The 72,089-nt window shown below is 42.5% G+C and overlaps 1 protein-coding gene across 1 annotated transcript; it reads left to right on the top strand.

Annotated features, from left to right (window-relative positions):
* Nucleotides 1-20,852: 20,852 nt before the first annotated feature.
* LOC120525426 (kelch repeat and BTB domain-containing protein 11) lies at nucleotides 20,853-30,874 on the top strand. The gene is made up of 2 exons (XM_039747695.1): nucleotides 20,853-21,435; nucleotides 25,756-30,874. Exon 2 carries the CDS (start codon nucleotides 26,153-26,155, stop codon nucleotides 28,355-28,357), a length of 2,205 nt encoding a protein of 734 aa, XP_039603629.1. The 5' UTR covers nucleotides 20,853-21,435; nucleotides 25,756-26,152; the 3' UTR covers nucleotides 28,358-30,874.
* The last annotated feature ends 41,215 nt before the right edge of the window (nucleotides 30,875-72,089 follow it).

Below are 72,089 nucleotides of genomic sequence, written 5' to 3'. Positions count from 1 at the left end.
GATGGCAACACGAATTAAACGATCTACAAGTCTCCAACTTAAACTTTAAGTTATTTCACTGAGTAATAATTTCCATTTGTTTGCGGTCTTTACTATCATTTTTTTGAGACTTTCAAATTTTAGTACTTTCATTATCTCTAACCTGCTCTGCATGTATATCGCGCCAACGTTTTTCAATTCTATACAATGTTCTACTTTTTCATCTACTCTGTCTTTTATTTCCCACCCCAGGCGTGGTTAAATCTCTTGTCTTGCGGGACATGAAAGTATCTCTCTGAAAAAGTCATGTCTCGTCCCAGGATTTTTTTTATTATTATATATATATATATGTATACAGTAGATATATACAGTATATATATGTGTATGTGTGTGTGTGTGTGTGTGTGCATGTATATGCATGTATGTATAGGTATACGTATGTGCTATAAATTGAATTCCATCAGAAATACCCCCAAAACTTGGACCATATAAGCATCCTTCATTAGTTATGAAGGAAATCTTTCCTTACAGCTTTAATATGCAGTAATAGATTCTTATACTAAGTGCCTCTTACATGTAAAAATCACATAACTGGAAACTGACAAAGAGGGACCTACTGTTCCTGAAGAGCCCCAGACTTCAGTATTTAAAGTATGCTGCTGTGTAGAAATGTACTGTAATATAAGGACAAGGAAGGTGCTCAGTCTTAGTGTTGTGCATTGATGGGGACAGCAAAGCTGTCTTGGAAATATTTGCCAAAGATGCTTCCAGTAACATTTTGCTTTGGGAATCTTAACTTGACTCTTATTAAAAGTAAAACAAATTCCATTTGGCTGTTTGTCAGTAATTGCATGGAAAGTGCACATAGCGCATTTTAGCATTGATTTAAGAGGCATACATCAGCTTTCCAGCGTCACAGCAGATTTCAAAGCTTGCTGCTGTAGAATGTGAGGTTTGGCTTTTATTCCACAAGCAGTATGAGATATGTTATTCCTAAATGGGTTTGTTTGTGTTCTTGTTTTTAAACTTGTGGCTGAGATGTGCTGTGGTGCTCACTGACCGTTTGCTAAAGCAAGGCTGCCAGAGGAAATCCTACTCATGTGTGCTTCATTAACTGTTTATTAATTTTGAAACCCAAAATATGTTTTCATTTACAATAAGTTGTTGAAAATTTTTTATGAAAGTGCCTGCATGTTTAAGACCACCAAAGCTTAATTTCACTGCACCAAAATACTTTTTGTTTTATACCAAAAAATGTTTTATCCAGTAATGTAAATGATGGTGATATTTTACAACTTTCATTCATCCCATATCTAAGATTGTATATTGGGCTTATGATTTTCTGTTGCTGCTGTTGGGGAATAGTCGTTACGGAAAGTACTAGCTAACTAGAACTATTTATGAAATTTAAAATTTGGCTTTGAACGTTAAATGACTATTTTCTTTATATTGTCATAATTATTTTCAGTTTCCCATAATATCAAAATATATTTTTTCTATTTGTGCATATTTTATATCAGTACATTACCCAAAATAACTGTTTAGTTAATGGGCTGTCATAAGAATATTTATTTATTGGAAATTGATTCTTAAAATTACTGCTTTTGAAAAACTTTTCCATTATGTTATTGGGCATTTTGACAAAAAATTTAACTTGATTAAGTTTTATTTTATCTGTTGCTATGTTTTCTTCCTATACTCTGTATCATTCATTTTAATAACTAGTTTGCCAGTTAATATACGTATTTTAAACTAATATTTTATTGGCATATTTTTGATATCAACATTTTAGCATTTTATATGTCACTCCTTTGCTTATTTATAGTCCTGTATTTCTTTGTATTCATTGCATAAACATTTTGTACAAAAACTAACAATTTTGTAAGCAGGTTTTCAAATATAAATCTAATTATATAAAACTTCTAAATAATTAAGGAGTTGTGCAAGTCATCACTGGAGTCGGGGACAGTCAGCATACTGTGCACAGTAAGGCCTGACATTTTTAAAAGCCTGTGTTGTTGATAAAGAAAGTTTGTTTTTTTTTTCAGAATGATAATGAGAGACATCAGTCTGTACTTTTCAGAACTATCACTTGCATTCCAATGTGAAAACTTCTGTTTTACTGTTTTGGGACTGGCATGAACATGACCACTTATGATTAAAGTCAGTGACTTATTTTTTTTGCCACAAGGGAGTCTATCCCAGCAGCATCAGGTGCAATGAGACCATTGCAGGACACGCTTGAGCACACAACCTCACTTATTATTATAAAAAAGACATGGCAGTGCTAGAGAAAGTCCAGATGAGAGATATTAGGTTTGTTCAGGGATAAAAGGGTGTGAGCTCTGAAGAGAGACTGAAGAAGTTGAACCTTTTCAATCTAAGCAAACAGGTGACATGATTGAAGTGTTTAAATGTTAAATTAATTATTACTTTAAAATAAGTTCTGTGACAAGAACATGAGGACATGGTTAAAGACTAGTTAAGGGCAGATTGCACAGAGATGTTACAAAGATTTTCTTCACACAAACAACCATAGACACAAGGAATAAATTACCAAGTAGTGTGGTAGATAGTAGGACTTTGGTGACCTTCAAATCCTGACTTGATATTATTTAGGACAATCTAGATGAATAGATTGACAAGCTTGTTGGGCTGAATGGCCTGTTCACGCCCCAACTGTTCTGATTTTCTAATGATTCCTCCAGGGTGAATATTGTTGCCAGCTCAGCTAACACTCACTCATATTTTAGGGATGTTGAAGGGAGGAAAAAGAAGGTCAATAGGCAAAAAACATGTAGAGAGTGAATCTACCACTGTGCTGCCCCATACATATGGTAGGTTTTTAAAAATGGAATCTGAAGTGATAGTATTAACAGCTTAAGTATGGGATTCAGGTTTCTGTAAAAAGAAAGGGAATATATAAGTACTGAATCTGATAAAGCTTAGACAGACATTGTCCTGTTATCCTATTGTATTATTGCATTTATTTTAATACATTTAGATGTAGGACCTGTTCAGGTTCCATCCTTATCTTCAATAGCACATATTCATTAGCCTTCAGACAGTGGCCATTTTTTCTTGTTTCATGCCTTAATTGTGTTTTTAATTTGAGAGTGAGGGCTGCTTTCTGTTGTGCTGCATAACACATCCATGCTTTTTGTTGTACAAAAGTGACTCTTAAGCTTGTGAGCTTATAAAGATGAATCATGAGAGAATTCTAAAGCAAATTTAAACCAGAAAACCAAGCACCTTTCCATTTCCATAAGAAATTCAGGACGCAATAATGTACAAGTGCTGTTTCTAAGTAGTAGTAGTTGTAGTAATAGTAACAGTAATAATATTGTTATATGTACAGGGTACTGTACAGTAAAATTATTATAAGTACTTACATGCAACAATGTGCCACTCTTCAGTGCATGATAAACAAGAATGTATTAAAACACGTAACTTTATATTATTTAATATATTATTATTATATATTATATTATTGGTATGCACATCCTTTCAAGTAAACTATTTTTACACTTATCTAATGTAAGTGCAACTGTTTATCTTTTCAAGTAACAAATCGATGCCCAATGCATTGTGTATTTAACACCTCTACTGTAATTCATTTTCTACACCACTTTTATCTATAATGAAATCTTAATGTGCCACACAGCCTGTCCTGGAAGCACTGGACACAGAAGGACCTTGCATGGGACACCAGTACTTTACATCAAAGATCTTCAGTTATAATCTTGTTTAAATTTTGTAATTTTTAACTGTGCTGATCCACACTGTAAACGTTACTGTAGTTAAAAATGGATCGATGTATTGATGGACTTCAGCTACAAAATGACAGAATGTATACTGTTTTTCCCAATTGAATGATGCACATGAATGACATGAGGACAGTCTTTATGTAAAAACATACACATATATGCCAAAGACCTTTAAACTGTTTTCTGGGCCCACATTGACTTTTAATTTTTCAGTTAATCACGTCTCTAGAAATCATAAAGGCACTTGCATGGTGTTTCTCCAGCAGGATTGCCCTGCCTCGAAGCTAGCATTGCCACATTCAATGAACAATAAAAAAACAAGCCCACTCCTTCTTAGATTAAAAAGAATGAACAAGAAAAGAAGGAAGTAAGTGGGTGTAGTATTGACAGATTACTATAAGGAAACCTCTGTTTTGGAGTGAGAGTGAGTGTCCAGCAGGGAATGACCTCTCTCTATAAACAGAAGCTTATGTTAGCCTTACAAAGATATAGTGAAAAACAAAACAAATAAAAATCTGCATTTTATAAAACAAAAGATTTGATTTGATTACATCTTGCCTGAAGAAGGGGCCTGAGTTGCCTCGAAAGCTTGCAAATTGTAATCTTTTTAGTTAGCCAATAAAAGGTGTCATTTTGCTTGACTTTTCTTTACATAAAACAAAAGTATATTTATAGGCAGATACCTTAATTTAGATGGAAGCTACAAAAAAAGCCCGGCCAATGGCATCCTCTTAAAGTCAACAGCAAGTGGTCCCTGCTGATATACACATCTTTTATTTGTTGCTCGTATTTAATATTTCCAAATTGCATATCTTTATTCAGGCATGTTTTATATATAACTTTTGTGCAGTAAACATCATGCCAAGGCACTTTTGTTTACATGTACTTTATTTTCAACAGGTGGAGCAAGAGCAGGTTAGGGTCCTGCAGGGCACCTGAGTCAGGCTTTGGATCAGCAGCTGTATAGTTCATTGTCCACTTATTAATCTGCTTTTGCATACTGGCTGTCAGGCTCTGCCACGTGTGGGACACAGTGGTGTTGTGACTTGTGAAAATAGAGTGAAATTAATCATAATATGAGCCTACTTGAAGACAAGACCATATCCAGGGGTAGAGCAATAAAACGGACTGGGAAGTTATCTTAAGTTGAAGGGAAATGGCCTAATTTGTTGTCAGTAGTCAAGCATGGGCCAGGACTGGAGAAACAAAAGACTGTGCATCAAAACTAAAAGCAATGTCATATTGCACGATTTCTGGTCAGTGAGGATGTCAAACTTGATGACTGTAGTTGCTGATCTTGTCATCTTATGGTGTCATATTACACAAAAGCCAACGTCATATTGCACAATTTCTGGTCAGTGGGGACGCCAAACATGATGACTGCAGTTGCTGATCTGTCATCTTAGGGTATTATATTACACAATTAGAGGTCACAATGTATGTCATATTAGATGACTTTTTAGCACAGTTTCCCATTTCTTAAGTGCTGCATGCTCATCCCTTTTTCTGACAGCCAATAAGGTGCTGCCTGACAGAGCTGGAGTTTGTGCAAAGGCTTCACAGTTACGACAAGTAAGGCTGCAGCCTTGGCTCTTTTCTTCCATTCTGTTGCAGTACAGAAAACATGCAGAATCAGACAGATGACTGTCTCCTCTGTTTGCCACACATGTTCCTATTCCTTGCAACTACATTACATGCATTGTACTTCTGGGTGAGTGGTCACTGGTTTCCAGCTCCCACACACAAACGTCCCATATGATTTAAGACAAACTGCTTAATTTTGACAGCATGAATGTTTTAACTGCATCTCTGGGTATGTCGCACTACATGACCACTTTTGGCTTGCTAAGATTGTGTAAATAAAGTTGGGTAATTCAAAGTGGTCTTAAGAGTCTGTGAACAAGAAGAGTAAGTCATAGGCAGAACTTAAGAGAGCTTCACTAACAAGACCTTATTTTGAAGGTTTGTTTTAATGACTTTTCAACCCAACAATACAGTACTTGTCTGTATTTTCCTTCATGCTTCATAGTTGAAGGACTCGAATGTCATCTGCAGTGACAGTGTGTGTCGTGTGTTAGCAGCCTTCCCATCAACCAACAACAACATTGCCACAACCATGAAGAGATGCAAATATAAAGGCGACAATTTTTAAATAAGTTGTGGCAAAAATAAATTATGAATAAAATAGAAATGACAAAGCACTACAGAAAACTGAAATGTTAACAGTACAATTCATGAGAATTTGTAGATGATGCAGTCATGCCTAGGGATGTGGACTGACTTGGAGGAAACTGTTAGGGCTCTGACGTGGTCACTAATAGTGGCGCCTAACAAGTGGAGTTTCAATGTTCTCTGCATGTTTGTTTGACCTCTGCTTGTTAAGTTGATTGGTGGCTCAGAATTAGCCAGCGAAGGCATAGATGTGTGTGTCATGATGAACTGGCATCCCTTCAAGGGGTCATTCAACTCAACATTTATTGTCATTCATCCATATACATAGTATATGGTTCAACGAAATTTTGTTCCTTTGCAGTCCCCAGTGCATAGATAAAACAACAGGCTGTACATTTAACATACACCATAATATTAGCAAAGCCAGTGCAATACAATGTAACAAAACAAAAGACACAGGACTATACAGCTCAAACAGTGCTCAATATCCATAGTAAAGTGCAGAGTGTAAGGTGACAGTACATAATTGGGGGAATGTTATAGGGATATGGCATTTAGTGACATGTAGGAGTTCAGAAGTCTGAGAGCTTGGGGAAAGAAGCTGTTATACAGTAGGTCGTGGCTGTGCTGGTCCTAATGCTGCAGTTTCTTCTACCTGACAGCTGGATGTCAAACAATTAAAATTGTGACAGGTGAGAGACATCTTCCACAATGGTGGCAGCTCTACGCAGACCGCCTGTGTCTGAAAAATGTCCTGGTTTGAAGAGAAGGGAGACCCCTATCATCCTCTCAGCTGACCTCATTGCCTGAATTCCTCCCTTGAATCCACAAAAAGCTACAATGGGCTATAGGTACCTAAGAACCCTGAGCAGGAAAGTGTAAGTGGACAGATGACTGTGAGTATTCATTACGATGTCAGCACAGCTAAGTACACTTTTGTGTGAATGTAGTAACATTGTCCAGACTGAAGGTTTTGTGAATCATAAATGATAATCCATATATCTATGTATGCCATTTTTCCATACCCAGCATTTAATGCAAGGATTCAACAATGAAATGCATTTAGATAACATTCGTCAACCCTTTCAGTTCTTATATTCAATGACATTCAGTGACATTTTCTTTCTTATTTTACAAAAGTTACAACAATTGGATTATTTTGCACATGAACAATTGAATGGCCTTTGTGAGTTTCCTCAAGGAGCAATGTATTGTACATATTAGACCCTCAAGCCCAATGGCAAGAAAAAGATAAACTGGCCATTTAAGATTAAGTTAAGATTCTTCTAGCCTCTAGTAAAGGAGTCTTAAGTTGGAGGTGTAGTGAAACAGGAGGAGGAGGCCCAGGATACAACGAAAAGATATCTGGGTATCGACTGAGAGGAAAGGAAATTCCTGTCTGTTTTGTTTATCTTGTTGCTCACCATGACAAATGGTATATGTTTTAGTTTTAAAAATAACTGTTAAAGGTGAGTTATAAATATTAAATAGTACTGCATATGTTGCAGTGCTTGGTGAAGTGGCATGCCCAGAGCAGCATTTTGGGCACTAAGCCACATGGCCTGCCCTTTTGTCCCTTTTCACTTACAATGAATAAAGAACCCAGCATATCCTCTCCAGTCTCAGAGAGTTGAAATTCTTAATGTACATCGGCCTAGGCGGTCAGCCAGCTTTCCTCATTTGAATAATTCAAATGTAGATAGCATTTATATTTTATTTTTGTTTATGTTTACTACCCAAGTTGGAGTAAAATGTGAACACAGTAAATGGTTCTGTTTGATCAGCTAATCAAATTGGAGCCAGTCACTGGTGGAAAACTGGGCGCAATAAGAACCAAAAGACACAGGAAACTCCCAGCAGCTGAATTCTGATGCAGTGGTCTTAGATAATGGTGAACATTCAGGGCTCTCACTTGTCAGCTGCACATAATGAGTCATTCATTGTGCAGGTCTGCTCTGTCATCGGGAAACGGACTGCTGGAAGTGAACGTCAGCTTTGTTTCTGTGGGGTGAAGCCATTGTAAAACGCAATATTCACATGTTAGTTTAGAAAATAGAAGGTTTGAAATGTGTTCTATAATTGAGCAAATGTTGTGATTGTGCCCATTGTATGGGTGTCCTATTCACATCCTTGTCTCTCCAAATCTATTGTGGTGCTCCACTGCACTTCCTGGTGTTTGTTGGCATTTCACTTGAAATCATGTTTAATTAGTGCCCCTTTTTCTCATAATCCATAGTGTGATTATGTTTGGTGAGAAATTTACATCCTTAAGTGCTGTTAACCCTCCACCCTGACAATGATAAGGAGACAAAAATAAGTGAGCCATTTTGATGATGCCAACACGGATCCATTACATCCGGTAGGGGGCACACTCTCCCTGGGATTATATCCTTTAGGAATTGCAACTTTACTTTTATATATTTCTTGCCCCAGTACCCATCGTGACAGAATTACAACAAACAAGAATATAATACTTAATCAAGAATGGTCTTTGCCTGTTGTTTTAATACTGGCTCATACTCCTGAATTAAAACAGTTACATCAAGACCATGGAGCAGCACAATGTCTGCATTCTTTTCAGAGGAGTGGGACACACTGGCCTAGACACAGGCAGCAGCAGGATAGCTCATCCATCCATAGGTGAGCTTTCAATTTACTTTGCAGTCTTGGGGCAATGCTTTTTTTCCTTCCTCGAAGGCAAGTGCGAACTTATTTAATCTGTGGGTTACTCTCTCTGTCGGTCAGGAATAGGCAGCCGTCTGGCTACCCCACCTGCATGAGCCCTTGAACGTTAGTGTGCCGGAAAATTACAACTTCTGCTTCTATTAATCTAACTAATAGTTTTATATAGTACTTTGACTACTAAAATAGAATTTTATATAAAATATATTAAGCAAAATCATTAAGAAAGATTAGGACACCATGGGCAATCACACTGAAAACCAAAGAATGAGGAAGCTGCATGGACTGAGAGAACAGTACTGTGTATAGATAGATAGATACAGTAGATAGATACTTTATTAATCCCAAGGGGAAATTTACATAATCCAGCAGCAGTATACTGATACAAAGAAACAATATTAAATTAAATAGTAATAAAAATGCATGTAAAAACAGACAATAACTTTGAATAATTTTAACGTTTACCTCCCCGGGTGGAATTGAAGAGTCATATAGTGTGGGGGAGGAACGATCTCCTCAGTCTGTCACTGAAGCTGCTCCTCTGTCTGGAGATGACACTGTTCAGTGGATGTAGTGGATTCTCCATGATTGACAGGAGCCTGCTCAGCGCCCATCGCTCTGCCACGGATGTTACACTGTCTAGCTTTATTCCTACAATAGAGCCTGCCTTCCTAACAAGTTTGTCCAGGCATGGGGCATCCTTCATCTTTATGATGCCTCCCCAGCACACCACCGCATGGAAGATGGCACTCGCCACAACTGTCTGGTAGAACACCTGCAGCATCTTATTGCAGATGTTGAAGGACGCCAACCTTTTAAGGCAGTATAGTCGGCTCTGACCTTTCTTACAGTACATAGAGTATCAGTATTGGCAGTCCAGTTCAATTTATCATCCAGCTGCACTCCCAAGTATTTATAAGTTTGCATCCTCTGCACACAGTCTCCTCTGATGATCATGGGGTCCATGAGGGGCCTGGGCCTCCTAAAATCCACTACCAGTTTCTTGGTCTTGCTGGTGTTCAGGTGTAAGTGGTTTGAGTCGCACCATTTAACAAAATCTTTGATTAGTTTCCTATACTCCTCCTCCTGCCCACTCCTAATGCAGCCCACAATAGCAGTGTCATCAGTGAACTTTTGCACTTGGCAGGACTCCGAGTCGTATTGGAAGTCTGATGTATATAGATTGAACAGGACCAGAGAAAGTACAGTACCCTACGGCCCTCCTGTGTTGCTGACCAAAATGTCAGACTTGCAGTTCCCGAGACGCACATACTGAGGTCTGTCTGTAAGATAGTCCACGATCCATGCCACCAGGTGTGAGTCTACTCCCATCTCTGTCAGCTTGTCCCTGAGGACCAGAGGTTGGATGGTGTTGAAGGCACTAGAGAAGTCCAGAAACATAATTCTTACAGCACCACTGCCTCTGTCCAAGTGGGAGAGGAATCGGTGTAGCATATAGATGATGGCATCCTCCGCTTCCACCTTCTCCTGGTATGCGAACTGCAGAGGGTCGAGGGCGTGGTAGACCTGTGGCCTCAGGTGGTGAAGCAGCAGCTGCTCCATGGTCTTCATCACATGTGACGTCAGAGCAACAGGCCGGAAGTCGTTCAGCTCACTAGGACGTGGTACCTTTTGGGACTGGGATGATACAAGATGTATCTTGCTCCTTTCTTGGTCTCATAGTTGCTTTGTCTTTCTGTAAAGATGCCATTTATCTATTATAGGTACCAGAAGAGGCAAAAGCTAAGGTGGAGCTGGGATAATATCATGAGTCTCCTGACTGGTCAGTGCCTAATGATGGAAGTAGAGAAGAGGTAAGCTGCTATATCACTCTCTGATCCTTACCTTGTGTACCACTCAAACAAGGCCAGATAGATAGATAGATAGATAGATAGAAGTGCAGCATTGTTTATAATGCCACTCAAATTAGTTTTCATTCTCTCCTTTGCTCCTAACTCCAGGGGATCCACAGTGTGTCCCATAACTGAGCCTGCCCTTTAAATTAGCTTGTTGATTTGGCGGGCCACTCTTGGAGTGATGTTACCAGCCCAGCACACCTCAGGGTGGAAAAAGTCATCACAGAGTTGAAGAAGATGTGAAGAATATCAGTACCCACATCAAATATATCATTTTACAATTTTGACTTTTATAATATAATATACTGAGTACTGTATTAAACATATATTTGTATAAAGCACTGTTGCCTACATCCTATTTTAATGTCAATTCCTTTTTGTACTATGTGACAATTCTTTTTCTTATTAAAGGTTTGCATCTTAAAATGTTTTTTAATGGTTCCCTTTAAATGTAAACATAAAGGAACAGCCTGTACTTGTGCAAGTATCAGGGCGTCACCAACAGGAGCTGTTTACTTTCATTCACACCTATGTGCTCAACTTCAATCCAATAAAAACATATTTTGAAACAATCTGTGGAAATCTTAACATGAGACCCTTTGGGATTCTGCATATCTTAAAAATGGGCGGCACAGTAGCGCAGTGGTAGTGCTGCTGCCTCGCAGTTAGGAGACCCGGGTTCGCTTCCCTGCGTGAAGTTTGCATGTTCTCCCTGTGTCTGTATGGATTTCCTCCCACAGTCCAAAGACATGCAGGTTAGGCGCATTGGAGATTGTAAATTGTCCCTGGTGTGTGTGTGTGTGTGTGCACCCAGCCCGGGGTTTGTTTCCTGCCTTGCGCCCTGTGTTAGGATATAGCGGGTTGGATGATGGATGGATGAATGGAAATCGGCAGGCGCAAGGATCCATGAGCGGTAGTTTTGGGATGCCCTCTCTAAAGTGGCTGAGTCCATGTGAGTGTGCCAGCATGTGTCTTGTAGTGGGTGGCAAGAGGCAATCATTCCGGTGATCAGGTTACTTGGTTAGCAAATTGCTAGGCTCTCTGAATGTCTCATCAAGGTACTGTACTTGTTGATGGTTGTCGAGGTTTTCCAGACAATCCAGGCAGATGATGGGTTTATAATTGCTAATGTTTTTTGACCCAAGTGTTTTTACGTTCATTGTGCAGGAAGTGACCTGGTGATTTCAGCTCTGGGATAGTATGAAGAAGACAGCAGATATGGTCAGTATGACTGTGTGCAGGCTAAGTTGTACTTGTCATTATTCCTTTTTCTGCTCACTTTTTTTGACGTTTCTGCGTCCTATTCTTGCATAAGAGCCTTGCTAACAAAGATCAATGTTGTGCACTTTGATTGTAAAATGATCCGTAGGACATACTAGAAAGTTGGCTAGAAACAATCTGCTAAAATACGTGCTTAAAGAAAACACAGAAAAGAAAATCAGTCAGTGTTAAGAAATGAGAGCATTTGTGAAGCAGATTCTTACCAGCTTATCTATACTAATAAAAGGCAAAGCCCTCACTGACTCACTCACTCACTGACTCACTCACTAATTCTCCAACCTCCTGTGTAGGTAGAAGGCTGAAATTTGGCAGGCTTATTCCTTACAGCTTACTTACAAAAGTTAAGCAGGTTTAATTTCGAAATTCTACACGTAACGGTTATAACGGTCGATAACGGTCGATAACGTCTGCCATGTTGAACTTTCCAACGTCACTAATTTTCCAACTTCCCGTGTAGGTAGATGGCTGACCCCATCTTCACGAAATTTAGTAGGTGGCTTCCCTGCGCTAACCAAAACCGATGTACGTACTAATTTCGGTAGTATGACGCCACTGTCGGCCGCCATATTGAATTTTCCAAACATCACTAATTCTCCAACTTCCCGTGTAGGTAGAAGGCTGAAATTTGGTACTTATTTCGGTGGTATGATGCCACTGTCGGCTGCCATATTGAACTTTTTAACGGTCTTTGTTACTTATGGGCCCATCTTCAAGAAATTTGGTATATCTGGCAGGCTAATCCATTTTGCCAAAATTTAATTGCAGCAACTCAAAACTGTACGCAGCACTTTGTATGGCCCCTGTGTTCTTGTATACATGCCTGACAACATCGGTGCATGCTTCTAATGAGATGACAGATGGTGTTGTGGGGGATCTCCTCCCAGATCTAGACCAGGGCATCACTGAGCTCCTGGACAGTCTGAGGTGCAACCTGGTGGCATTGGATGGACCAAAACATAATGTCTCAGAGGTGTTCTATTGGATTTAGGTCAGGAAAGTGTGGTGGCCAGTCAATGGTATCAATTCCTTCATCCTCCAGGAACTGCCTGCATACTCTCACCACAAGAGGCCAGGAATTGTCGTGCACCAGGAGCCACTGTACCAGCATAGGGTCTAACAATGGGTCCAAGGATTTCATCCTGATACCTAATGGCAGCCAAGGTGCCTTTGTCAAGCCTGTAGCGGCCTGTGTGACCCTCCATGGATATGCCTGCCCAGACAATCATTAACCCACCACCAAACTGCTCATGCTGAATGATGTTACAGGCAGCATAATGTTCTCCATGGCTTCTCCAGACCCTTTCACTTCTGTCACATGCTCAGGGTGAACCTGCTCTCATCTGTAAAAAGCACAGGGCACCAGTGGTGCATCTGCCAATTCTGGTATTCTATGGCGAATGCCAATCGAGCTGCATGCTGCTGGGCAGTGAGCTCAGGGCCCATTAGAGGACATGGGGCCCTTGGGTCACCGTCATGAAGTCTTTCTGGTTGTTTGGTCAGAGACATTCACACCAGTGGCCTGCTGGAGGTCATTTTGTAGGGCTCTGGCAGTGCTCATCCTGTTCCACCTTGCCCAAAGGAGCAGATACTGGTCCTGCTGATGGGTTATGGACCTTCTATGGCCCTCTCCAGCTCTCCTAGAGTAACTGCTTGTCTCCTAGAATCTCCTCCATGCCCTTGAGACTGTGCAGGGAGACACAGCAAACCTTCTGGCAATGACACGTATTGATGAGCCATCCTGGAGAAGTTGGACTACCTGTGCAACCTCTGTAGGGTCCAGGTATCGCCTCATGCTACCAGTAGTGACACTGACTGTAGCCAAATGCAAAACTAGTGAAGAAACAGTCAGAAAAGATGAGGAGGGAAAAAGTCAGTGGCCTCCACCTGTTAAACCATTCCTGTTTTGGGGTCATCTCATTGTTGCCCTCTAGTGCATCTGTTGTTAATTTCATTAACACCACAGCAGCTGAAACTGATTAACAACCCCTCTGCTACTTAACTGACCAGATTAATATCCCATAAGTTTCACTGACTTTATGCTATACTCTGATTAAAAAGTGTTCCTTTAATTCTTTTGAGCAGTATATATAGAGATATATATATAGATATATATATATATATATATAGATATACAGATAGATATAGATATACAGATATATATATATAGAGTGTGTGTATGTATGTACAGTATGTATGTGTCTATATATATAGAGATATAGATATATATAGATATTAGAGATATATATACTGTATAAATAATGTGACTGTGTATGTATGTATGTGTGTGTGTATATATATATATATATATATCCATCCATTTTCTAACCCGCTGAATCCAATACAGGGTCACGGGGTCTGCGGAGCCAACCCCAGCCAACACAGGGCACAAGGCAGGAACCAATCCTGGGCAGGGTGCCAACCCACCGCAGTGTGTGTGATATATATATATATATATATATATATATATATATGACAGCAACACTCATAACAGTAACAAAACAATTACATTGACGATCATGTTACGTTATTTTCAAGATGTTTCCTTTTCTTTTTCATTACTTCTTTAACACACTACTTCTCCGCTGCGAAGCGTGGGTATTTTGCTAGTTATTAATATTTACAATTGTTTTACTTTACTCTAGTCAGTGCCTTTATACACTAGACCAGTAGGGTCCCTGAGGGGGTCCAAGGGGAAGGAAACTGAAAAAAGTAAAATCAGGCTTTAAAGTGCTCCACAGTGTTAACACTGTAACAAAACATCTATATATATAATTCACTAAGGCAAGACAACCATGAAAAGCACACCGGAAGGGGCGTGGATTCACTAAGTCGCCGACAAGTGAGACACCTATGGCGCACGCAGGAAGGAGCCACGCCCACCAACCCCAAGCCCATTGGATATGATGACAACTCGCAGGGCCACGCCACCAAGTCGGATGCGAGGACACAGAAAAAGTGGCGTCATTTATATTCGCCTGTCGTGGAGGCCACATGCGGTGCAGGTCAGGTTACTGCCATGTTCATGTCATGCACCTCCGAGCTAGGTTGACTGTTCATAGAGGCATGTTTCTCGCGGAGGTGAATCGCCATATGCAGCATATGAAACGGTTTGCGAGGGGTATCTCATGGGATCTTTAAAACAATCCTTTACAACTGAGGTTAAAACACAATGAAGTAAGCAGTCTACGAGTTTTTGGTTACAACGCATGACTGCTTGCACCATAGCAAACTGTTTTACACGCTACATACAGCAATTCCCATCCGTGACAAACATGCGCCTTCTTAGATGCTCCTGCAGGAACACGGAAGACTTTTCCTGCCCACCAACACTCCTTTTCACCAGCCCGCTCTACCCTCGCTCTCTAGACATTCACACTGCCTGCCCATGTGCCCGGACGCAAAACTCACCGACCACCCAGTTAGCCCCTTTCGCCTGTGCTAGGAGTCCACATGCACGCCTAAGCCACGCTGACTTTTCATTATTCTTTTGGTTTCGACACCAACGCGTCCACCATGAAAACCATGCGAAAGGAACAACAAAGCCCCCCCACAAACTCTACCCCTCCTCCCACGCCAGGAACGCACCTCAGACCACTGCCCGCCAAATCAAACACATACTCACTCGCTTTGGTCTGTGCTGCGGTCCAAACCCAGCTGTGAGCCACGTTGACTATTCTTTTGCCCTCCATGGCTGCCGCTTCAAATGTATTTCATGGAAACAACACTTCTTTCAATGTTATAGAAATTCCTGCTTCAGGTAACTGTTTGTTTTGTCAGTCGGGTTTTTGGAGAAATGTCATTGACTAAACTGTTGCTCATAGCAAACTGTTTTCCACGCTACATACAGCAATTCAGCATCCGCGACAAACATGCGCCTTCTTCGATGCTCCTGCACTTTGTACACACCGCCCTCCCACCGTGGTCGGGTGTCTTGGTGGATTATATATAGAAAGGCAGCCAAAACCGCACAAAGCAATGAAAAGTCTACGTGAGTCACAGGTGGGGTTACCACTTTTAATACAAACAAATAAGCAGTCGGCGTCCAAATTCTTAGAGGGACAAGTGGCTTTCAGGCACGTGAGATTGAGCATTAACGGGTCTGTGACGCACTTGTATGTCCGGTACTGCACGCGCGCTACACTGAATGGATCAACGTGTGTCTACCCGGCGTGGGTAAGCCGTTGAACCCCATTCGTGATGGAGACCGTGGCTTGCAATTGTTCCCCACGAACGAAATTCCCAGTGCGTGCGGGTCATACGCTCGCACTGATTACGTTCCTGCCCTTTGTAAAGCCCCCCATGGTCGGGTGACTTGGTGGATTATATATAAAAAAGCACCCAGAACCGCAAAGAACAATGAAAACTCAACGTGGAAACCGACTGAGGCGGTGTTTGGAAAATTAACAGTCAACGTGACTCACAGGTGCGTGTGGACTGTACACAGACGAAAGCGACTCAGGTAGGGAGTTGGGGCGGGCACATAAGCGGGCAGTGCGTACTGAACGAGCGCGCTCAACCCGTCCTTCGCTTTGAAGGAGAAAGAACGGCGCTCCTCCGGTTTTCAGTCACGGACAACTTTTCTTGGTGGTTTATTAAATTACGGATTTTTCAAATGTTTATTTTTTCCTCTGTGCTTAAAAATCATATAAAAAGCGGCCTGATTATGCGGCGTATGCTACGCTGCGGGTTGGCTAGTTATTTTATAATGACAGGACAGCACAAGCAGTGAGTGTTCAAACTGACATGCTTACATTAAAATATAAATCACCAACATGTCTACACTAATATAAATATCACCATTTGCTCCCCTCCTGTTGGCCGGACATGTAAGTGAGACTTTTACTGTACTCGTGACTTATGTTACAACTGCTACTACTTTATTTTGGTCATCTTGCATTATTGTAATAACAAAGACAAGGATATGCACATCTAAGATAAAATCACAATGGGGTCCCTTCACCCACCCGCAACATGAGAAGAATATTTTGCAGAAAGTGAAACTCACAGTACTGCTCCCTATAGCCTTGTTCTGATTTCCATGTTTCGCTGTGTTCCTTTCCATGGTTGTGTATTGCATGTAATCCACCGCTTATCTGTCAAATCAAGTCTATTTATGCCCCTCATTCACATCAACACAGAGGAGCACACTATGTTTTCAAAAATGCAACATGCTGCATACTGCCTAGGGGTTATTTTGCACCCTAAGCGAAGCTTATTAGTGCGCCCAATGAGCTAACCCCTGCTGCTGCTGCAAAAAATACACACACACACTTATGATCTGCTCCCTAGCGAATGTCTAATTCACCTTAATGGTGGTGTCCGCCCTGATGCTGCCTAATTTCCACACAAACACCCCTTGAAAGGCACCTTCACACATTTTACTGTTTTCTCCACAAAACAATTCATTCAACGATAAATTATCCCTCCCTACCTTAACCTGGCAACCAGCCTTTCCTGTTTCTTAATTCCTTCAGGAGAGGTTGAGGACATTCTGTCTCCCAGTACCAAAGAGCTTTGAGTTTCTTTTCTGTCTTTGATGTATCTTTAGGATTGCAATCGCCATGACTGCTACCTTAATTTTTCAAAGTGGGGATCAAAGTACAATGACATCTCTGGTGGCGCAACAAAAATGTCTACTTGCTGCAAGAAATGAGACCTGTGATTTTTATTCTTCTTTATTTCTCACTAGAGATCTTTATTTAAATACTAAATGACAGGCAGACATTTGCAGAACTAATATATGTTTCTGGATAGGGACAAAACACCTTTCTTCTTGTGTCAATGGCATGAATCTCACTAGAATCAAAATGCCATTTGTCTCAAAATTTTTCTTGCAAAACAAAACCCCAGGTTTTGCTGCGAATCACTTTGCTCATCACTACTTATATGGCTTTACTGAACTGAGAAAGGGAAACCCCAGATCAATTTAAAACACCCTGACTTCCAGTTATTTTAACTTTCATGTCGGCAGCAAAAATATTCACGACATGCCTGCATGGATGTGCAATACTAACCTTATAGATTTTTATATTAAAATAATTTGGACTGCACATAGAGAGGAGAACACTGCAGCTTGGTGGCCTTATGAAAAAGAGGGCTTATGGAGATTCTGACTGGATACTGCTCTGTGTGAAGGGCGCTGTATAAAATAATTGATTCACACACCAACACTGAAACGAAGATCACATCCTTAGATGAAATAAAAATGCCTCCAGCTTTACTGTTTGTCTCCTTCAAGTTCTTTGGGTTGATCCCCATTGCAAAGATGATTGTCTCAGGCTGGTTACCACTCCTACTCTAGCCTTATATGAAGGGACTGATGGCCCCACTTTATAGCTCCCCCAACCCCTCCTAACTTGGACAAGCAGATTCAGTAGATGGATGGGTGATCCAAAGTCTATGTGGTGTTGTCTTACTCTTTTATTTTTTTCCATACTACTCTGATTATAAGTAGAATGACGGCACTTTGGCTAGCACTGTGGTCGGCCAGTTTCAGAGTTGAGGTTTGAATGTTCTCTCCTTCTCCATATGAGTTATCCTCGCATATCCCCAGGATGCGTCTGTTACGTTAACTTGTGACTCTAACTTGGTTCGCTGTGGATGGTGTACCTTCCAGGACTGGTGTTAGCCTTGTACTCAATTCTAGATGGACAGGTTCTGGCTCTCCATCATCCTTAAATATCAAACAGATTAGTTTACATAATAGATGAATGGTTCAATATTTTGGTTGTTGGTTGTTTTATTACCTAACCTGTGTTTTATTTCCCTGTGGTTACTCTCAATTTTTTGTAAACTTGCTCTTTCAGGAGTACAAATCTGACTTTCTATCCTTTGCCAACACTGTTCTTCATTCACAGGTTCAGAAGCCTGTCTCCTTCATTTTTCAGTAAATGCTTTCTTTTCCAACTGATCTTTTGCCACATCCATTTTGATGTCTCAATTTCATTTCCTTTCTCTACCTCTTTTGAAGAAGGCTGGGCTGTGGCAGTCTGCTTGTAGTGACTCTCAAAGCCTGTTCTTTCATTCGTTTTTGACTCATAGCACAGAGGTGTTCTAACTTGCCCACGTACAATGAGCTGTTCATCTTTCATTTCCTTTTAATGACATCACAGGATCACATGAAATAAAAACAGCGACTTTACACCTGAAATCCTCAAGCAAACACAGTGCCGTCAGGTTGGATGGTATTGTGCTCTTACACTAATTTTGCAGTTTTTAACTCCAGCCGCATTTCTTACCAGTTACTGAATTGATTAAATCCTCGATTGTGACCTTCATCCATCAACTTCTAAACCTGTTTAATCCAAGTCAAAGGTACAGCGAGGTGAGAGATGATTGTGGACAAACCTTTTACTGCGACCTCCATCCATTTACTGACCTGCTTATCCACTTCAGAGTAAACTAGAGATGCTGCACGTCCACAGAATTGGAACTGACCTTAGCCAAGGAGCTAATTCCTCTCAGGGTATGCAAAGAGCTTGTGTGGGAATTATGAGGCCAAATCATCATCATTCAGTCATTATCCAACCCGCTATATCCTAACACAGGGTCCGGGGGGTCTGCGGAGCCAATCCCAGCCAGCACAGTGAGCAATGCAGGAACAAACCCTGGGCAGGGCGCCAGCCCACCGCAGGGCACACACACACACACACACACACTAGGGACAATTTAGAATCGCCAATGCACCAAACCTGCATGTCTTTGGACCATGGGAGGAAACCTACGCAGACACAGGGAAAACATGCAAACTCCATGAGACCAAATAAGTGTTGTTAATTACCTTAACAGGCACACAGAGTAGTGGCAAAAAACCTGAGTGACCAGGAGGCCATGAACACCGAGAGTGCATGCAAACTGAGCCATCATTTGATCCCAGGTCTCTCGAGCAGTGAAGGTGCAATGCTAACCAGTGCCCTTTGTGGCTGCCAACATTATTTAGTAGGATTATGAATCTGAATATTGTGCTATTATTAAAGCTATTGTAGCTTTATTCAAAATATAGGGCTGGGAAACAGGCAGATATTTATTTAGATGTAATTATAGATTTAGTTTTTTTAAGCTACAGTACTATCTGTGTTGGTGGTCATGATGCGAGTTTTGACCTCACTGATTTGTTCTGCAGTATTTCCAAAGCCGTCTACAATTAAACATCAGTCCCCCATTTAGTTATGTGCTTAATAGATTGGCATCCGATCTTACACTCTTAAAAATATTGTTTGTAAAATGGCACATTACTGGTTATGGGTTGTGTAGCTCCTTGCAGATCCAGATCTTGTCATAGAACTATTTCATTCTGGGAAAGGTTCTCTGCATATGAAACTCACTCTTTGGGCTTTGGAAAGGTTCCTTGTATGTAAAACAATAATAAACAGAAATCCTTAATGTACAGTATAGTATGCTACCTAGAAGGATACTAACAGACATGGATGCAACTTTGCAACAGTGGGGGCCCATAAAGAGCTTTGTTAATTATTCATTGACCGCTACTTTCCCCTGATCACAGCGGACTAAAGTACAGTACTAAAATAGGACCTACTTGGGTCCCAGCAGTACATCAGTCTGTCTTCAGGGAGGGTGGCCGATAGTACACCACTGACTGAGATACACCCCTATAGGGCCAAAAAACAAATCTAGCATACCCTCCTCAATATAGCTTGTTGTGCCCCTGTTAAGCAAACCTTAACTTAGCCTGTGTTATTATATGCACCAAGAGTCCTTTAAAAACCATAAAGCCATTTCTGTTTTACAATTCTGCAATCAGCTTTTCATGATTGTCTGTGAAACGTGTTACAGATCGAAACATATACAGGCTCCTTCTGGAACCTTCATATAGATGGTTCTTTAATAACCAAAAAATGGTTCCCTTACCAACAACAACTTTGGCACCTTTATTTTGTAGGCTGGTACTTTTCTCATGCCCAAAGATGCCTGGCGTGCCCCTTAACTGAATTAACAGAGATAAGAAAGGATGACTGACTGTGAACACCAGTCTCTTTTTATCACCGATTTTAAACATTAAAGATGACGTCCAAGGTTTAAAGCTGCACTAAGCAGCGGTAACACTCTGGATGGACTTGATCCTGAATCTGTGACTTTAGAAACTGAAATGGCGTTCTGTGTAAAAAAAGGATGGTCTGCCCGGAGCGCCCGCCTCGTGTACTGTACATACTGTAATGCTCACGTTGGGCACTCAAGAGTTAAGAAAGGAGGCGGGACCCTGCTGCCATAGTAGGCCACCCCCTAGTGTGCGATCACAACAGTAGCAACAAAGTGCATCTAACAACTGGCAGACTGGGCGCTCTTGGAGCTGGCGGTGCGCTTTTTCCAAACATGCATGTAATCAGTCCTCGGGTGTCTACTGGAAAGGCGACAGGAAAATAAAAGGGGAGAGCAAAGATGAGCAGGACCTCCTGGATGCCTATTCTCTCGCATGCCGGCAGTCGCCTCAGTGGAGGTGCTACTCGTTTCCAGACTTGGATTTAAAGCGAAGGAGCAAGATCGACGGCTCCCTGCGGTACAGCCGATTGGCTCTGCAGGGCAAGGATTATAATAAGCGGCGGATCGGACACTCGTAAAGTGCGATCGCTTCCCGCAAGCGGCCACCCCGAAGCGTGGGGTATCCACCTACAAGGAGCAAACTTGGATTGTGTTTTTTTTTTCTCCTATTATTACATTACCGATCTGTGGAAACGTATCACGTAAGTACATCACTAACATTTTGGACTCACTCATGTCATCGTGGTCGCGATCTCCCTCCGGAACCGTCCTTATGCAAGTGCTAAACTCGGTTACGGCAGCAGCGAGACATAGCTGGAACTGACCTTTTGGTGCGCCTTGCACGTGAGCTTCTAAAGTTTGACAGCAGCGCACTGTCTTCCTTTTAGAAACAGAGAGGTGAAGAAATCAGAGGAAGGCAACAGGGCGGGCATTGAAGGAAAGGAGAAGTGCGCCGGGGGGAGGTTGTGACTCTCCTCCATCAAATCGTATTAATCCACATCGCTGAATATCTTTTCGACCGCATTAATCTTCCCGGATTGGATTTAAAAAATGAGAACAACAGTCATGATGACACTGCACCCGATAGAGGCAGGGCAAATGCAGTAATGGCGAATTATGCTTGGGAAAAAAACGAGCACTTTCGTTTTCATTTAAAAGTCGGTCGCGTTGCACCATCCACAGGCTTGACGAGGTGTGTGGCGCTACAGAGCCGGCAATATAAACTTCATCCATCCATCCATCATCATGCTGCTTAATCCAGTTCAAGGTCCCTACGGGGAGAGTGGGTGGGTGCATGAGTTTCAAAGTCTTGTTCCAAGTTTGTGTCCAGGAATGTCAATTTAAAAATCGCAATTTCAAGTGTGTAACAAAAAAGATCTGCATTTCTTAATCTGCTGTAGCGCCTTTAGACAGTTAATGACCAAAGGTCACTAAGGTATTAAACAGTTGTTAATAGCGAAGGGTCTAATCATACTCAGCCTAATCCCTTGCATATTTCATTAAGGGAAGCAGACAATTCGAATCAGAATCGGATGGAAAGGCATTGTCATTCCTGTGATGCGAACAATTGTTGAAACTGGCAGTCCCTTCAGTATCCAGCGTTTAAGCCTATGGCCAACACCGGCCTCTGACCTCATTGCAGTGCCACTACCCGAGTGGCTAACCTGGCCACAGTGTCGGCCACTCCGGGACTGCACTCCATTGTTCGCGCGAGGTGTAAACATGTAGCATCAACTCTCGCGTCGTTAGCAGCACATTTATGAGCGCCAATCCCGTGTAGTGCTCGGACACATACGTCACCTTCTTGCGTGGAGCACATTTCTGCACTTAAGAGTCTGAAGGCTTTTGTGAGTCCGTCGGCTGGCGGTCACTGTCAACGATTACGTATATAGAAGTGCTCGAGGTCCGCCCAGCGCTCGAACAATAGAATTAGCGCGCCCGCGTCGCATTTGTCTGATTCTGGGCTTCTCCGTGAATCAGAATTAAAAAAATAATAATGTGTGTATTATAAGAGCACAGTCCTCGTTGTATACCCTTCTTTTGTTCCCCATGTTCACGTTTTTTTGCGAAAGAATGATCTAATAAAGAGAAACACAACTATTGAAAAAAGACGTGTGTCATAATTTTCATGTTTAGTAAATAGAATAGCAATATGAAGTCGTATAATAATAATAATAACAACGCCTGAGGCACTTCAGATTAAGTGTTCACTTAATAAGCAAGGGACAGTATGGTAGGACTAGCTGTCACATTTCCTATGACAATGGACCTCCGTTATAGTTCCGTCAGGCAATCGGATGCATCAGAAGTACTGTGTAATTATATGCTTTTTTTGTATACAATATTTGTAGGATGTTTTTGTTTTTCATACCAGAGGGTTAAAGTTGTTACTGTAGTTGATTGATGCTCCTTTGTCTTGATCATGTTACGTTCAGTTGCCCATAACAACGGTTGTGTTGAACTTATGATTAAAGCGATTCAATAAAAATTATCACAATAAATAATACAATAAATAAGTGTTACTGATCTGGATGTTGCTAATTGTGTTTAGTCAATCTCGGTTGTAGAAATACACCAAATTTATTAAGAACTGGGATAAGGAGACGCATCCTGAATTGGATTAAGCAGGTTCAGAGACTGGTGGATGAATGAATGTCTGACAGTGATTTATGTTTTATAAATCCCACACAATTTTACGAATATTTCATTCATTAATAACAAAGCGGTTTACAATCACCTCACATGTTGGGTTATCTAACGGGAGCTCGGGCAGGTTAAGGGGGCTGCCTCGTCGCAACGGGGAGTCACACGCTGCTTGATAAACATAGTGGTGTGTTAAAGGATTTGTGTTACAGGCACTGTATAAAATAAAGACAGATTCAAAAGCAAGGAAAGGGAGCCGTCTTCGATGTAGATCAGGGATTTCAAACTGAGATCCAGGAGTGCAGTGGCTGTTGGTTTTCATTCATTCTTGCCGCTTTCTCCATTAGTAACCAGTTGCTGCTGCTAAGTGAACGGGCTGCTTTTGGTTCATTTAAATCGCCATGTTTGCTAAGATTCAGCCCTCTTAATTGTTTATTTCCTTTTTTTTATTAACTTGCAGATAAACAAAAATGAGTTACAAAGCGATCCAACATAAGATCATTTTAGTTAGGGAGCACAAAATCCAACCGCCTTCCCAATTAAAAGCCAGTTCTTGTTGTTAATGAAATCCGTTATTCAGTTCCAGGGCTTGCTTGATGTTCATATTCTGCCACAACAGGCTGACTTTCTTTTTTGTGAGGGCACCATCAAAATGTTTTGTGGTGCAGAACAGATCGATATCTGTTAGTCTTTCCGATGATTGGCACACATGTGCAAATCGGATCAGGTTAACTAGTCGTGTTGGGACGCTCTTCATTGTCTGATAAATCATCAAGCGGTGTGGTTGACATTTGGCCTTCAGAACTGTTATTGTGAAAGACTGAAGTTGATAGAACTGGTGAGCTTTGTTGGGCTGAATGGCCTGTTCTTGTCTAGACTGATCTAATGATTGCTGATTAACAAGCAAGTCAAGTAAATTCAGATGAGAGTGTTTTCTTATTATGAATAGTAGATTGGCAAGTAATTAAGAAAGTGGCTGGAATGGAAACCTGATGCCCTCCAGGATCTCAGTGTGGCTGTAACACATGATGGGGTGGATGAGCAGTAGGGCTGCTGTTGGGTGTTTGAAGGACTGATAAGAGGGAAGAGGCTTCAGTCCAATATCTAAATGTCAAATATGGACGATATTGTTTCTTTGTGGCTGAGCTAGTTAGAAAGTGAATAATTATGAACGAATCAATCTCCCAACCTGCCTCCTTGTCTTTATGTATGTGTGTGTGTAGATTATAAATAGATAACTGTATAAACCGCTTAACCCAGCTCATGAGCCTGAATGGTTGTTCAGTCCATCACAGGGTCCCCTCACACCCACACACACACACACACACTCCTGCCAAATGGAATCTGCAGTGAATGGGGATGTGGGAGAGCAGCCCTTGCCGACACAGGGAGATTTGTTGTGTATATGAAGCGTGGCCATCTTAACAGCAGAGTAGGCTCCCTGGCAAAGTTGTGCGCTGGGGCCCCTTTTTTGATAAACTAACATACATAGTCAGCAGAAACATCATGGGCCTCTAAACTCCTGGGGTTTCTGGCCAATGCCCATATGTTAAGACGGCCCTGATCGGGGGTGGGATCAGGCATTGGAAATTGCAGTTGGATTCATGGAATTAGAACCCAGTGGTTAGCAGCACTGCCTTACATTCATAGCACCAAGGGTTCCGATTTCTAGCAGTGTGCTGTTTACATGTTCTGCCCATGTTGTTGTTTGGGTTTTCTTCTGTTGTCTTCCTCAGGGAGCTTTGCATGATCGGCCCTCATGCTCCCCACCCTATTGAATTAAGTTCACGGGTCAAGTTTACGGATGTTGTCTACATTTAAAAATGATGGCACTGTAACTGGGTTGTGTGGTTTTTCGTAGAACCACTGCTTGAAAAAGAACCATTTTGCTCTGGAAAGGGTTCTGTGAATATACAATTGGTGCTTTGAACAGTTTAATATGTGAGCAAAACCTTTAATGTATAGTTGCCTAACTTATAAGAGGAAATCAACAGATCAAGAAAACCTGAACTTAGTCTGATGTGTTATTGTGTGTAGGAAGAGTCCTTTTAAAATCGTGAACCCACTGTTATTTCACAAAATTTCTGTTGCCATCTATTTGTGGATATATTTATGAAACCTGTCATATATTTTAAAAATGAAGGATATTTTTGGAACATTTATGTAGATGGTTTCCCAATGGTATTGCCCTGAAGAACCACTTATGCACTTTATTTTTATGAGCGAGCTGAGTATAAATGGCATATCCGTGTGTGTCTGTTTGTGTATCACGTCCTGTATGTTTGGCTGGCCATCACCAGGTCGCATGACTGTTGCTTTCTTAATGTAAAGCTTGTTCTGAATCTCAGACTGATTTCTGCCTCTGATCTCTTATACAGTGTGAATTGGAAGACTGGATTAGTACAATAAAACTGGACCATCGTCGGCACATTGGGGATATACATGGTTGAAGGAATTATTTGGATTTTGTTTTCCCGCATCGCAACACAAGCGTTTCAAGCTTGACAAGCACCAGAGGATGGCCATCACAGAATTGTCGCGAGAAACTTGATTGACACCCAGCAAAGAACAACAATTGCACTAAAAAAGGTCCTCTAGGATTTGCGTTCACTTTCTGGGAATTACTGAACTGGAAATCCCTTTTTTTATTGCAGCCTATTACAGCTGCGTTTTCAGGAAATAAAACGTCTTTGCTGTTAAATGTGACATTTAAGCTTCTCTCGCTTTTAAATTCTCCGTGTGGACCGAGTTAAAGGGGCGCCGAGGCAATCCAGCATGCAAAGTTCCTGCCTTCAGGAGAGCGAGTGCGCCTTCGCTCCAAAAGCCCGATTTCCAGAGGAGGAAGAAACGGCCGCCGGGCGCTTCATTCTGCACGGAGCCGACACACCCCCGGTCTCTCCAGAGGACGATCGGTTAAGTAAAAACGCTGTGCTGGAACAAGGGGCGATTGAAAATGTGACAGGAAGGAGAAGTCCGCAAGAAAGCCAAGCTTTTTGCAGACACAGAGCCAGGGGGTCCAGTCGTGGGATAGGCGATGCCATGGACTCGACGCCGCCGCAGCAGCAGCCCCTGGACAGCCAGCAGGATCGGACTTTTTACCACCAGTGGGACTCCGGGTGTGCAGTAAAGCAGCTCCCCAGTGACGGGTTCGCTCGGGACTTCGCGCAGCATTTGGGAAGCTGTCGGGCGCCGCTGCACGAAAGCAAAAACGGCGTCGGCAAAGATATCGGCGGCTCGGCGCCAGGCGCTGCCTGCAGTTTAAGCCCATCCTTGTGCTTTTCGACAGAAAGCGGAGAGGAGGCAGAAGGCGGCTCTGCTGCGGAGAGACAGCAGCGAGTTGTGAAAAGTCAGTGTCAGATTAATAATGCCAGCGCCACGTTGGAGGAGGCGCAGGGCAGCGCAGCAGCGCCTGTTACTCAGCGTATCCAAATGGGAGCGGAGCCAGGCGGAGAATACGCTTGTCTGGGCAGTCCGGGGTACAACGACTTCGCAGCAATACGGGCCGATTCGGAACTGGACACCAATCAATGGCGCCAGGGAAATGGGGCCCCGAACCTCTGTCGCGTCCAGGAGGAGCCGGATTTAGTGATTGAGGTGGCTGGAAAGCAAATCCGGGCGCACAAATCTATCCTAGCAGAAAAGAGCGACTATTTCAAGGCACGCCTCTCGAGGGATATTTTGAAAGTCAAAGGGGTGAGCTATAAGACTTTGGCGGTGCTCATCGATTACATTTATACGGCCAGGATGGACGTGAGTAAAGAGAACGTGGTGGAGGTCATCACAGGGGCCAAGGTGCTTCAGGTTCCTTGCGCGGTGCAGTCTGCGGTGGACGAGATGACGGCTCAGATCACCATGGAGAACTGCTACGAGATTTTAACTATAGCAAAAAAGCAAAGGCTGAGCGAGCTGAAGGACACCGCGTACCGCTTCATGAGCGACCACTTTCTGCAGGTCCTCCGGGATCCGGCCGTGTACGGGCGACTTACGGGCTCGGAGAGGGATCTGGTCCTGAAAGGCCGGATGGAGGGCAAGAGCTGCCTGATGGTGGCCGAAATCAATGACGTGTATGACCGTGTGGGCAGCAGACCACAAAGCAGGGACAACAGCCGCCCCCAGAGCCCTCTGTCCATAGCTTCGTTTGAGGACACCCACCTGATTTACTGTTACAGCGAAGAGCACAAGGACTGGAGGCCGCTGACTCGCATGCCAGAGGATGTCAACACAAAGGGCTGCGGGATCTGCACCATGTTCAATTACCTGTTCGTCGCAGGTGGCATTCGGGGATCCGGAGATAAAGGCAAGCTTTCCGACCGAGTGTTTTGCTACAACCCCGTTACGGACATGTGGAGCGAGACCAAGCCTTTAAATCAGGCGAGATCTCAGCTCAAGCTGGTTTCCCTGGATGGCTACCTGTATGCGATAGGAGGTGAGTGTCTCTTTACGGTGGAGAAATACGACCCTAGGATGGACAGATGGACCCCCGTGGCCCCGCTACCCAAAGGCGCCTTTGCTGTGGCCCACGAAGCCACGACCTGCAACGGGGAGATCTACGTGTCAGGGGGCTCCCTCTTTTACCGCCTCCTCAAGTACGACCCCAAGCGGGACGAGTGGCAGGAATGTCCATACAACAATAGCAGAAAGAAATCAACGGACATGGTGGCGTTCAAAAATTTCCTGTACAGGTTCGACGTCAATCGTGACCAGGGTGTCAATGTCTTCAAGTACAACGCCATCGTGAAACTGTGGAGCGATTGCGCCTCCCTGCGGCAGCCCTCCCCGCTGCCCTTCAGGTGCGCAGTCATGGGGAATTGCGTCTATTGCGTCAACAAGACGCACACGCTGCAGCTCATCATCGAGGAGGACGCGGCGGCGGGAGCGAGCTTCGGGCACGAGCCGCTCAAGGCGCCGCTCGAAGCCAAGGGGGCGCTTTTCCCTTTCGTTCTGCGCGTTCCCGAGAAGTCGGAGCGGAACGCGCAGTGACGCAGGCGGCCGATCTACAAGGATGAGGTGACGAGAAGGGACCCCCTCCCCATATCTCAGTGTTTCACTGCCATCCCGGAGCCTTGAGCCACCGTATAAAGAGGAATGTTGCTTTTTTATCTTTGCATGTTGTTGGTAAAATGTGGTGTTCTCTCCTTCAGGCGGATTTTCTCTTATCAAACTGTACAGGTTCAAGAAGGCGCTTTTGACAGTCACAATGGGATACGTGCCAGTGGGTGTGTGTTTTTTTTTTTTTGGAAACTGGACACTACAGCAGCAGTGCCCCTGCATCTGCCCCTTAGGACACCACAAGGTGAGGGGATCATGGTGGTCATGATACTATATAGCATTATATGCAGTGCTAACTCACTTTTTTATAGGATGTTGTTTTTCAATGTTTTGCAGCTTCTTTGATCAATGTAAGCTTGTTAAATCTTTGCCAGCCTGGCATTTACAAAGCAGCATTGGCACCCTGCCCATAGCACAAAACTGGCATCAGCACTGTAATTATGGTTTGTGGTTAGAACTCCCTTTGGTGCCTTTCTGGAAATCTCTTGGACATGCTACAGTGTTGTAGCTGAAATGGGTGCTCAACAGAAATGAAGAAGATGAGAAGAAAAAAAAAATCAGAGACTAGGAGTTTAGTAAACTGTCAGTTGCACCCTGCAGATGCTCTCAGTAAGGATTTCTGCCAGAGGTGGCCTGATCTTGCAGGGCAGTGCCACCTGCTTCTGTAATAAAGAATTCCTGTCTGAGCTGTCCACATTTCGATTATGCAAACCTGCACACAGCCTTTAGCATTTATAGAGCGGCTTTTTAAAGTAGGGATGGGCACAGGGAGCTGAAGAAATCTCCAGGGAATTCCTAAATGTGTTTTCCAGTTGTTCTGAGGGGATGTGGGCAAGATCAGTTCATTTCAAGTGTGTTCACACCACAAATGCTAGCAATATGCCAAGAGTGAAAGGGTGCAAGTGCTCTGGTGTGTGACAGCTACAGTACAGAAATCCAAACATTGAAATGGACAGTTCTAAACAATTGAGGCTACTGCAACACATGTCAGAATGATGGCGGCCAGTCACACACCGTTTCTCTCTCTTGGGTCCACTTAGTGACTTAGCGATGTATCAGACACCAGTGTAAGGGCTTAAACTGTACACCAGGCAGCTGCCCTCTAAAATGTGGCGGCTGTCAGCTGGGAATTGTCACAGTCATGTCTATTGTCATGTGTACGTAGTGCAGTGAAATTCATACCTGCATGTCTCCTCAGATGGTGGTGTAGCTGGCATTGGAGAGGCAGAGTAGTTGATCTCACTAAAAGGAGGAATCTGATGCCATCTTCAAAAAATCTGCAAAAGCTTTGTGTGTGTGAGTGCTTTCTTTGGCACTGAGTGCCACTAGAATAGGCTGCCTTATCTAAGCGTGAGAGCCTCCTTGTTCTTGTCGAAGTTCACACTTAACCCTGCACTTCATTTTCTGAGATGCGTAATCCAACTGTAGGGTTGTGGAGTTGAGATGCCTGCCTGCCTGCCTGCCATGACATTAGCCTGCCTTGTATGGGAGTCATAAACCAGGCTGATTTGGACATACTGAGGATATGGAAGCCCTTGAGGCAAACCCCTCAGGACTGTGGGGAGACCATGCTAATTCCGCACAGACTGGCCCCGATTTGAAACCAGTCCCCTGGAGGTATGGAGCAGTGGCGCCAGTCTCCTCGCAGCAGTTTGATTTGTACAATGGAGAGGGCAGATGGCAAGTGGTCTTCCCTCTGCATGTTCCACACGTTAGATCAAATTCTCAGTTGTTGTCATTTAGGTCCACCCGCAAGAAGCAGGAAGAAGGGTCACTGAGCAGCTGGCAGACGGGATCAGTCGACTGGTAATATTGCCATCCACACTAACTGGAGTGCCCATCCCCATTTTAAAGTGATGGCCTTTTGCTTTTTTGTTTCTTGTTAGCCATCATTAATAATGATGTGCTGTAGCATCGCTGAGGCAGGATGGCGGCGTTAGTTATCTCGTGTAATTCCAGATTCAAACAACTTCATCTTGATCTCAATACTAACAAACTTAACAGTGGCCAAGAAATCCAACGCATAAAAGTCTTGAGAGTTGCCCAGACCTACTTTCCATTTACAACACACATCAGAGCTGCGACTTTAGGCCTACTTGGACTTTATCGGCTGGTTGTGTTTCGTAGTGGCTAAAACATTAGACTGAAAAACTCCGCACTTTTTGTTCTGTGACGCTAAGTAAGTCATTTCACCTGTCGGAGCTTCACTTAGCAGTCTGGGGGGAGTCTTTTCCAGTCCTTTTAAGGGGCTTCAGTATAGGGTCATTCAAAGAGGACTGAACACTTTCTAAAAAGTGTTACTCACTAACTGAAGTATCTATGAATATAAAGTGTTCACTAAAGTGTAGAGGTGCCCCCAATTTTTCTGAGACTGTTGTGTGTGGAATTTGCATGCATTGCCATGTCAATATGTTAGGAGTGGATTACAGGTGCCGGTCATAAAATTAGAATATCATGACAAAGTTGATTTATTTCAGTAATTCCATTCAAAAAGTGAAACTTGTATATTAGATTCATTCATTACACACAGACTGATGTATTTCAAATGTTTATTTCTTTTAATTTTGATGATTATAACTGACAACTAATGAAAGCAAAATGAACCAAATTCAGTATCTCGGAAAATGAGAATATTGTGAAAAGGTTCAATATTGAAGACACCTGGTGCCACACTCTAATCAGCTAATTAACTCAAAACACCTGCAAAAGCCTTTAAATGGTCTCTCAGTCTAGTTCTGTAGGCTACACAATCATGGGGAAGACTGCTGACTTGACAGTTGTCCAAAAGACGACCATTGACACCTTGCACAAGGAGGGCAAGACACAAAAGGTCATTGCTAAAGAGGCTGGCTGTTCACAGAGCTCTGTGTCCAAGCACATTAATAGAGAGGCGAAGGGAAGGACAAGATGTGGTAGAAAAAGTGTACAAGCAATAGGGATAACCGCACCCTGGAGAGGATTGTGAAACAAAACCCATTCAAAACTGTGGGGGAGATTCACAAAGAGTGGACTGCAGCTGGAGTCAGTGCTTCAAGAACCACCACGCACAGACGTAGGCAAGACATGGGTTTCAGCTGTCGCATTCCTTGTGTCAAGCCACTCTTGAACAAGAGACAGCGTCAGAAGCGTCTCGCCTGGGCTAAAGACAAAAAGAACTGGACTGCTGCTGAGTGGTCCAAAGTTATGTTCTCTGATGAAAGTAAATTTTGCATTTCCTTTGGAAATCAAGGTCCCAGAGTCTGGAGGAAGAGAGGAGAGGCACAGAATCCAGTTGCTTGAGGTCCAGTGTAAAGTTTCCACAGTCAGTGATGGTTTGGGGTGCCATGTCATCTGCTGGTGTTGGTCCATTGTGTTTTCTGAGGTCCAAGGTCAATGCAGCCGTCTACCAGGAAGTTTTAGAGCACTTCATGCTTCCTGCTGCTGACGAACTTTATGGAGATGCAGATTTCATTTTCCAACAGGACCTGGCACCTGCACAAAGTGCCAAAACTACCAGTACCTGGTTTAAGGACCATGGTATCCCTGTTCTTGATTGGCCAGCAAACTCGCCTGACCTTAACCCCATAGAAAATCTATGGGGTATTGTGAAGAGGAAGATGCAATACGCCAGACCCAACAATTCAGAAGAGCTGAAGGCCACTATCAGAGCAACATGGGCTCTCATAACACCTGAGCAGTGCCACAGACTGATCGACTCCATGCCACGCGCATTGCTGCAGTAATCCAGGCCAAAGGAGCCCCAACTAAATATTGAGTGCTGTACATGCTCATACTTTTCATGTTCATGCCTTTCAGTTGGCCAACATTTCTAAAAATCCTTTTTTTGCATTGGTCTTAATTGATATTCTAATTTTCTGAGATACTGAATTTGGGACTTTCATTAGTTGTCAGTTATAATCATCAAAATTAAAAGAAATAAACATTTGAAATACATCAGTCTGTGCGTAATGAACGAATCTAATATACAAGTTTCACTTTTTGAATGGAATTACTGAAATAAATCAACTTTGTCATGATATTCTAATTTTATGACCGGCACCTGTAGACTACAGAAGTGACATGTGATGTGTGACTTGAGGGGCACCTATGGAGCATCTGTAAGATTAAGAATCCAAATCGCTTTTATTCACCAGCGCTTAATGTACAGGAATTTAACTTGGTAGCTTTTGAGTTGCTTATAACATAACACAACAACATATACGAATAACATAAATAATTTAAACAACGTACATTCTAAACTGTTGTAGAATAGTGCAACTAGCTGTGCTACCCGTCCTAAGACAAATTGAAATCTAAATAAGTAATGTAGACGTCGATGTTAACATTTGCAGTGCACCATCTATTCAAATGTATTTTGAAATGCATTCAAGTAATAACATGCATTGCATTTGCCATTCCAACAGATGGCACATTACAAGCATTTGTAGTATTAAAACGCACATATTTGTGACATGTCATTTGTTGGAATGACAGACATAAGAACTGCACGGACACATAGAAACTTGTCCTTTTATTAAGGTGGATGTGCAAATGAAAGCGTGTATTTGTATGGATAGTGTGTACACACACGTGCACAATGCATACACAAATTGGTTTAGACCAGTGGTTCTCAAAGTATGGTTCATCAACTACTTGCTGTTTATGAGCAATCATTACAACAACACAGAGACTGGAGCGGGAAGAAGAAAAAGATGATATTGGCTGCAGGAGATTTAGACAGAATGCTTCACGGTTATTGTCTTGAGTCGTTTCGTGTGGCCTTACAAGCATTAAGGTTCTTCTAAGTAAGATAAATAGGCCAGCCCAAAGACCAGCTAGGAGCATAGCTGTATTTATATTTTTTAGAAGAATTTTCATGCTTATAAGGACTCAAAATAATGACCGAGGAGCACCCTGTCTCAATTTCTCATAGACAATATTACCTTTTTCTTCCACGCGACTTCAATCCTGTGTTGCTCTCTTTCTCTCTCTTGACATTTCTTCAAACTTGCAATATGTCCTCCTTATATACATCCATTCATCCATCCGTTATCCAGTCCACTATATCTTAACTACAGGGTCACGGGGGTCTGCTGGAGCCAACACAGGGTGCAAGGCAGGAAACAAACCCCGGGCAGGGCACCCTAATCGACATAAAAAGTATTATTATTCTTATCATTATGTATTTCCTTCACTGCAAGGGTCTCTTTAAATCCACGTTGATGTCCACCTTAAGAGCCAGCAATCCCTTAATTCCATGTGGATGCTGATTCACGCTGCCTCAGATGTATTTATTTTCTAAGTCTTTGTGCCTTAACATCATCTTGAAGACATTATTGTAGATCACCTGGGACTCAGAAACAAAAACCCAGCAAGGTCTGAATGTTAGTGTTGCAGTGCAGACGCTCCTTCCAGGTTTGTAAGATTGACGACCTGAGAGGCAAAATATTCAAGTAGGGAAGAAGAGAGCGAGAAGATGACAGAGGACTTGTGGGTAAAACCAGCGAAAAGGAGCCAGTGTGGTAGCTGATAGGGCAGCCAGAGCGAGGAGCAGTGCATGTCTGACAGTTCTGTTCATGTTGGGTTCTTATTGTCTTTTTAGGGCACCTTTCAAAGGCATACTAGCGGGAGTTACATAGGAATGTAAATGAAGGAGGTGTTGTTCAGGCCTACTAACTCAATGTTCCTCTTTCTAACTTATTACAATATTTTTTACATCCGTACTAGTAGATAACATGATAACTGTAATAGGGAACTTGTGGTAATAAGTGGCTGTTTGGCATGGTTGGTCCTTTGTCTTTGACTTTGACAAAGTGGTCCTCTGTCCAAAACACTTTGAGAACCATTGGTTTCGATGACATGTTAATATACTAACTGGTTAATTAGTAGCATATTTTTGATGGGAGTTTAAGATATTTTTGAATCGCCCTACATAATAAAATCAAATTTGCATGTGTGATTAAGTTCTGGTGCATTCTGGGTTGGCCTGCTCACAGTACTGACATGACCCCCCACTCACCATTGTTTCATGCTAAGCAGCTTCTTAACTGATCTTATTTCAGTAGTGGCCACAGTGCTGTCACCAGAAGGCCACAAGTGCCACGACTGACTTTGCTAAAATATCACGACAGGCGGCTTTTAGTCAGAGTTTTTATTGGAAATTTGCCTGTTCTTTCTGATTCTTTCGTTGGTAATTTAGGCCAAGAATTGTGAATTGTATTAACAAGCAAACACCTATTTTTAAAGAATAGAAGATTAACTGTTATGCCTGATAAACATGAAATTTAATGAAAAAATGATTATATTTCAGAAGAAATGAGAGAGAAACATTAAAAAGATTAAGGGGGCTAATCCGTCAAGGGTTATAAAGTCCAGTTTGCTTTCTAAAAAGTTAACAGACGGATGCAAATAACTGAATTCTAGAAGTCAACATCTTCGTGTTTGTTTTTCCGGGCCTGCTATAAAATTATGTACAGATGGAGGAGCGACCACCATTGACATAAGTGGCTGAGTGACAAACCTTGGAGTGCGGCTGGTTTAAATTCAGTCAGGCATACAGTAAGTGGAGTTTTGATAAGGCTTGAAATGATTTATTGGCTCTAAAATATTAATATTTCTAATTCAAAGTTGTCCTTGACTACAGTGTGCTTATGGAGGGTTTTACGCTTAGAAGTGCTCATTTGCTTTATTTCTGCTGGCCTGAAGACATGCCTTTAAGTCAGACACCCTCATATCTTATTTTTATGATCAGGCACATTAGATTCTTGTTTCTTCCTCAGTAGATTATCTTGACTTTTTAAAAAGTGGTTTAGACAGCCTGCTTACTTGGCAGTGTGCTCTTGTGTTCTGTGACAGACAGGCAGTTTCTTTCACTTGGGGTAAATAGAGACTAAAGCCAGGACCTTCCAGAGGACCCTAGGAGAAGGTTAAGACCCACCATGCTGAACAGTATATGAATAATCATAAAAAAGAAAACCCCTGTGGTCCAAGCTTTTAGGACAGGCAATCATTCATTAAATAGCACCTTTTAGGACGAATGCCAGCCCGGAGTTTTACATGAGCTTCACATCCAGAGGTGCACTTCACTTTAACTTCAGGTTAGGTTAGCTGACTGGCTCAGCTCACAACACCAGCCTTTTTGGACGCCACTCAGACTGTGATGCAGCACATCAGTAATGGCGCTGGGTTTTTTGGCCACTTATGTAGACCTTAGAGTCACTGCCCAGCCTCCAAGACTCCTCCACATTGTTCTTCTCAGGTCCACTTTGGGCTTTGGATTTTTCACTCAATTCTTTATACAAGTTCATCTCATAGTTAATTGTTTACAATCATCATACGGTAAAATGGACAAACTGAAATGCTACTTGCATGTAAAAAGTGGTAATAGTAATGAGGATATGATGTACTGAAATAAAAGAGAGTTCTGAAAACTGAAGTGTGCTGAGCGGAAAACCACAAGAATCTGCCTCGCCCAGTAAGCAGAATGGCAACCTGTCAGTTTGTTTTCTTTTTTTTTACCGAGTGCTTGTAATTCATTGGGGTTTTATAAGACTGAAAACTATAACATGACCAGCTCCACAAATCAAACGCCTGGGTAAGGTCTGAAGTCATGTGGGCTTCCTCATGAAATGTCTGAAATTCCTCATGAATTTATTTCCTGATGGAAATGACTTGCAAATGGTATTTTGTATATCATAAATGCTTTAAAAGTTTAAAATATGCACTATTAAGCAGTCAGGTGCACAGTCAGCCATTTCATTTTTAGACTCTGTAGGTTGAATTTTAGAGTGAACTTTGAAGAACATCCATTCATCCAATCCTCTGTTTCCACTACAAGATGTTATCTATCTATCTATCTATCTATCTATCTATCTATCTATCTATCTATCTATCTATCTATCTATCTATCTATCTATCTATCTATCTATCTATCTATCTATCAGGGTGCCAAATAAGTAAATATATTGAGGTTCTAGATACAATATATGAAGTCATATTTGCTATATGAACTCAGTCCTAAATAATGTATATACAGGGAAATCCCCTTATACATGGAGTAAATCCTAAATATATAAAGTTAATCTTGAAAGTATAAGGTCAAATCCTATATACTGTATATGGAGTCAGTACTGAATATATGAATTCAGCATATGAACATCTAATGTCAAATTTGGTATATGTGGAGATAATACTAATATATAGTGTTAAATTTGAACATATAAAGTGAAACCCCCTGTTTATGGAGTCAGACCCGACTAATAGAAAGTTCAAAGCCAGGTCCACTGACGCACTGGTCAATTCAGAGTCCACGGACAGACCAACGCAGACATCTTTATTCCTGAGGATTAAATCAAAGTAGGCCTAGAAGATGTTTAGGCGGAATATGTAAATTGTGTTTGGGCAGTGTGGTAATCAAGTCTGTGCCCCTCTGAAGCAACAGCAGTTGTGCCAACAAGGCCACTACGCCAACACAAATTAGGAACTGGCTTTTGTGTTCTTGAGGAAAATTGAGTTACCTCATCAGAGTTCATCTTATCATTTACGAACGATGGGTCCTAGGGAGGGGTTCTCGATATAGGCGATAAAGCGCAACAAAAAATAAGGAATTACATTTTTTTAATGAGATGCATTTCTTTATACTATTGAAATATTTTTATTGCAGTTCCTGTAAGGTTTTTTGTTCCCTTTTGAAAATATCTGTGGCCTTAAAAAAGTAACTCCTAATGTTTGAGAAATAATAAAACAATCCGTGTCATCTTCAAGTTAGTTTTCAAATGTAATCAAAATTTTTTTCCATTGTACAAAACCCAAACTTTTCTGCTGTGTATTGGCCTGTATTACTTAGAAATATTAATGACAAACATGCTTAAATGTTGAAGGTTACCATTCCAATTATTTTTTGAGAGGGATTCATTTACCTTCCGCACAAATTCTCCTGATATTATAATAACATATTTCCGATCAGACATCAGTATGGCCGCCCTGTTTTCCAGACTACTAAAGTCTTGTTTGTAAAGTAAAGTAAAGTGATATTTTGTTTGAACGCCTCAGCTACTTTAGAGGCCGTTATCAGTTTGGAGGATGCAGTAAGCAATGTTTTTTTCCACCTGTGATACGTTTTTGTTTTAACTTTAATAAAACAGTTGCAGTGCTGGAAAACGTGTTCAAAAGTAGAGCCCTATATTGATAACGAAAGTTCTATCAAGTTGTGTTCATTTTAAATGAATTGACTTCTCACTCATAAAATCTATTAAAAAATGGTGTTATCAGAAAGGAAGATGCTAAGACAAGAAAAGATTCAAAGTCATAATGTGGGGCTGATGTGTTAGCACCTGAATGCTGGCCATTTCAGCCACCTTACTGAATTCATTCAAAAATGTGTTATTACTTTGAGAAGGATGAGAGGATTATGAAAATTGTAATCAGAGGATGGAGGGAGCAATAAAATTCGGGACTGGCAAGTGGCTTTTCACTGTTAATTCCATGAGATGTTTACAGTTTATAAAGAGTCTGCTCTTGGCAAACAAGGGAAAAACCTGGTGTAAATTATCGATGTGAAAGCTTGACGCACTGCAAGCTGTCGTCTGTCTAAATTTGTACTGAAGTATTACCCCTGCCTTAAAGAGATGTCGAAAAGTTGAAAAGTGTTGCTGTGGTGAATCTGTTCAAAGACGAAATTAAAGAAAGTGAAAAAGGGCGTTCTTCTTTATAGCTGTTTTCATTTGGGTATACAAATTGTAAGGTGATTGCACAAGATGTGAAGGCGAGTCTTGTCACAAATTTCACAAACAGTACTCACTTCTATGCTCATTTTCTTTTTTCTTGGTTTCTCCTCCCTCAAGGAAGTTCATCCTTCTTGCCAGAGGGTTCATAATAACTCCTAGCAGGTCTGATCATGCATAGCACTTCTTATGAAAACACAGCCACCCTCACTCTGTATCGCTGCTCCTCATCAAGCCCCCATTTTTAGTACTTTGTGAGCACACGCTGCTCCTTCCTGTCCCTGTTACAAACTTTGGAAGTCAAATGGCAGTAAACTATTTTGCCATTCATTTATCAGCCGTTGGAAATTAAGTAAACGTTTTTGCTGTTTACATTTTGAAATTCAGGAAACAATGAAATCTCAATGATTGACTTCCAATGCCGATCTGTCACCCTTGTGAAACTGTAGGGTGGTGACTGGCTTCTCGTCTTCTGTCGTGTAAGCCGTTCGTTGCAGTTGCTTCATCCTGCACGTGACAGAGCGGCCAACGGTATACTATCATTTTTTAGTTTTTTTTGGCAGGGTAAGTTTAAGGGCAGCACAGTGGCACAGTGGATAGCGCTGCTGCCTCGCAGTTAGGAGATTCGGGTTCGCTTCCCGGGTCCTCCCTGCATGGTGTGGAGTTTGCATGTTCTCCCCGTGTCAGCGTGGGTTTCCTCCAAAGACATGCAGGTTAGGTGCATTGGCGATTCTAAATTGTCCCTAGTGTGTGCTTGGTTGTGTGTGTGTGCCCTGCTGTGGGCTGGCACCCTGCCCGGGGTTTTTTCCCTGCCTTGTGCCCTGTGTTGGCTGGGTTTGGCTCCAGCAGACCCCCCGTGACCCTGTAAGGGTATAGCAGGTTGGATAATGGATGGATGTTTGACATTTTATGACAATGGTGAAGCCATTGACTGAAGCCTGGCCCGGTTGCTGTCGCTGTGAGTTTGTCACATTCTATTTGGATGAGTTTTTCTTAGAGTACTCCGGCTTTCTCCCCTTCCCAAAAGCATGTATATTTGGTTAACTGTCACTTCTAGACTGGTCATACTCAAATGAATGTGCCCTGGAGAGACTGGCAGGCCTCCTTGTGCTGGCACCTCACTTGTACCTGGTGCAGCCATGATAGGCTCCTGCCCATTGCAACTCCGGATTAAAAAAAAAAAACGATGTGCAATTGCTACTCAGTGAATAGCAAAGAAACTTAATGAAATTTAGTACATATTGGGCAATTTAAAAAAAAATTATTAATGGTATTGACACAGGTCCTAGAGTGTTACAATGAGCTCCGGTGTTATTTTGCCTTATTTTAATGAATAAATGAAGCATTTTACTATCTATGTGTTGTAACGAAATCATGACGATAGCTCACTTTAGGGGGACCACCTCACATAGAAGTGATTGTGTCAGCTTGCAACAAGGCCAAAAAAGAGGCCGCCAGTGCACCACAGGACACACACTCTCACTCGTACAGGAGCTGACCAGCAAGGTGACTTGAACTGGGATTTGTGAAGACCCTGAAATACACAACAGCAACCCATGGGGACACAAAAAGAAGGTGTAACTCCTACCAGGCTCAGAACTGAACCTGGGTCCCCGGAATGGAGAGGCACTCCTACGCATAGCTGGATCTTGCATGAGGATGACTTAGGTGCCCTGTGCAAAGCAACATAACATAAAAGCAGCATAACCAAAAAAAAAAATAAATGTCTCAGAGTAGGAAAAGTCCAAGTTTTCACCAACAGTACAGGCACTCACAGCCATCACACACACCTACTCCACTTTGAGTCTCACAGTTACAAACCTGTCCCATCACACTAGTGATGGGCATGCCGATTATTTCAAACTCTCCGTTTAAGTGGATCGATTCTTTTGACTCATTGGATTTGTTTGATTAATCTACAGTCTGGTGTTTCTGTTGAAGATTTTTGGTTTGTTGGGGGTGCCCTCTGATCATATCACAGATATATAATTTATTAATTTATACATTATTTTGGTGTATGTATTGTATAAATGTATCAAGTCAAGTTGGGGTGCATGCACTGGTACAGTGCGATGCCGCACCCACTACGCAATGAAACAACTCAGGATCCCGGTTTGCAACCCCCCCAGGCAGACACGCGGTCCAGTCCTACCCTCCAGAAATGACCCTCTATCTGCCGCAGCCAGGTGTTATGTGAGCGACCCCTTGGCCTGGTCCAGCCACTCAGGTCCCCAACAATGAGGATCTTACGAGCCAGATCACCCTCAGGGAAACCCGCTACATGGCCATAGTGCCGTAACTGAAGCTCCCTCACAATGCAGGTAATGCGCCTCATTCAGGACTCCATGAGCAACCGTTTTCGACACAAAGTCAAATCAACAGTACCCAAGGATTTTCTGGAAAGACACAGTACCAAAGGAGTCCAGTCTTCATCTCAGGTCGCTGGATAGCGTCCACGTCTCGAAACCATATAGCAAGACAGGAAACACCAGGACTCTAAAGACTTGGACCTTCGTCCTTTTGCATAGATATTGGGAGCGCCACATACCCCTTTCCAGCGACCTCATGACCCCCAATGCTCTCCAAATCCATCTACTGACTTCACAGGAAGAGTCACAAGAGACATGAATGTCACTGCCGAGGTAAGTAAACCTCTCAACAAGGTCAACACACTCTCCGTAAACAGACACACTGCTGATGGCTGTGCCCAAGAGGTCATTAAAGGCCTGGGTCTTGATTTTTATCCAGGACACTCGCAAGCCCAGACACTCAGACTCCTCGCTCAGTCTCTCGAGCGCCCTGATCAGAGACTCCATTGACTCCGCGAAGTTCACAGCATTGTCAGCAAAGTCAAGATCCGTGAACCTTTCTTCACCAACAGATGCCCCACAGCCGCTGGACCCCACGACCTTGCCCAACACCCAGTCCATACAAGCATTGAACAGAGTAGGAGCAAGAATATATATAGTATATAATAATAATCCAATGTCTGTCTGTCTGTCTGCCTGATTTTCATGAGAGAACTACTTAACAGATTTAGATAGTGTTTTTTTCTATAATTTGCTTGAACATTCTGCGACTTCTCTCATCACATATAATCGTTTGGTTGCGGCACCAGTTTATTCGTGAAAATCCAAGAGATAGGCTGCGGACTGAGTGGAGGGGGGCAGGACCTAAGGAGTAGGGAGCTGGGTGGGGCCATCCTCACTCATGCCAGCCTCCGTTCAAGTCGCTCTACCTCTCACCACATGTTAGATCGTAGCTTGCCTCTTCTTAACTAGCAATACCTGTTTGTTCTGCAGACATCATCTAGAGACTGTTAAAGAGTAACTTCTGACGTTTTTGACAGACAGATCACATTTATGTGTGTTTTAGAAGGTACCTGCTCATTAACAGAGATATCACAGCCACTTGCTTTTCTCCCCATGCAGCGTATGCTCTCCCATCTGAGCTGAACACGATCAGATACAGTGGTAACATTTGACATTTGAATGTAATACCTTCTGCTTGGCCAGAGATACCTCGCCAACTTTTTACATTTTTGGCAAAGAGATCACAGCTACATTCTCGCCCCTGATAGCAAAACCATAAATATTGTATATGAAGAGGCCCTTGGATACAAAAACTATCAATATACTGTACATTCTTCTCAATACAAATGATTACATTTTTTTGTTTACTTTTTTTTATTGATTTTTGAAGTTTGTCCTGTCTCACTACTACACAGGCAGAGCCACAGGGGACAGGTAGTATGCAGTATATAGCAGCAGACCCACTGTAAGCAAGCATCAAGGATTCAAACTCAATATGTGCTGTCACAGGAAGCCAGTGTAATGATCCGAAGAGAGGAGTGACATAAGCCTGTCTCAGCCAGTTGAACTCCAGACATGCCATTGCATTTTGAATCATCTGCAGCAACTTGGTGACGCATGCTGATTCTCCTTCCAGCCCAGGAACTGCAGCGGTCTAGTTGTGACAAAATCAGCGCCTGCACTAGGAGTTGTCCTGCATACTCTGTCAGACAGGGTCTGATCTTGCAGATATTGTTTAGAGTGAATCTGCAAAACTGAGAGATAGTAGCAACATGGTCCCTGAAGGACAGCTGGTCATCAATAACCATCCCAAGGGTGTGTACTGACTTGGCAGATGTTAGTGATAATGAACCAAGCTGAACAGAGATAGCTGGGATAACAAGAAGGTATAACAAGAGATGGTATTCTTTCATTAAGGTTCCAAAAGCCATGAGACATACAGAGATTCTAGCTCATGGGTGGGCAATGTCAGTCCTGGAGGGCCACAGTGGCTGCAGGTTTTTGTTCCAACCCAGTTTCTTCTAATGAGAAGTCAATTATTGCTGATGAAGCACTAATTGCTCAAGTGACATTTTGATGTTTCATTTTCGTGGTCTCGCTTGTTAAGGTTCCCCACCCTTAATTGCTTATTTCAATCTTAAACAGCTGAATTCAATGTTTTAATGGCTTCTTATTAACAATAACAGTCAGCAGTTCATCATCTAGCTTGTTTCCATTTACATCTCTGTGTGTTCATCGTGCACTGTTTGATTTAATAAAACACTTAATAGAAAATGTGACAGACTGAAAATGATCCTTTTTAGGCATCAAATCATTTGGTATCATTTTCTAAATGTTTTATAAATCATTTTATATTTTAATATAAAATTATATTTTTATAAAATAAAAAAATATAATTTTATATTTTTATATTTTACATTTTATATTTTATAAATCATTTTATATCCTACGATATAAGACCTTACATTGCAGCGCAACAAGCCATAAAATTAAATAAGGTCTGAGATTGGCAAGGATTGGTTTCTAATTAAGCATTTGGGTTGGAATGAAAACCTATTGCCACTGCGTCTCTTCAGGCCCGACATTGCCCACCCCTGTTCTAGCTGATACCGAGTGGTACTTAGTACAAATGTAACTATACCTGCAGTACCCATCTATGATGGGTTAAATACTAATCGACATACACCTCCGCATATTCAGCGTTAATATTTGAAGTACACCATCTATTGGAATGAAGTGTGTTTTGTAATGCATGTAGTAAAACAAATGCACTGCATTTTTCATTCCAACAAATGGTGCATCACAAACATTAACACTGCTTTTATAAATTCCATACCAGATGGCACATAACTGAGACATAACAACTGGACAGATGCACAGATTCTCAGACACTTGTCTTTTTGTTAAAGTGGATTAATTATATAAAAACATAGAATTAATTATATATTTAACATGATAATTCATATTCTATTGTTCAACTTCCATACACAAAGCATGATAACACATGTGAAATGTATAACTAAAATGAGACATTTCATTACAGAATCGCAAGTGAATAAGAATTGTGCAACTTCTAAAGATTTGTTTTTTAATCAAATGAACGAGAATCGTTAGACCGGTTTTCAGGTAGAGACCCATTTAATAATCGAATGATCGAATGAGTTGAGACTCACAGTTCAGGCGGTTCTTGCACATGAGCTTTAATCATTTACATCAGCAAAGCAGAAGGCGCTGACAACATCACGTGGGACACGCATGCGCTTTGGCCCTTTAGTTGTGCTCCACTTTGCCGATTCCTTTGTGCTCACGAAGCGATTCACTGAAAAGAATCGTTTGAAAAGAAAGAATCGTTATGAAATCGCCCATCACTAAAGGACAGCTAAATGAATAGCTTTTCAAAAGAAAACCTGAGTCCTGGTTAGTTGATATGGTGGAGCGGATGTTTCATACGTTTATGGGATCGTACATGTGATGTGTTGCCAAGTCATAGAAGAGAAAATGTCAAAATGAATGGTCATTCAAAACAAGAGCCCAATGGTGCAGCCGAAAAGGAAAATTAGAAAGGAGAGGTTAAGCAAAAGGACGCTGCTTGCTGGAAACAATGCCTGAGATTTAATAAATTAATAAACCAAAATGAATTTTTGGAAAAAGCACTTTGAACAAGCCATAAATCCTGCAGCTGAGACAAATGAGCCTGACCTTACAGGGAGTCAGGAAACGGATAGCATCGCCACTTTTAGCAGTGATGTGCAGGGCAATTGTGCAGAGCCCCATAACGCTGACTTAGATGTAAACAACAAACATGGAGGACAAAAAGGCAACTGCCGGAGAAACAATACAACAAATAGTTCTGAATCCAAAAGAAGGAACCCCTGTAACGGCTTTTATTTTACTTATTGCAATTACACAAGCTCAAGATATTATTCAGTTATGTATCACCTCTATCTGCTAAGTGGCCACAGGCATGTTAAAAATGTTAGATGTTTGTTAACTGTGCTATCAGAAAAAAGCTGATCTCCTGCACATGTGATGCTGCCCTCATCATTCAGTTGTACAACAATAACGAACAAAAAAAGAAGGTGACGTTTACCTGCTATAAAGTCTTGGATTTTTTTCTACTTCAATCCCTGTACCTGATTTATTCTTGGCATACAGTATGTCATGCTCATGATGTTTGTGTATGTGCCTTTGGGGGTGTCTTTTATGGGGGTTTTGAGGTGAGGGGGACCTTTTGAGCTTTGATGCCCTGCTGCCTGTGGGGGTCTTAATCCCACCTTGCTCCTATGCTCTTACATTCTTTTGGTCACCTGGTGCATTATGGTTTCTCTGTCCCGAGTCTGAACCCGGTGCTCACTGCTTGTGTCGAGTTTAGATGTCTTCATGGGGTTTCCTGGGAGCTCTGGCTTTGTTCTCCCATTCCAAACATTAGGATAAATGGAGATTCTAAATTGGTCCTGTGTACTTGTGTGTGAGGGTTGGCGTCTGGCTAGTGCCTGCTGCTCCAGCCTTCGTTTAATGGATTAAGTTGGCTTAAGAATGTTTTATATTTTGACTTTAAATCAAAAGCACAGAATGTAGTTATTTCTGTATTGCTGAGTTTGAGGTCCTGGCAGGTTAACTGACTTGGTCAGCATTGCAGAGTCAGTCCGAGGTTCATCCAGAAATAAGTTGTGCCACTGGCCTGTACTGCCTGATGCCATGTTAACTTTAGCTTAGAGACACCAGTAGTTGGAGACATCAAATGTCCTGCTCACTCCCACTTCTCATTATGTATGAGTAAATAATTGTCATTTGTGTGGGTGAAATGCTACTGCAGGAAGTTAGTGCTGCCAAGTCTTCTTGTTTAGGCAGCACTTAAGATGTCACTCTTGGCTACCGGTTGCCGCAGAATGGCCTTGGCTCTGGTGCAGCTTACCCAGCCTCTTAGATATTTGAACACTGAACACAATGTTTTTATTTTTTTGTCTGCCGTAAAATTACTGGCCAAAATAAGCCTGGGATTTACATGAGGAAAATAAGTTCATTAGGTTGAGTTATGGTCTTTATGCAGTTTCCTCATTCAATTCTTTTATTTGCTCTTGTCCTGTAAAATAAACGTAAAAATTTATTGAAGGTCTAAATAATACAACAGAAGCTGAACTGCTCAAGAGTAGTGGAAATGTTAAGGAACTTTGCCAAACTCAGCAAGATGTACTGAAGTCAATGGGGAAGGAGAAACTGAACTAGTTTTGAGTATAATGGTGTAGTGGTCTTTGAAATGCCTCTGATGGCTAAGTATGTATTTGCCAACTATAATGGACTAATAATTGTGGCCAAACATGGGACCTAAGCTGAGAGACAGCAGTGCTAACAACTGTGAACCTGTGCCTCCCTGAGATAAAATGAATAGAATTAAACATCAGAAGAGTAAAACTTCCTGCAGATGGGACGCATGAATTCACTAAGGCTTAGACCCTCGACCCGCAGGATTCAATATCAGGCACTCCCCTCTATTGAACCAAAACTTGGTTGGTTGTTTTTGTCTGTGGCACTCCTGTTTGTTCACTACCGCCAGGGTCGTGCGGTCAGGGGAGGCAGGTAAGGCTCTAAGTAAAAAGACTAATAATGATAACATAAAATACATTTGTCCACTGGTCTGTGTTTTCTGTATGATTCCAATAACTTTGAGCAGTTTTATAGTCAAAATCGCTGATTTGGAGCATTTCATGTTCAAATTCAGGGGACAAACGCAAGGTACGGTAGAGAAAAGCCGAGCCTCACCTAGGAATGTGCTCTCCCTCATACACTGGGTTGATGATGGCAATTGGCACGTGCCTTTTGCTGTCTCTCTGTATGTCGCCAAAATAACATTTGCACATGCGTTGATTATACACTCTGACTTTCTAATATCTTTAATGAATGTGTGTGTGACTTACTTAGTCTTGCTGATTGACATAAAACCGCAGTGAAAAGGCACAAGGTGAGGCCAAAGGTACTGCGCCGCACTGAAGGGAGCACATGCAAGTCCAACAGGAGCTTGTTGCTGCTGTTCTACACAAAAGCTCTAGGCATCAATAAGTTAGTGATATCAGAAAGTCAAGTGCACTGCAGCAGTCTGTTTATTTTTATTTTTTTGTTCCAAATGACTTTGAAAATGGAAGATTAGGGTTTTTAAAACTAAAGGAAAATAAGTAGGACTTTTACAAGAAATTGGCAGAGATTTTCGTGGAGAAGGATAGGCACATGGACTTCATTTATAAATAAAGGTAAGACCATAAACAGTTTTCATTTTTCTAAAAAATGGGACCAGACTAAGAAAAAACAATCCAATATTTAATAACTAAATTTTGACCTTAAATAAAATATTCTTTTGTTTTTCTTGTTATCCTTTTGTTGAACAGTCTTTATTAAAATTGATTAAAGCATCAGAATTAAAAGCTTTTAAAAACCACAAAATATTTCAATTAAGGTCAAAATTGAAATCCGTTATTTTGTACACCACTCTGTACTTCCATTTGTATTGAATGAGTATGAATTGTGGAATTGCAACGACAAATTTAGAACATATGGAGGGTGCAGATCAAATATGCTCTTTCCTCTCTTGCTGCTATAAAAGTAACGATCTTTCTTAGCCAAATATGTACCTTATGTAACTTGTGGTCGGGTTACGCCACACTTTGCTACTGTAGTTGCTGATCGTATCACTAAACCATGTCAGTTTAAACAACTGAAAGTTCCTGAGCATGTGACATTACTGCACTACTGCATGCCAGCCTTCCAGCAGAGTAAAACTCACCCCTTTTTATGACAGCAAATAACGTGTGAAAGGTGGAGTGGTGGCTCTGAGGCTAGGGATCTGCACTGGCAATCGGAAGGTTGCCAGTTGAAATCCTGTAAATGCCAGAAGTGACTCTACTCCATTGGGCCCCTGAGTAAGGCCCTTAACCTGCAATTGCTCTGTCCTGGGTATGACGTTAATCTGCATCCAGCCCTGTAAACTGGTCCTCTAATTTACAGGGAATATTGGGGGGTTAGTGGCAGGATTGGCACTCCGGCCATCATTAAAAAGCTCATAATATTCCAGTGTGATGCAAAGGTGTCACTCACTGCACTCGGATCCCAATCCAAATGGTTCGTTGTGTGGTGGGTGCAGCAACCCACTGTAATCAGTGCATGCTCCCAACATCAGTAACAATGCTGCCTGGTGGTTAGAAGGGTTAAAAGGAATGGCAACTTCAGCTACAATCTCTGCCCTTCTAGTTTGAATTCTGTCATGGTACATAAAAACGTTAAAGACGCATATATTCCCCGCTGCCTGCGCTTGGGAAAGCAGATCATAACCTGGTTCTGCTTCAGCCTCACTACAAACCAAGAGTGAAGGCGCTATCTACAACCACACGATCATTCAGGAAGTAGTCCTCTGAGGCAGAGCAGGCTCTGAGAGACTGCTTTTTCGAACTACGGACTGGAATATCCTGCAGGGATCACATAGTGAGAACATTGAAGAGGTTGTTGACTGCACTACTGACTACATCAACTTCTTTATGGACATTGTAGTTCCAGTAAGAACAGTACGCTGCTATTCTAACAACAAGCCATGGATTAAAAGTGACATCAAGGGCCTTTTGAACCAGAAGAAAAGGGCTTTTAAAGGCAGTGATCAGCATGAGCTTGTGCATACGGAAGGAACTCTGAGTCCAGCTCAGGGTGGCGAAGGAGCAGTACAGGAGAAAGCTGGAGCAGAAGTTGCTGAATAATAGCATGAAGGAAGTTTGGGATGGGATGAAGATCATCACTGGTTGCAGCTCGAAGAGCGGTGCCACCATCGAGAGAGACATGAAGAGAGCAAACCAGATGAACAACTTCTTTAACAGGTTTGACCACCCTAACCCACTCTCACCTCGGAGTACTGCACCCTCCACCTATCCTTCTGCTGATACCAGCATAGGAGAGACATCCCCACCCACAATTACAGCAGCCCAGGTAAGCAGAGAGCTGAGGAGACTTCGTGCCAACAAAGCAGTGGGTCCAGATGGAGTATCGCCCCGACTGCTGTAGGCCTGTGCACAGGAACTGGGGAGTCCTCTACAGCGCATCTTCAACCTGAGCCTGGAACAGGGGACAGTCCCAAGGCTTTGGAACACATCTTGCATCACCCCAGTCCCAAAGGTATCACGTCCTAGTAAGCTGAATGACTTCCAGCCTGTCACTCTGATGTTACATGTGATGAAGACCATGGAGCGACTGTTTCTTCACCACCTGTGGCCACAGGTCCACCACGCCCTCGACCGTCTGCAGTTCGCATACCAGGAGAAGGTGGGAGCGGAGGATCATCTATATGTTACACTGATCCCTCTCCCACTTGGACAGAGGCAGTTGTGCTGTAAGAATTATGTTTCTGGACTTCTCCAGAACCTTCAACATCATCCAGCCTCTGCTCCTTAGGGATAAGGTGACTGAGATGGGAGTAGATTCATACCTGATGGCACGGATCGTGGACTATCTCACAGACAGACCTCAGTATGTGCGTCTCAGGAACTGCAGGTCTGACATTGCGGTCAGCAACACAGGAGTGCTACAGGGGACTGTGCATTCTCCGGTCCTGTTCAGCCTTTATACATCGGACTTCCAATACAACTCGGAGTCCTGCCACGTGCAAAAGTTCGCTGACGACACTGTTATTGTGGGCTGCATCAGGAGTGGGCAGGAGGAGAAGTATAGGAACCTAATCAATGAATTTGTTAAATGTTGTGACTCAAACCACTTACACCTGAAAACCAGCAAGACCAAGGAACTGGTAGTGGATTTTAGGAGGCCCAGGCCCCTCATGGACCCCATGATCATCAGAGGAGACTGTGGGCAGAGGGTACAGACCTATAAATACCTGGGAGTGCAGCTAGATGACAAATTGGACTGGACTGCCAATACTGATGCTCTGTGTAAGAAAGGTCAGAGCCGACTATACTTCCTTAGAAGGTTGGCGTCCTTCAACATCTGCAATAAGATGCTGCAAATGTTCTACCAGACAGTTGCGGCGACTGCCCTCTTCTAACCGGTGGTGTGCTGGGGAGGCAGCATAAAGAAGAGGGACGCCTCACGCCCAGACAGACTGGTGAGGAAGGCAGGCTCTATTGTTGGCATAGAACTGGACAGTTTGACATCTGTGGCAGAGCAACGGGCGCTGAGCAGGCTCCTGTCAATCATGGAGAATCCACTGTATCCACTGAACAGTGTCCTCTCCAGACAGAGGAGTAGCTTCAGTGACAGACGGGTGGGGCTGTAAACGTTAACATTATACAAAGTTACTGTCTGTTTTACCTGCATTTTTATCACTCCTTAATATTGTTTTTATCAGTATGCTGCTGCTGAAGTATGTGAATTTCCCCTTGGGATTAATAAAGTATCTATCTATCTATCTATCTAAAGCACGAGACATCAAGTAGACAAGTTTCTCTTCTGCTTGTAAAGTCCAAAACACTCATATTCCTTATTCCTCATTGCTGCATTGTACACATTGTACTTGCACTTGAGAATTCATTGGTTGTCAGCTGTCACGCACACAGAGCCCACCCCTGTGACTAAAGACAAAGTCAAAGCTGTCTGATTTTGTCAGAGTGAGTCACAGACTAGTTGGAGTGAGTCGTTGGGCATATCAAATTACTTTACAGTGCATTGTAAAGACTGAAAATGGCTGGAAAAGTTGCACAATGTGACATGGCTTTAATCAAATTGTGCACACACCAGAAAGGCATATAATAAGGAAAAGGGGGACGATGAGATGAAAATATATGGGTGGGAGGAAAAGTTTTTAATATATAAAACTAAACACCTTTCTTCCTGTTGTGATTTTCACCAGCCATGAAACATCATCGTTTTGTGAAAATTCTTGTAAAGCAACTTTGGTCCCTAATTGATCTTCTTCTTCTTTCGGCTGCTCTTATTAGGGGTTGCACAGAGAATCATCTTCTTCGATATCTTCCAGTCCTCTGCATCTTACTCTGTCACACCCATCACCTGCATGTCCTTTCTCACTACATCCATAAACCTTCTCTTAGGCCTTCCTCTTTTTCTCTTTCCTGGCAGCTCTATCTTTAATATCCTTCTCCCAATATACTCAACATCTCTCCTCTGTACATGTCCAAACCAACACAATCTCACCTCTCTGACTTTGTTTCCTAACCATCCAACTTGAGCTGACCCTCATACTTGTTTCTAATCCTATCCATCCTTGTCACACCCAATGCAAATCTTAGCATCTTTAACTCTGCCACCTCCAGCTTTGTCTCCTGCTTTCTGGTCAGTGCCACCGTCTCCAACCCATATAACATAGCTGCTCTCACTACTGTCCTGTAGACCTTCCCTTTCACTCTTGCTGGTATCCGTCTGTCATAAATTACTCCTGACACTCTTCTCTACCCATTCCATCCTGCCTGCACTCTCTGTTTCACCTCTCTTCCACAATCCCCATTATTTTGTACTGTTGATCCCAATTTTTTAAACTCATCCACCTTCACCAACTCTACTCCCTACATCCTCACCATTCCACTGACCTCCCTCTCATTGACACACATTTTCTGTCTTGTTCCTACTGACCTTCATTCCTCTCCTCTCTAGAGCATATCTCCACCACTCCAGTGTCTCCTCAGCCTTCTCCCTACTCTCTCTACAGATCAAAATGTCATCAGCAAACATCATGTCACTGTCACTGCATGTACACAGCTTGCATGTTCTCTTTGAGTCCTTATGGGTTCCCCTTACATCCTACAGTGATGCTGCACCCTAATTGTGGCCTACAATGATCTGGCATCCCTTCCTGGAATGACTCACAAAGCCCTTGTCAGCCCAGAGTGGCCCATTTCCCTAACATGAATATATCTGGGATGCGGGAAGAAATGTGAGAACTCCAAAAATAAAACAAATCAACATAGCATCATGATGTGACATGTCTAAGACGGTGATTGAACCTCAGTCCTTATTACCCATAATTCAATTAGTCAGTCTTTATTTCAAATAATAACGTTTACGTCAGGCAGTGTTAAAAGGGACGTGACAAAGCAGTGAAGAAAGCCATAGAAACATGTACAGAGCCAACACAGGGCGCATAATGCTGATTTGTAACGGCCTTGAAAAGGATTTAGTTAGAATTCAAATGACCCATGTTCAACAGGCGAGGCTCCTTTCACAAGCAAACCAAGAACAAGCTGGGCTTTTCAGGCACTTTGTACATTTTAGAGGATCCAGTTTTTCTTTCAGAGGAGCTTTGGAGTTAGTGAAGCGGTGCTGCTCATTTGTCCTCTTCTAGTTTTTCGGATAAATCGGCAGAGTTTCGAGTGAATCTTAGTTAGTTAGGAGCAGGATATTTAGTTACATTAGAACCTTTCCTTTGTTAACTCGATTTCTATCTCGTGATGTTTGCTTTGGCTGCAATTTGACTCTGATTAGCGACACTCCTCTTTATTCACTGCTAAATACTCCATTTATCCCGTTATTCAAAAGTCTTGACTTGCCATAATGCTTGCAGTAATTACTCCTCTGAAAGGTACCTAAGGAAACATCATTATTGTGAGAAAGAATTCAAAGTTTGCTGTGATTAGGAATTTCAGCTTCTCACTTAAAACGCTATGTTGACCAGGATTCTTCTCTTGCCCCATCACAAAAGTTTTAAATTTGCCTTAAGGTTTCAGTTTGTGGCTTGCATAATTGGCCTCTGTTACTGACGCAAACAAACTAACAATGTGCTCTTTTATATTATAGCCATTCTCATTGGTCACACAAACAGCAATAATTGAGTAGCTATAAGGACAGAATGCTTGGGTTGAAATGAAACTAATCGGCCATTGTTAAAGCAGCATGCTGAATGCTGAGTGCAGAAACTTCATGTAGTAAAGACTTAAGTTAGCAGACGTGATAAGCCTCTCCTTTAGACCCAATGGTGGTGTAGTGCTCAGAACTGCTGCCTTCACATCTCCAGCATCCTGCCCAAGTATCTCAGCCTGGTCACTGTCTATATAGAATTCTCCCTGTGTATGTGGGGGGGCTTTTCCCCCTGTTTCAGTCTAGGAATTTACCCTGTGGTGTCACCTGTTAAGTGTTACTTGCCTGACACAATCTGGTGACCTTTGGGTAACGTAGAAGTACTTGCATCCCCTTGAGCAATGCAACTACTGTCTTGTAGATGAAACAACTTCTGACCTGCACACGGTGGGCTACCTTGTGTGCAAAACTCAGGCTGACCTGTCCAGGCTGCCCCAAAGATGGGCCAGCTAAAAGCCATGTCACATTACACAAGTTTTCCAGTTGTGTCGCAGACATCATGCTCCTGAGACCACTTCCTCTTGTTTGTCAAGTAATGTGACATACACAGCAACTAAATCCAACAAGTCTGAGACTCATCCCAAGTAAATGAGGCGGGTTTGATTTTATCTTAAGTCGTAACGGACTCTTTCTACATGAAAGCTGGAAACCAATGACTGCCCACTTGAAAGTACAAGGCATTAAATGTAGTGATGAGGAAAAAGAAATTCAGATTTTTTGGAACTCACAAACAAAAGAGAGGCTTGTCTGTCTGATGTCTCATGTTTTATTACCTATGAAAAACAATCGGCAGAGATTGGGGCTGAGCTCGCCGTACCTTTACACCTTACCAAAGTGCTGCCAGCTCTGTCAGGCAACACATTATTGATACTTTGAAAATATGAAATTGTGGAAAGTCATCACACGGCCATGTAATATGAAATCTTCTGCACTTTCTAGTTGTGTAAACTGATATGCTCTGGTGATGAGATCAGTAACTGCAGTCATCAAATCTGTCATCCCCTCTGACTAGACATTGTGTAATGTGACATCTGCTTAAGTTCATCTAAATTATAGCAGTAGTATTATCTCATGTACAATGCAGTGAAATTTTTCACTTTCATGGCTGATCAATGTACAAAACATCGGCAACATGAAAAATGAGAATGCATTAAAATAGAAAACTCCTTTTTATTAAGCAGAAAAAAACAATTCTGCTTACCTGATGTACTCCTTACTGCAAGTCCATCATAACCTAACATACAGTAATACAATGAAGCGCTCACTTTTGATCTTGGTGACCTGCTGATCCCAGTTTTATCCTTCAGTCATATTTATAGTTACTGATCAACTCCTGTCTCCAAAGTGAAGCTACCACTTGGTCAGTTGGAGCCTTGGAGAAGATAACCAGAGAACAACTCCAGTATAGTTAATAAGATTATTTTCATGTGCTGAAATTCCTCCAGCCAATAAAATCCCCCCATTGTGTTGGTTATATTTGCACTAGACTAGTAGTTTTGACAAATTTCCATCACCTCATTTTAAAATATATTCAAATTCCGTTTATTGACTGTGCAGCTTCTTGGAATATTCATTGGGGTGAGTGAAAAAATAAGATGCACGCTTTCTTGTTAAAGCGACTCAGTGATCTATCAAGTGATGAATTGTGCCATTTCCAAGATAAGGCTCAATGAAAAGCTACATGTGTCTTGTATCTTCATTGGCCTGAGTGTGAGTATTCCCTGCAATGGACTGGCTCCTTATCCACAGAGGTTTCCTGCCTTGCCCTTGATGTCACCAGAAGATCCAGTAACGCTGACCTGGATTAAGTAGGTAAGGAGACGGGTGGATAGAGAGATAGATAGGTAAAATCTGGGAGTTGTAGGGCACTGCCTTGGTTGTTCTCTACATGTAGTGAATACTCAGAGGAAAGCATCTTTTTAATAATTGATGGTGACCTTGGCATGTAAAGGATTAACCAAATGGCCCAGGTGACTTCTTGTTTGGACACTCTCTTTATCCTTAATGAGTCTCAAAGTATAGATATTTCCTCCTCCTCCACCACTCATTTTATTCCTCAAGAGCTGCACCCTGTCCTGGCAGTAGTGGATACAAAGTGAGACCCTGGGCTGGTCAGGGTGGCAGCCCATCACAGAGTACACTCACTCTCACATGCATGCTTTTGTCTTTCTCCTTTTTGTAAGAATGTTTAACTTGGACTTTCCAGTGAGAAGAGCCTGCTGCTAGTAATGGACCCTTAATGGTACTTCAACTGGTGCATTGTCATATTCAGAACTGTGGGGATACAACAAAGGGAATGAGAGCCGATGACATACACATGTGCTCTACATATCCAATATACAACAAAAATGATGTCCTATACAGGAGAAGCCATCTTTTCATTTATCCTACCACTTTTCAAACCGTTATAGAACTCAAGGCCATCCCTGGAAGCATCAGAAACAAAGCATGACCAGCTTGGACAGGTCACTGATCTCCTGTATCGCCCCCACACACACTTAGTCACTCCTAAGGTGGCAGTTTAGAGTCACCAATTAACCATTTATAACCTTTATAAACCTGCTGAAATGGCTGCCTTTATTTTACAGCTGACTCCTAACATTTTTATCCTACCTCCTACTCTTATCTCCTACCCTGTAAATAATCATTCAGAGGATGAGTATTGTTTTTCTTCCCTCCATAGAAGCCATTAAATGTGGCAAAGCTGCCAATGACCTCTCTTTTTAGCACATTCAGACGTTTCACAATAGCAGCAGGCCCACAGGGATTGCTTCTGGAAACGTTCCATTCGCGCCGGTTACAAAACAAAGAGCTGAGGAGTTTTCAGAGTTCAAACTTTATTCCCGTTTTCAATCCAGAGGAAACAGAAAACTTGAATCATGCCATTATGTCACCATCTCAAGGTTTTGCTCCGCCTTGCTCTTCCTGCAGCGGCACAGATCTGCGGATACACCAGGGTTGTTTCTGCCATGTGAGAGAGAAGTGGCCACAGAATCAAATGTTTAGTTTCACTTTAAAGTTAATCAATGTTAAGGGACTTATATATTTGAACTGAAAGATGATTTTTAAAATAAACTCTGCTTTCTATAGCAAATCTTGTTCCTATCCATTGTCCACTCATCCATTTTCTTCTTCCAGTACCACTGGCTTCCCATCATGATTGTTTCCTGCCTGGAACCTGATGTTGCTGGGACAGGCTCTGGCAAGTTTGCCTTGTAAATGGATGGACAGGCTTATTCTGTCGCAGATCTTGGCTTTGGGTAATGTGGCAGCTTTGTGCATTAGACTGCCATTCTCTATACGTCATTTTTGAGTCACTAGTCAGCTTAACCCAAACACATCTGACATGTGGAAGGAAAGCAGAACATCTCAAGAAAAAACAGACAGACATGTGGAGAACATACAATCTCCCACTAAAACTGTGACCAAGTGGAGAGTTGACATAGGACTGTCGACCTTCATGGTTGATTGATTCTAAGAATACATAAAACTTTAATTCTTACCATAGCATAAAATTCTTAAACCCACTGAACTTAATTTAGCAGCTGAGGGGTTAGGAGGTTGCAAGGTAAGAATCAGCGGTGGATTGAGTGCCATTCATGGGGTGTTTCATAAGATTTTTCATTCTTTCAGAATAATGGTAACAATTTAGAACATGCAGTTTGCTTTGTATATAGTTAATGGTGAGGAATCACATATGATCTTGTCTGCTCAAGGTCTTGTTCCTTTCTTTTTCATGTCTTCACAGAAAGAGTTTGTTGTCCCAGTTATAGCAGACCAGGCAGTCTGAATAAAGAAGGATCAGGAGATGAGCATTGGCCTGTAACTGAAACCAAAATTGAAACAGAGAAATGTATTATACTGATAATAACACCCAAAATGCTAACCCAAACTCACAGTCTCAAAAAGATAGGCAAGTATTTGTAAACAAAACCCTCGACTAAATCGCATACAGACTTGTTTTGTTTTTATCCACAATTATCAAGTCTGGAGAGGCTATAACAGCGGTAAATAAAGCTTTGTGCTAACGATATGACACACATGATCTCTGAATCCGCAGCTCTAACAAGCAGACATTATATTATGGCAACAGAACCACAAAATGACAGCGCCCATGATTAAAAACAAATCAGTGTTGCAGTAAAATTAAAACATGACAAAATAATATATGCAGAATTTCAAAAATAAGCAATGGAAAATATTCCTACCCATAATTAATCCCTGTAGTTTAATGTTTCTCCACCTGTTGGACATGGTCATGTATGTGTAGAGCAATTAGCAGAGTAAATCCAAGTCCGAATTCTGTGGCAAGTGATACACTGTACTCTATTTTCCCTACTACTTTAATGAGGTAGCATGCCAAACAATATCACTGTCACATCACACATTTTTATGGCAGGAAAATATAACAAAAGTCCTCGAGACACCTCCTAACCCTCTCACAACCTGGAAACAATCAAACCAAAGTGAGTGACAAGTAAAGAAATGTACAGGAAAGGGGGAGGCAGGAGGGAATGACAGACGAGTTTGTGAGGTGAAAGGATTGTACCGCTAGTTTGAATTGTCGAATTGAAAAATAACGGGTAGGGTACAAAGAAGTGACTGTTCTTGGGGTGTTACAATGAGTGAGTGAATACAGTTGGGGTATATAGTTTCAGTAGCCATGAACAGCTGGTCAGTCCTTCATGGCGTGTTCATGGTCGTAGAATATATTGAATCTGAAGTCTGTAAAACAGAGTTTCTAAGAATTTTTTTTGTAAACATTTAGTGAGCCTAAGTGTGAGAGACTTTCTTCTCATAAAATTGTTTTAATGTGTTATCTGCAGGTGAAGGACATGTTTGTGGGACCACTGAGAACCATAAGGATAGCACAAAATAACCGAAGATGGAAACAAGGTGTAGGCATGAAGTGCAATGCCAGCTGTTAGCATTAAATGATAAGTTTGGCATTTTTCAATCTAAAGTTATTTCTTCACAAACATGTTATATATGCATTTGCCACATGAAAAAGCATTTTAAAGTTAATTTTTTTTATTATAAATTTTAAATATCTTGCTCTCACTGGCACTTGGGGCACCACTGGAAAATAAAAGCCTAAAAACTTACAGATGAAGCATCAAAATTTTCGATTGCCTTCCATGCTTCTGACGCAAGGGATCTGGAAATAATCATTTTATTGCATAATCCTGATACTGATCCTGATACTGTTTTTCCTGGTAGGGATACATTTTCTTTTAAATTGTGTAAATTCTCACATAAATACGGAAGAGAATCAAAAGAAATCCAACCACGTGGCATGAAAAGTGTACTGTGATTTGGTATTTTAAAAGGAAATCACACCCTGGGGGTTTTGGGGGGTGGGGGAGATGTGGTTTGAAAGATTATTTCATAAGAAGAAGACAAACACAGAGATGGCATGTCCACAGATGTTCTTTTAAAACAACTGACTATCATAATATTGATGTTTTTTTGTACACAAATGACATGTTTAAACTATTTTACAATGTATGCGTGTAATCACAAGATGCGAAACAATACTCAACAACTGTCTTGGACGTATTTGGTAAATTTTAAAATTTTTATTTTCTGGTGATGAGGGCAAGATATTTTTAAAACTTTTCTACAAAATGCTTAAGTTGACTGTGGTGGGCTGGTGCCCTGCCCGGGTTTATTCCTGCTTTGCACCCTGTGTTGGCTCCAGCAGACCCATGTGACCCTGTGTTAGGATGTAACGGGTTGAATAATGGATGGATGGATGCTTAAGTTGAGTATACAGTTTCACACATCCAATACATAAGTACGATATTTGTGAAGAAGTAACTTTCACTTGAAAACACCAAACTTATCCTTTAAACATTTCAGACTGGTCAGTTCACCAAACTATTCATCACTGTATCACTCTTACTGTATAAAGTACTATTTGTGCAGGCATTGTTTTAGTAATAATTGAGCTACTTTTTAAATCCGTTTATTGAATTGCTAAATGAAAAACTGGGTGTGTTGAACTGTTTGTGAACTCAAGTACGTTTGAAAAAAGTTTTTTTTTTTAAACAATGTTACTTACTACAGTGGGCTGGCACCCTGCCCAGGATTTATTCCTGCCTTGCACCCTGTGTTGACTTGGATTGGCTCCAGCAGACCCCGTGACCCTGTATTAGGATATAGCGGGTTAGATAATGGATGGCTGGCTGGATGGATGGATAATATTACTTATGACAAAGTAAATAAACTGCATTGAGTATTTTTTGACTACTTTATTTCTTATCAGGTGCCATGATTGAATTAAGTAATCATTTATACTATCCTTTCAAAAGTCATCATATCCTTGTGCAACACTCCATTGATTTTCCCTCAGCTTTACTAAAGCTTATGCCAAGTAATTACACTGGCACTGATATACCTCTGGAATCTATTCATCATTTTGAGTAATAATTATCATTTTATGAATAATACATTTGCTTTCCACTTTTCCCTTTTAGTAAAATTCACGTGAGACATATACTTGAAAGGAAACAAAAAAGTTTACAGATTTTTTTTTTATTTTTATTCCATGGCTATCATTATTTGTCTCTTTATGACTCTGTTGTTATTATAATAATAATCCTCTTCTTGGGTCCCAGTATGGTATTAATTTTCTTATTTGGGTCCTCGGAATAAAAAGTTTAAAAAACACCTGCTATAGTTCATGTACTCCAAAAAAATGAAATGCAACCCTGGAAGAAATATACAAAAAGAGAGATGAATATTGAACAGGGTCTGTATGGTAACAGGCAGCCCATGAGCACAGGCCCGCTGAGACACAACTGACGACTTTTCCAGCTGAGCTAAATGGAATTTCACTTTTGTTCAGTGGTAAAGCTAACTGCTATATAAACAAAGGGTCCTGCTGCTGCTCCTTCCTCATGAAACAATAGGGTTAGGAGCAAATGAGGCAGAGAGAGAGAGAGAGAGAGAGACTGGATGCCTTCCGCCATACAAGAGACCCCTAGTAGGTAGGGACCTGACTGGACAGTGAAACATTCCTGTGAAATGGAAAAGGGCAGCAATTCATACGTCTGCTCATTGGATCATTTATATTTCTGAGTTTGGACTAAGTGACTTTGACAACATTAACTTGTACTACAAATATATACATTTTGTACATCATCTAGCATTTGTGTATAGTCATTGGCCACTACATATACCACCTATTAGTGTATGGTCCACCTATTTGCACTCAAAACTGGCTGAGTTCATAAAGTTGTGTACTTGATAAGGTTTCTAAAAGTGAAGAACAGATATACTGACCAAGTCGACCCCACTCTGTCCCTTAAGGTGGTCCTCTGCTCTGTATTGCTTCTTCCATCTCATTCCATCCATGGGCTAAAGGCAACTGCAGTAGGCTACACCCAGTGCCATGGTCTGATATATTTAGTCTTTTGGCGTGCAGAATTATCCTGACAAAATACTCCATTAAAAAACAGCAACAACAAAGTCATGAAGTGTCACACCTGATTAACAGTGATGTTCACATACCGTGTGGTATTTGAATAATGTTTATGTCATGCTTGGTGATCCCCTCTTTTCCATGAAGCCATTACACCACCACTACCACACCATTTACCATGCCATATTCAAGGCTGCTATAGTCTCCGTTCTTAGACCATTAATTATTACCTGCTTTAAACTCTTTAAATAGCCCTGTCTGCACAAATAATGGGATCAGCTATTGATATGTCAGTTACATGTAAAGAACAGGGAAATGTGGCCTTATCCAGGGCTTTCTATACCATGTGTCCAGTTCTTAGAGTCTCAGAGACCCTAAGCTGGATAAGTGGATTTGAAGATGGGAGAATTTACAAGCAAGTGAGATTTAAAAGACTCTTCTGTCTTCTTAATGTTTCAAATTGTACTGCAAAGCAATTGTTGTCATTTGAAGTACTTCCCTTATAACAGCCCCAAAGAACACAATGAACACTTTTATGAATAAATGTTATTAAATGTCAGCAAAACCGCAAAGAAAAAATTCCAGGACTTTTATACTGCCTGCCTCCAAGTGGATCCCTGGTAGAAGAACCGTTAATGGCATTCACAGCTCTGACATGGACCAGAATGTCTTTGCCAGCATCGTCCATGAGATTGATGCAATTCCCTCCTGGGCATGAAAACCGAAGCTCAGTCTGTTTGGTTGGAAATCAATGAACCATCCTGCGCTCACAGCAGGTTTAATATTTTACATTTAGACCAGAAACTTCCTGTATTCTTTCATCTGCCCACAAACCCTTTTGTCACATGCCAGGCTTGCAAAGTCACATACAGTAAATACTTCATTGCTTAAATACGTGGGAGATTAAAGACAGAGCAGAGTTGCTGAAGCAACCAAGATGTGAAGACTCAAGGACGCGTTCTTCAATGACAGGCCTCTCACTAAACTGTGTTGCCTTTAAGAGTAGCTTTAGCTTTATTTTTTTTTGTATTTTCATTTTTTTTACCTTTGTGATCACTTTAGGTTTCCCAAATGCAGCATTTGACATGCAAATATATGTTATGTGCATGGTATGTGTGTATATGTTTGTGTATATACAGCACATTTTATATATATATATATATATATATATATATATATATATATATATATATATATATATATTGTGAACTTGACCCGACACAGACAGGCAGACATCTTGTTTAAAACACCACCACACGTTTATTTACAATATTTACACAATAATAATGGTCACTCAGACCCAGTCCAAAGTCCATAAAGTGCACAAACCCCAAAATGACACTCAGTCCTGGCCACAATGCCTTCTTCTCGGGCCGCCTCCACTCTCTTCTGCCTCGTCCTTCTTCCACCCGACACTAGCCTCGAATGAATGGAGACGGCCCCTTTTATAGAGGACCTGGATGAGCCCCAGGTGTTCCCGGCAATCTTCTTCGTGCCACGCCCCAGTGTGGCGGAAGTGCCGGCTGTCCTCCCGACTGCTCTCCGGGCATCCTCCAAAGTCTTCCCCCCAGCACTTCCTGGTGTGGCGGGAGTGCTGGGGAAACAAGTCCCCAAGGCATTGGGGCGCCTCCTGGCGGTGACCACGGGCTCCTACAGGAAGGGCTTCCATGCCCTTGACCTGTGGCCCCCAAAGCAACCCGGAAGGCAAACCCCACGTGATCCAGGCAGGGCTCTGACCCTCTTCCCGTCCCTCCTGGCGTCCCGCCGGGTCATGGCCCCTGGCATCCCTGACAGTGCCCCACAGCCAGCTAAGACCACTCGTGGGTAAGAGCGACCCGCCCGCGAGGGCAGCAGAGCCAAACGGGTCCCACTCGAGGATAGCCGGGGTCCGGCCCCACACTCCTAGCAGGGACAGGGGCGGAGACACAATCCGAGCACCAGCCCTTGGTGCATCCCTGCGCCGCACAGGTTGTGCTCCCCTTTACCGCACCCGGGGCCTCCCGATCGGCACCCCCTCCGAGGCCTCCACGCCCCTTTGTTCCGAGCCACTCGTTCCCCCGTAGGCTCCTCCAGCTGTGAGCGCACCTGCGCACCGGCAGAAAGATCATTCCGCAGACGGCCCGACATCAGAGGGTTGTTCCGCCACGAAGGGGCTCCTTCAGCTCGCCCGGGGTCCATCCCTACAAAAGAGAACACAGGGGCAGAACCGCTGCCAAAGCACCCAGCTCGTGCCACGCACGGGCAGCGTTCCCCCCTCCAATCGCCCCGGCACTTGCCTGATCGGCACCCTCTCCGCGGCTTCCGTGTCCCTCTCGATGATGGAGCCGTCGGCACCGCCTGCTCTCTCTCCGCCGGCCTCAGGGATTCCCTCTGCTCCTCCAGAGGGCAGCCAGCCGTACGCGTGCACCCAGCAACGCGTCTCACCATATTGGAGGAAGCGGCACCCAGCCGCTTAATCCTCCCTTCACTCTTGGACGCCTTGACGGAATGCGACTCCGTATTAACCAACACGAGCCCCTGTCCGCCTGCGTCCCCATCATATCGGAGGAATCGGCACTCAGCCCTTTATTCCTCCGTTCACTCTGGGACGCCATGACGGTTTGAGACTCCTTATGGAAAAGAAGACGCCTCTGTCCCGTCTGCGTCCCTATAGTGCGGCGCAAGACTGCAGCCGACTCGGGGCGGAGGGCGCTAGGACCCGGGGCACTTAGCAGCCCGTGTCCATTCAGCGTCCTCTCGACTCCCCTCGCCAAGCATACAGCCCCTGGCGGCGCCTCCTGTCGGAGGGCTGCTTACTCGGAACTGATCGTTATCATCACAGCCTTTTTCAACAGACCCTCCCGCATGCTGTACGGAGTCGGCTGTACTCACCGTCTCCGCTGTACCTCTCCGGCTGGAAATTCCAGCGCGCGCCCGTCCGTTGTTGATTGAACGTTCTCAGCGCCGCAGCGCTTCCTCTCCAGTTCCAGCACCTCTGCCCGGAGGGCACATAGCATCTGTAACACACGCTGCTCGGTGGGCTGAAGAGACACCCCCATCTCCGCCAGAGCAGCCGGCAAAGACAGGAAGTTAACCGGACGCTGAGCCTACCTGTCTGTCAGCCTCCAACGCCGCCACTTCCTGTGGGCCTTCTCCTCCGGCCCAATCGGGTCTCCCCCCTGCCCGTGATGGACATTCCTTGGTCCCGCCTCTCTACAGTCATCGGCGGGCACACAAGACACACCGTCCAATCGTGTGCCTTTCAGGGGGAGGGACTTCTGGTCCGCGGCCATCTTGCCTCCCCTTCTGCGGTGTCGAAGTGCCTGCCGGCAGCCTTGCTGTTGCCAGCGCCTCTCGAGCTGCAGCGTCTCCTCCTCCGCAGCCCTCGCGGCTGCGCTGTGCTGCCGGAGCCCTGCAGACCAGCATCGCCTGCCACTGGACGTGGATCCGGGAAGTCCCTGTCTGCAATAAAGAAAACACGCCCGGCCCCCATGGGCCGGCTGCCGCTAGGCAGGGAATTCACCTCCCTGGACTCGTCAAACCGAGGACACCTCCTCGGCGTGGCCTTTCTTGACGCCATGCCGTCCCGGGCGCCTCCAGCAACGGCGCGCTCGTTGGAGACCGCTGCACTCGTTGTAGGCACGCTGCCCGCCCGCATCAGGGAAATATGGCCTTCCTGCGGACCCCTGGCGGTCCGTGGGGTTTTTACCCAGCGGGCTGTGTGCACGCAGCACCCGCGGTACGTGGGTGGGCTCCCCTGCTGCACCGGGCCGTCCACAACAATATTTTTTTGATCAGGTCCCCGCCTTGAAACAGGCGGAGCATCCTGCCGACTACGCCAGATGTGAACTTGACCCGGACACAGACAGGCAGACATCTTGTTTAAAACACCACCACACGTTTATTTACAATATTTACACAATAATAATGGTCACTCAGACCCAGTCCAAAGTCCATAAAGTGCACAAACCCCAAAATGACACTCAGTCCTGGCCACAATGCCTTCTTCTCGGGCCGCCTCCACTCTCTTCTGCCTCGTCCTTCTTCCACCCGACTCTAGCCTCGAATGAATGGAGACGGCCCCTTTTATAGAGGACCCGGATGAGCCCCAGGTGTTCCCGGCGATCTTCTTCTGGCCACGCCCCAGTGTGGCGGAAGTGCCGGCTGTCCTCCCGACTGCTCTCCGGGCATCCTCCAAAGTCTTCCCCCCAGCACTTCCTGGTGTGGCGGGAGTGCTGGGGAAACAAGTCCCCAAGGCATTGGGGCGCCTCCTGGCGGTGACCACGGGCTCCTACAGGGAAGGGCTTCCATGCCCTTGACCTGTGGCCCCAAAGCAACCCGGAAGGCAAACCCACGTGATCCAGGCAGGGCTCTGACCCTCTTCCGGTCCCTCCTGGCGTCCCGGCCGGGTCATGGCCCCTGGCATCCCTGACAATATATATATATATATATATATTTGCACATATATATATATATACTCAGCAAAAAAAGAAACGTCCCTTTTTCAGGACTGTGTATTTCAACAATAATGTTTTAAAAATCCAAATAACTTTACAGATCTTCATTGTAAAGGGTTTAAACAATGTTTACCATGCATGTTCAATTAACCATAATCAATTAATTAACATGCACCTGTGGAATGGTCATTAAGACCTTAACAGCTTACAGAAAGTAGGCATTTAAGGTCACAGTTCTAAAACGCAGGACACTAAAGAGACTTGTCTACCGACTGTGAAAAACACCCAAAGAAAGATGCCCAGGGTCCCTGCTCATCTGCGTGAACGTGCATTAGGCATGCTGCAGGGAGGCATGAGGACTGCTGATGTGGCTAGGGCAATAAATTGCCATGTCCGCACTGTGAGACGCCTAAGACAGCGCTACAGGGAGACAGGAAGGACAGCTGATCATCCTCGCAGTGGAAGACCACGTGTAACAACACCTGCACAGGATCGGTACATCCGAATATCACACCTGCGTGACAGGTACAGGATGGCCACAACAACTGCCCGAGTCACACCAGGAACACACAATCCCTCCATCAGTGCTCAGACTGTCTGCAATAGGCTGAGAGAGGCTGGACTGAGGGCTTGTAGGCCTGTTGTAAGGCAGGTCCTTACCAGACATCACCAGCAACAACGCCGCCTATGGGCACAAACCCACCTTCGCTGGACCAGACAGGAGTGGCAAAAAGTGCTCTTCACTGATGAGTCACAGTTTTGTCTCACCAGGGGTGATGGACGGATTCTTGTTTATCGTCGAAGGAATGAGCGTTACACTGAGGCCTGTACCCTGGAGCGGGATCGATTTGGATCGATGGCTAGGGCCATTTCCCCCAGAAAGTTCCAGAAACTTGCAGGTGCCTTGGTGGAAGAGTGGGGTAACATCTCACAGCAAGAACTGACAAATCTGGTCCAGTCCATGAGGAGGAGATGCACTGCAGTACTTCAAGCAGCTGGTGGCCACACCAGATACTGACTGGTACTTTTGATTTTGAGCCTCCCTTCATTCAGGGACACATTGTGAAACATTTTTAGTTTATGTCTTATGGTGTTGACTCTTTTACTGTTCATACAAATATTTACACATTAAGTTTACTGAAAGTAAAAACAGTTGAAAGTCAAAGGACGTTTCTTTTTTTGCTGAGTATATATATATACAGTATATACAGTATAGATAGATAGATAGATACACTATGATAGATAGATAGATAGATACACACACATTACAATGTATACACAAATATATCATATAGACAAAAGGTAGCTTTTTACTTTTATAGCCAATTGGAACACAGGAGGACTAATGGACACTGTTCTGGCCAGTAACTCAGCTGGTCAAAAAAGATGACCTCTAGCTGGTGTTACACTCTTTTAGATTGAAGATGGGGCTGTGCCCTCCATGTGTCTTGAGTTTTCCTTTGTTGGGTGGAAGCAAAGGATAAGTGAGCCACAGTACAACCGTTACCTCTTTTCGGCCATGTCCTACACCAGGTGAGACAGGCTTTGTTTGGTTGTGTGATTATATATATAATATATAGAGAGATTTTAACACCCTGGGGTAGGTGGGCAGAGTAATAGATTAACAGTCACACTACATTGATGGTAGGTGGTCCTACCTGCAGTGGCTGAATGCAAGCCTTGATCCTCTGCCCCCACTTTGCCTCATGCTGCTCCACCTTTGAGACTGTGTTCCTGTCCACAGTCTCGTCTTGCTCTCCTCTGTTACATGCAACAACCACATTAATTAAAAGTTTCCCTCTACTCACATGGGGCACAAGGCACCGTTCCTCATGTACCCCAACTTCTTAAGCCGATTCAACTAAGGACTCCCTAAGGACTTCTTGAGACTCCCTGAGAACCTCACAACAAGGCCAATGGATTTTAGCAGTGAAGAAAGACCTTCCAAGTTCTCCTGAATAGGTAAGTGTTATCTCTCCCCTTACAATTATACGCTCTGGATGGGTCTACTTTTTTTTTGGCTGACTTCTTAGGATGTCTCTTTTCCCTTCTTAGAATTTTTAGTAGGGTCTCTCTCAGATTAGTTCACATTAAAGAGTCTTTATCTGTTGATCATTGTCAAAAAAGGCTAACTAAGTCTGATTTAATTAATGCTCTATAAAAATAAATTGTAAAACTTCCGAGGAGGTGTATATATTTTTTTATAGGAACTGCACATTACAATATGTTATATTTATGTATATTTATATATGTGTGCGTGCTTATGCAATATATAAACGTTGTGGATTTATGGATTTGTGGAATTATTCCAATTTAGTATCATGAGAGGCCCCGTCTGATCAAGAATGGGTGTAAGTCAGGAAGCATTCCTTGACAGCGCGTCAAGCTGCCAAGGGGCTAATTTGGTGGAGCCAATTAACCTAACACTGACAAATTTAGAGTGAGGGATTTGAGCACAGGATGCTGGATTTGTTGTGCCCACTGCACCAATATGCCACCTACTGTACAAACAGCATATATTTAAGAATTTTCTGTGGCAAGAGTAATACAAGGATACAACAAGGCATTAAAAAGTCCTATCAATGACCTCTAGTAAAGTGGAAGAAAATGGCTTTCATACTGGAGTGGCAACATGAGAGAAAATTGGCAGGCAGAAGGTGAATAAGCCCATGATGGATACTGTGTGAATTAAAAGTTTAATAAGCAGGGATAACTAGAACAGAAGCATGGCCTGGAAAGAAACAGCAAGTGTTCTATGAGGATGATGCTAGATGTCAGGCAATCCAACAGATGTCAGGAATGTCCGGGCTTTTACAGACAAATAGAGTTGCGGTTGGCTTTCAAGAGACTACATTACCCACTGGTTAACTGGTAGCAGCACATTGCTGCTAGTTAGGAGAGCTGGGACCAGGCTGTCCATTCAAGGTTGAGGAGAGAGAAGACATGCATTTCTAACTTCTAGGGGCGTGTAAACTGTAGAGATAAAGTGATGCTACAGGGACTTTTAAACTGATGCTGATTTAGGAGTTGGTCAACAGTGATGCTGCGAGACAGTTTAAAGCTACCTTCAGCCAAATGCAAAGTTAAATTTGGATTTGGTAGTCAGTGGATTTGGTGAGCTCTGAGATATGCAGATAGATAAGCCTATGGTGTCCTGGATAATGGACTATTTGTCCAGCAGACAGAAGTCTGTGAGATTCAAAGACTGTGTCTCTGAAAAAGATGTGAGCATCACTGGAGCACCACAAGGAATAGTCCTGTCTCCTTTTCTCTTCACTCTGTACACCTCAGACAATAAATATAACACCAGGTCGTGTCACTTACAGAAATTCTCAGATGATTCTCCACTTATGGGGTGTTTCAATAAAGGTGACGAGTATAGGAGTCAGGTGCAGAATTTTGTTTCATGATGTAAAGAGAAACGTCTGCATCTTAACATCAGCAAAACCAAGGAACTGGTTATTTATGTTGTGATGGGCGGTCGGGTCCCATGCCCGGTCGGGACGCCCCAACTGCATATGTTCCAGGGGACTAACCATGGCCAGCATAATAACTCCCCCGAGACGCTTGGTGGCAGCATCTCTGGCCAACGGTGATTCCCCAATTTCCCGCAGGGCTCCATGGGAGACAAAGTCCTCCACAGCCTGGTTGGGAGCTGGGGTGGCCGCTAGGGGGTGCTGCGTTGATTCCACAGCCTGGCTGGAGAAATCTTCAACCCCACCCCGAAGTGCAATTGGGACCAGGTGGTCAAGCACCTGGAACACTTCCGGATGGGCTATTAAAGGGGCAAGCCACCACCACTCAGTGGCCAGAGTCAGGGCGTGGAGGATGAAGCTAGGCGGGAGGAGTGGTGGTGCCAGAAATGTGTTTTGTGTTGCCTTAAAGTGCTTTTGGGGCCGTGTATTGCCTGTGGGGTTCACAGGGAAGACATGCCCCACAGGTGAAGAAAAATAAAAGTTCTTAGTGTTTTACACGTGCCTCAGTGTGAGTCTATGTCGGGTCGGTCGATGTATAGCATCTATATCACAATGTTCACAGCACCAAAGAGTCTCTAGCTCCGGTCACTGTTCAGGGATTGGATGTCGAGGTGGTCCACTCCTACAAGTAGTTGGGGGTCCCCATCAATAGCAGACTGGGCTTGTCTTATAACACAGAAGAGCTATGTAAGAAAGGGCAGAGCAGACTCTTTTTTCCCTAGAAGACTGTGTTCCTGTAATGGATGTAGTTGACATCCTTAATATGCTCTATGACTCCATGATGGACAGTGCTATAAAAGAGCAGGCTGAGATATGCAAAGCACTTTGGACACCCTGAAGGCAGTAGTGAAAGAGAAAAGGAAAACAAATTTGAGTGCCATTATGAACAATGCTCCACATCTTCTCTCTGGCACACTAACACTGAAGACCTTCAGCCTGAGTCCTTAGCAAAGCCAAAATCAAATCTTGCAATATTCATACCAATATACATAACAAAAACCAAAACCATATTTCATCATTGGCTCCTCTATTCCATCAACCATTCTTTCTTCCTCAATAACCTTGATTTTCGTATTTTACTGACCAGCCATTCATTACATCACTCCTCTGATCATTATACCCTTATTGTTGTTATGTAAATAAATTCCAGTGCCAGTTTGAAAATGAACTCTTTCCTTTCCTTTGAACATGTGTTGTAATCATACAAGAGTTTTCCAACATTTTTGCAGATCTTTCTTCACTTATGTCAAGATTAACAGGAAATGTCTGCTACTTATTCTTCATTTAATTTAAAATGACCCTCTTGCTACCACACAGTGGCTGATCCCTCATTTTCCTAATGTATGCACAATTGACCCTCTAAATAGTGTTGTGTAGTGATGTACATTTTAAAATGAGATATTATTGAATTGCTTGTGGTCAAGAAGAAATCTGTAATGAACATTAACAGAAAGTTAAAAAATACCCGAAGACAATGAATGCTGTTGATAAATCAGTGTTAGTTACTTGTCTATGTGAATTGCAGGTTCTGAGAACTGATTGACATGCCTTAACTATGACAGGCAAGTAAAAGCAGTCACTCCAGTATTGTTTCAAAGCGCTGATGAGTTCATCCTAGAGGGATGAAATGTATTCCACCCATAAAGCCCGCAACAGATCATTTCAACAACCCACAGGTGCCCCATGCAGTAGTACCTTTTGTTTTTAACTACAGTAATGGTCAATGAGGACCTACAAAGTATTATATTAGGTGTCCTCTAGGAAATGAGGAGGGTTCTGATCTAATGGAAGTAAACTAAACTTTAATAAACTCACGTTAAATGACACAGAATGGTTGACCATACAGCACTTGGCCCCTTTCATCGACCACCACCTCCAATAATAGTAATAGTTTGAAGCGTATTATTATTGGTGTTCCTCTGCACTCATCAGCCACTACATTACATCACATTACACGTGTCATATTTTCATTGACTTGATTATTCACCTTTGGAGCTCCTATCAAGTCTGGGTGGATTTGAATAACTATTTTGATGCACCAGGTTGTGTTTCATTTTTATGACCTGCTAGATTGTCCAATAACCTTATTTACTATTTTTCCTGTGGAAGGAGTCTAGCAATGTACATAACTCTCAGGGGTCAGACATCTCCAAGCATGTTTTACTTATCAGGGTTATAGCCACACCGACTTGTTTGTATTCTTTCATAAACGTATACAAACAGTATATCAAGGAAGCACATAAGACTCTAAAATAATTTCTAAATTTTCTTTCCAGTGCAGAATGAGCAATTTATCTTTTAATCTCCTTTTTAGATGACCCCTTTTTCTTCTGGCATAGTTCAACAATATCTCACCCGACTGTTAGAACTGAAAAAGAAATGGGATGAGGAGAAAGATAAAGTCTGGGATAAGTTCAGCTCAAAACCAGAATGAAAGAACACAAACGTACAAAATCTCAAAATGAAAATCAAAAATCAGAGATGAAGTGACGCATAAGGATCGTAGATACATAAGCCTAATCCTAACCCTAATCTATTAGCCCCTCCTTTAAAATATTTTTATTCACAAATTCAGAAAATTGGATGGTATGACTGGTGCATCATCATTATCATCTTACTCACCTGATGATCGTATGGCAGTATCAGGGTACTGTCACTAACAACAACATGGCTGTGGTCCTGTAACAAAGTAGAAAATGGTGGCAACCACAATCACAACTCAATTACAAAATGGTAGTGTGATGACATCAAGTAACTTTTAAAATCTAATATGAAAGTGCATACATTTTTGTAATTAGATTCTATAGAGTGTAAAACCCCAGCTTCTCTTTAACTGTGACATTCTGTCACTTTCATTATGTCTAGTTTTTGACTGTGCAATATTCCACATTCTTCTTTGTTTATAGATTTCTACTTCTTTTTCACACAATCCATGTCTCTTGAAAACTCAACAATGAAATGTTCTTTCCACTCATACATATTAAGAAAGTCACCTCAGGAAAGCTACGGTTCTTGGTAAGAGACACACAAACATCCACACATCTTTAAAGAAGCTTTACAGACGTATGTGCTACGTTAAGGTGAGATTTTCAGTTCATAGTTCATAGGCCATTACGATACACTCTCTGAAATCTTTCTTTTGGTTATCTACCTTTGAACTTGAGATTTTGCCAGATGAAGCTAGTCCTTGTTTTAGGGAAAAGGTTACTTTTATTACTCAGTAGGACAATTTGAGTTTAATGTTTAATCCTTTGGATTGTGTAACATTTCTGAAACATTTCAAATATTAATCTACTTTCAATAGCTCGATCATCCATTTAGTGAATTCTGAGCATATAATCGCCTACATTTTGCCGTCCTTCTTACTGCTGAGTGTTTGTCGTGGAAGTCTTTGTTGCCTGGTTGCTAGCTGACAAAGCTCTGTGCTGTCCAATAATGCTTTCTCAGTTACTTCCACTACAGAACACATGAAGAGAAATAGACTGGCCAGCATTTTGAGGAGTTTAATTACCTATTTGATGGTTGTAGTGTTTCAGCTAAAATAAGTGAAGCAAAGAGGATGATTCCTTATCATTACCCCAACAAATGTTAACAGATTATTTTTGAGCTTTTTCATTCAAAATTTGTGTCTATAATGTTAGCTACATGTACTGTATATGGGACATTTTAAATGTACAAACAAAGCATATTATGTGGACTTTCCCACTTAAAGAGAGTTACATAAATAAATGAAGGAGTTAAAACTTTGACTAGCAGCCTATCATTCAATTTTCATGAGACCTTGTAAAGGAAAAGTAGTGGCAACCATTACATTATTCCATGTGAGGCACATCTTGGTGAAACACATAAAGACACTCAGGAATGTAGATGTGATAAAAGAAGCATTTGCCAAGGCAGCTGACACACACAGTTTGAAGATTACAAAAACAAAAATAAAATTGCTGCTGTCATTAATAACTTTCAATTGTCAATTAGATATGAATCCACAGAAACCATTTATAAATGACATAACTGCATGTATTTTTCCTTACAATTTGATTAATTGACCAATGACAACTAGATTAATTGCACTATGCAAATGAAGTGAAAAGTAAAAGTATTTTAAATGTGAATGAAGGAATGGACTTTGCAATGACAGTTGGGTACTCAAATCAGGCCAGGAGCTCACAGTGCTGGCTGTTTCACTCTCATTTGGGGAGGCAGAGAGAGAATACGGACTTGTTGCTGCACACTGATGTATGAGGGAACAGCAGAAGTACATTTAGGGCAAAGTTCAGAAAGCTTTTGTTTGAAATAAAGATTCTCATAAGTCGTCCAAACATTCTGAATGTATCTAATTAAAAGATGGCCAGTGGCTTCAGGATTTACCATTCTGCACTGCTGTATCTCGCTTCCTTGGTGTGGTGGAAGGTTTGTGTGCCTCTGAGACCCAACAAAGTATGTGTGTAAAAGTTAAAATCTCAGAGGTTCAACCATGCCTTTAAGATTGGAGGGGAGAGGCGAGATTAAAGAGAATCGA

Source organism: Polypterus senegalus, chromosome 3 (genome assembly GCF_016835505.1).
Source record: "Polypterus senegalus isolate Bchr_013 chromosome 3, ASM1683550v1, whole genome shotgun sequence".
In the NCBI taxonomy this organism is placed as follows: domain Eukaryota; kingdom Metazoa; phylum Chordata; class Cladistia; order Polypteriformes; family Polypteridae; genus Polypterus; species Polypterus senegalus.
This window is presented reverse-complemented; position numbering and strand designations above follow the sequence as displayed.

Excerpts from the sequence above, each read along its gene's own strand:
- LOC120525426 (XM_039747695.1), top strand. The coding sequence starts at position 26,153 with ATGCAAAGTTCCTGCCTTCAGGAGAGCGAGTGCGCCTTCGCTCCAAAA.